The following is a 72089-nucleotide window of genomic DNA, read 5'->3' on the forward strand; positions in this document are numbered from 1 at the left end:
TTTTTTCCAAAGTGACTGGTGAGTTGGAGTGTCTCCATTTATGGCTGCTCAGCTTGAGATGCCTTAAGGAGCCCTGATTTTCAGAGGGACAGTGCTTGATCTAAAAGATACTCCACGCCAAAGGACACTTTGGATGCCCTGGTCTTACATTTAGAGCTACAGGAGTTATGAGGCATCAAGGGCTCGGAGCATCAGCCCTCCTCCTTCTTCCCATCCTATCTCACTTCATCCGATCACCAGTTACGAGACCAGTGAAAGCTGGAATCCCTGCGTGTGCATGTACACACATGCCTAGTAGGCCATTCCAGTGGCACTGGATCAGTGAAGGGGGAGTATTGCATAGGCCTTTTCTACATGTGTGGCCGCGTGTAGTGTACAGGCACTCCGCATATAGCTACGCTCCACAGTGAAAGGCCCTGGCAGTGGGGACGTAACAGGGAAAGGGTCTGGCAAAGGGGAGGCAGGAGGACACTACACTGCTTTTTAGCAGTGTAGGCGCTGGAGGTGTTGCTTGGATGTGCAGAGAGCCTGGGAGGGTATATACTTTAGAGTTCAGGTGTATAGGGCACTGTGCCTACTCTGCTCACCTAAGCTGTGCCTCACTGTCTACATTGCTATTTAACCCCAAGCTAGTGGGGCATGCCGTGTGCACCATCCATGTAGACATACCTGTAGAGAGCACTCCATTCACAAGCAGGGAGCTGCCTTGCGTGGCCCTACTGCTACTAGCTACAGCTCTATGCCAAAAGGAGAGACTTCAGGTGACTCTAAGGCCTGGTCTACACTGTGGAGTTAGGCTGATGCAAGGCAGCTTATGTCGACCTAACTCTGTAAGCGTCTACACTGAAATGTTGCTCCCACCAATGGAACTCACCCACTACACCAACTTAATAACTCCACCTCCTTGAGAGATGGATTGCCTAGGTCGATGCAGTTAGGTTGACATAGTGTCCATGTAGACCAGGGGTCAGTAACCTTTCAGAAGTGGTGTGCCGAGTCTTCATTTATTCTCTCTAATTTAAGGTTTCGCGTGCCAGTCATACATTTTAATGTTTTTAGAAGGTCTCTTTCTATAAGTCTAGAATATATAACAAAACTATTGTTGTATGTAAAATAAATAAGGTTTTTAAAATGTTTAAGAAACTTCATTTAAAATTAAATTAAAATGCAGAGCTTCCCGGACCCGTGGCCAGGACCTGTGCAGTGTGAGTGCCACTGAAAATCAGCTCATGTACCACCTTTGGCATGCATGCCATAGGTTGCCTACCCCGATGTACACACTACTTTGCTTACATCACCCGTTGCTGCCTTTAAGAACATGAGAACGGCCGTACTGGGTCAGACCAAAGGTCCATCTAGCCCAGTATCCCGTCCTCTGACAGCGGCCAAAGCCAGGTGCCCCAGAGAGAATGAACAGAACAGGCAATCACCAAGTGATCCATCCCCTGCCGACCACTCCCAGTCTCTGGTAAACAGAGGCTAGGGACACCATCCAGGCCCATCTTGGCTAATAGTAATTGAATTTATCTAGTTATTTTTTGAACCTTGGCTTTTTCAGAAGCCATCCACATTGACAATTAAATTGGCGTCAGCGCTCCTGGTGAAGACACGCACCGCTGACATGAGGAACATAGTGTGGATGTGCAAAAGCAATTTAATGGCTGCGGTGGCTGTACATCAACGTCACTTAGGTCAACTTAATTTTGTAGTGTAGACTTGCCCTTACCCAGTGGAAGAAAATGAAGTTCTCTGGCTTGGGTTATGCAGGAGGACAGACGAGATGATTATAAAGGTCCCTTCAAATATTAGCAACAGACAACAGTTGGGAGGTTCCAATCACACCTCAAACTTCAGCTGTGTATCTAAACCTTGCCCAACTCTCTGGAATCTTCAAAACGAGGCTGGAAATCTCTCTTGATACGTCACAGCTGGAGCCCAAAAGTACAGGTGGAACCCCGGACAGGAGAGAAAAGCTAACCAAAGCTTTCACAGCTCAAGGCAGATTCAGTTAGAGTTTAGGGAGTGGGCTCTGCTTGGTGCTTTCTATATGGGAATTGGCTTCTCCATTCCCAGCAAAACTCCTGTCAATAAAGAATGAGAGTTACGTACTACAAGAAAGATACAGCGTGGCTCCTAAATAGAAATGGCCCAAAGGCAAGACCTGGATGACCACCTGTGAACTGTGGATCGCTAGTCCCACTCCATGGCTGGACTGTATTTCTATAACAAATCAGTACCAAAGTCGCATCGGAGCACCCACAGGCTTTGGAGAAGTTTGGATTAGGATCCTAATTTGGATGCATGGGCCCATATCTTTTCCATGCCACCAGCCCCCTCCAATATGCTTGGCTTCTCTTCTCAACCCAAATGACCTGTCATAGATTCATAGATTCATTTCTGAGAGCACAGAGAGGAGACAGGCAGCCCAGAAGCCCCCACCATCAGGGCAGGCTTTAGGTGCCTCTGCCGTCAGCCCAGGCAAGCATTGTTCCTGAGCGGCTGCTGCAGATTGTGTTACAGCTCTCACAAGTGGAGTTGGATTTCGCTCTCCGGCCAGACATTCCACTGAATGAAAAAGGAAGACATGTATTTTGGGAGGTGGTGTTACTGTACATGCGTGACAGCATGCAAAAGGATTCCATGTCTGCGTGCCAAGCCCCCTGTGGAAATCCTGTTAGAAACATCCAAGTTCATACCAAAGAAATTGATCACCATCGATATTCTCACTCTAAGAGAGAATCACTATCACAGGAATTAATAATCGCTCCTGCCAGGTGCCTTAGAGGGATTGTGGTCAGCCACTGGGTAGTATAATAATGGGTGGAAGGATGGTCTTGTTGTGGGTTAAGGCATTAGCCTGGGACTTCAGAAAGCTGAGTTTAATACCTAGCTTTGCCACAGAGCTCATATGTGACCATAGGCAAATCACTTGATCTCCCTGTGCCTCAGGTCCACCTGCGAAATAGAGATGAAAATACTCCCTCTGGCTGCCTTGTCTCTCTAGATTGTAAATCAGGGGTCAGCAACCTTTCAGAAGTGGTGTGCTGAGTCTTAATTTATTCACTCTAAATTAAGGTTTCGCATGCCAGTAATGCATGTTAATGTTTTTAGAAGGTCTCTTTCTCTAAGTCTATAATATATAACTAAACTCTTGTTGTACATAAAGTAAATAAGGTTTTTAAAATGTTTAAGAAGCTTCATTTTAAATTAAGGACCCGGGCAGTGTGAGTGCCACTGAAAATCGGCTCAGCACGCGTGCCATAGGTTGCCTACCCCTGTTGTAAATTCTTCAGGGCAGGGAATATCTGTATCTACATGTCTGTCCAGCACCTAACGCAATGGGGCTCCAGTCTCTAGTGGGGCCTGGGGCGGGGCGGCTGTCCTGGGGCTGGAGAGCCTGGGTTACAGAAGGAGACTCACCTGAGAGGAGCCAGGCACTCCAAATATAAAAGGCAGCAGGATTCAGCAGGGAGGAGGGTGGCTTGGAGGAGTTACTGGGACTTTACAAGACAGGAGGCCTGGCAGGGAGTTGGGGAACCCAAGGAGACTGTGTGGAGCTGGAACTGATGAAAGGTATGAGGGGGCTTTTGTGATTTTGAGTTCTGGTTTTAACAAGCACTGTTGGTGAAGGGTGAATTAAAGGATTCTGGGCTGCAAAGGAAACGGGAAACATTGGGTTCTTAAAGGGGCGCTGGGGAAGGGGAAATAGAGGCAAGTGATAGCCAAGGCACAAGGGCCTCAAAGTGCTCCTGTGATACAAATGATCATAGGGCTCCAGTGGCTGTAACCAGGGTTGCTGGGGACACTGTCCCCTTTCTGCACCAGGGCTGGGGTGTAGCAGGGCACTGGTTACATGGAAATCAGAGATAAGCCCTAACGGCATTTGGCCCATATAACTCTAATGAGAGTTGCTAGTGCTCAGCTCCTGTCAGGATCGGGTCAGAGGCAAATGCCACTGAGCACAGCCATTCTATTGCTGACATCCGGTCAGAAACCACCGCCAGCATCCTGAGTCCTAACAGGGCTCTGGCTGTTTCTTGTGAGCTGGGGTGTTCCGCCATCTCGACTCACATCGAAGGGGGATTCGTATCTTGTGTACTAGGCGCATGATCGTCACCACTAGCACAGGATTGTCTCCAACGCACTCTTAACGCCGCCGTGCGTGCTTATGGGAAAGGTTTGCGATGCCCTGGGAATGTCCCCTCCCGGTTCCTGACCAGGACATGGCAACAACCCAAGAAGAGAGCGGATCCCCAGTTTTACGCTCAACCTGGTGCATGTTGGGACAGGACTCTTTTCCATCTCTGGACTGTGATCCTCTGATCCCAGGAGATGTTAGATACCCTCAGCTCCCACTGACTTCAACAGGAGCTGCAAGTGCTCTGAATCCACTCAGTCATCACACTCAGGTCCTCTGATACCCACTTCACTGGACCCAATTCATGGGCAGGCCAGGGTGGTCCTGCACCTCAGCTACTTCCCAGTTGCCTCAAAGCCCTGGCTATTCATAGAATCATAGAAGATTAGGGTTGGAAGAGATCTCAGAAGGTTCTAATCCAACCCCCTGCTCAAAGCAGGACCAACACCATCTAACTCATCCAGCCAGGGCTTTGTCAAGCTGGGCCTTAAAAACTTCTTAGGATGGAGATTCCACCACCTCCTTAGGGAACCCATTCCAGAATTCCTTGGCAGCCTCAGGATCACCCACTCATTCTTCTTCCATTCCTGTGCTGGGCTCTTCAGTGCTGCTGGGATGAGTAATCTCACTCAACGCAAGTCGTCAGTCAGTAATCATCTGTAGTTGATTCTCAGCCATACCAAGGGGCCTCATGGTCTGAGCCATGTTCCACAGCTGCTGGGTCCGTCCCCATCTCATCAGCTTCTCCCAAGCATCCCTAGGAACCATTTCTCTCTTCGTTTCTTATCATTATGTTGCTGCCACCCTATCAGTCAAGGAGCTACAGTAAAACACCTTCCTGCACCAATGCCAGTTTTGTGCTGCTGTAATGGCTGCCAGGTTGGCCAGAACCCTGGGACCTCCAGAGCTAACAGCCCAAGTTGTTACAGCATAAGCTAAGGAGGCTGGGCTTCCTCACTGGGGTTGTAACACACTCCTATGCTCTGAGCATCAGGCCCATCGACAATCCCATAATACACAGCAGCGGGTTATGTTATCCCTACAATTTTACCCTGAGCAGATGCTTGTCAGAACTCAGTTGAACAGGATATTAAACCCACAGTCACACTGTGATGTAATTACAACTCTGCAGCCATAAACACTGGTGGTTAGAACACAATCTCACTGTGTCAGAGCCCTGACATCATAGGTGCTAGAACTAGGGATGCTGGGGGAGGAAGGGGGGAGCTGCCACACCCTTTGGCTTGAAGTGGTCTCCATCATATCCAGGGTTTACAGTTTGGCTAAATGGCTCTCAGCACCCTCACAGTACAAACTGTTCCAGCTCCCCTGCCAGACATGTCCGTGGTGCGGGCAGAGAGAACCGCTGTAAGTGAATGGATCTGTGTCTTTACTCTTACTTGTGAGCTTTTTGCATGTGAATTATTTTTTAAAAGGACTTGGTGGGGAGGTCTGCTCTTTTAGGGCTTGTCTACACTACTGCGTGGAGTCGATCTAAGATACGCAACTTCAGCTACGTGAATAGCGTAGCTGAAGTTGACGTACTTAGATCTACTTACCGTGGTGTCTTCGCTGCGGTGAGTTGACAGCTGACGCTCGCCCATCGACTCTGCTTGCGCTTCTCGTTCTGGCGGAGTACCGGAGTTGATGGGAGGGCGCTCAGCAGCTGATTTATCGTGTCTATACTAGACGTGATAAATCGACCCCCGCTGGATGGATCGCTGCCCGCCGATCTGGCGGGTAGTGTAGCCAAGCCCATAGTTTGGATCCAAGCTCATTTTTCATGTTCACCTGCAGGCTTTTCACACTTCCCTTGGAGCAGGGGTGATGAACAGCAGGACCTGTGGCCAGTTCCTTCAGTGCTGAAAACAGGAATCGCTACCGCCTGAGCTAAATAAATAAGCTCAACACGTAGAAGCAGCAGCCAAGTCATAAACCTGAGCCATTGAAGGGAGACCCGGAGCACACTCTGAACAGTGTGGATCTCACAAGGGCACATTATTTGCCATCTCAGGTTGTCTACACTACTAGGAGAAATAGCCATTGCTGATAACTGGAATGAGTTACCTAGGGAGGTGGTGGAATCTCCATCCTTAGAGGTTTTTAAGGCCTGGCTTGACAAAGCCCTGGCTGGGATGATTTAGTTAGGGTTGGTCCTGCTTTGACCAGGGGGTTGGACTAGATGACCTCCTGAGGTCTCTTCCAACCCTAATCTTCTATGATAAGGGGTGCAGAGTGATGTTCTGGCAGAGGATGTGCTGCATTCCCCTCTCACGGCGGATACACTGCAGGATCACAGCGTACATCCAGCTAAAGAAGTTAGCTGAAGGGGTGGAGGCCTGTGCTTAACATGCCATGTTAAAATTCTCCTTCTGATTCCTACAGGGAAGAGCAGGATTTAATTGCCGACTGAGCGCTGCATCAGAAAACCCTGACAAGGTTTTAACATGTATTTTCCTGGTCCAACCTTTCAGTCAAACCACATGCAGCGCTGGTTCCATTGTGAACACACAGTGAGTCATATTCCTAGCCTTGTCTAGGCCTATGTCAACTCCTACATGCGTTACAGGCTGCCAGAAGCAAGCAGCTGTTACTGTATGGCCCCAGGATTGATTTCCAGTTGACCCGGCTGGAAACAACAGAGCCAGAGAAAAGAAAAGAAATCCACCTTCTCCCTGCCCTGCAGCTGTCTCCGCATTGCTCAGCTCTTTTAATTTACAGCAGCCGCATTGCGGTACATGTGGGGACAGGCGAAGGCTGTAAAAAATAGTCTCAGTGTCATATGAACCTAGATCTAGCTTGTCACCAAAGCGGGAGAGAGAGGGAGAGGAAAAGAAGAGGGGAGGGGAAGACTGGGAAAGAGTCTGAAAGTCGGCCCAGGTCCACTGTAGCCTGTTGGGTGAAGCTAATTTTGTCATCAAAGTTGAACATTTTGAGGAAACATTTCAACAGCCTTTTCAAGTTGGAAAACTGTTGACCGACTCTATTAATAATGTCTTCCTACAGCAGCATTTTAGAAGGTGTCACGTGGATACAGACATATAGAAACTAACGTCTATGTTCTGGTATAGTCATCAACGACACACACCAGTTCAGGGCAGCTGATAGTAGCCCAGAGGTCTAGCACAGAATGGTTGTGCTGCTCCATCATGCTGTCAGTAATAAAGTAATTAAAAATCTCCTTGTTCTACTAGCCTTATTCTCATCTATATGGGGTCAGTTCTTAGACTGGAATGGCTAAGAAGGCCTCTATCTTGAAGCAGGTTTCAGAGTAGTAGCCATGCTAGTCAGTATCCACAAAAAGAACAGGAGTACTTGTGGCACCTTAGAGACTAACAAATTTATTTGAGCATAAGCTTTCGTGGGCTACAGCCCACTTCATTAGATGCATAGAATGGAACCTATAGTAAGAAGATATATATACATACACAAATTGAATCTATTTCCCCATGTTAAGTATCCTCACTCCTTCTTGTCAACTGTCTAAAATGGGCCATCTTAATTCTCACTACAAAAGGTTTTTTTTTCCTCCTGCTGATAATAGCTCATCTTAATTAATTGCCTCTTAGAGTTGGTATGGCAACTTCCACCTTTTCATGTTTTCTGTATGTATATATATCTTCTTACTATATGTTCCATTCTATGCATCCGATGAAGTGGGCTGTAGCCCACGAAAGCTCATGCTTAAATAAATTTGTTAGTCTCTAAGGTGCCACAAGTACTCCTGGTCTTTTTATCTTGAAGCAGTTCCTGGGAAACTCTTCAGCTAATCAATTTCTTTTGTATGACATTCATCTATCCAGCCGTTCTCTTACCCTCCACTTCTAAGATTAACATAAAGTAACTACAAATTGAAAACGTATATATATTAATTGCCATACATTAAAGCAGATTTTTCAACACAACTAACTGAATAGAGCTGGAGGGAGGGGAGAGAAAGGGGGAAAATGCTATTCAATTTTTCCCCATTTTTTCCAAAAATTGAAATTTTGCAAACTGAAAAATTTCAATTTTTGAACTTCAAAATTTCCAGCTATGAAAAGAATTTCAACAGCTTGTTCAAAAATAGGGGGGGAAATGGTGACAATTTAATATAATTTTTTCCAGTGTTTTGTTTTAATTGTCAAAATTTGAAATGTTATTGAAAATTTGAAATATTTGGCCATTTCAGTGTGTAGATCTCGACTTGCCATCTGAGCAGATAAGGTTTGGTGCTTTTCCTCTCCATTCAGTGACTGACCTGGCATCTGTCGGGGTGAGAATTGAAAAAACATGAACATGCACCAGCTTCTGCAGGCACGTCAGCAAAAACCTCTCTGCTATTCTTCTCCAGGAAACAGGGCCGGCACTTCCACTAGGCAACCCTAGGCGGTCACCTAGGGTGGCAGGATTTGGGGGGGGGGCCTTTTGCCATCTTCAGTGAAATTCGGTGGCAGGGGTCCTCGCACTCCGGGTCTTCGGCAGAAATTTGGTGGCGGATCCTTCATTCGCTCCGGGACCCCCCGCCAAAGTTCCCTGAAGACGTGGAGTGGAAGGACCCCCCGCCGCCGAATACTCAGAGGAGGAGCGCTGCCGCCTAGGATGGCAAAAACCCTGGTGCCACTCCTGCCAGGAAAGATGCTGAAAGTGATCACTGTCTTAGGGGTTTCCTGTCTGGGGAATGCCACACAACAGCCTCCTGTGATGTGCCCCTGGGATCTCTTTTAAGTCTCGTAAAAATGTTTCCATCAAACCTAGTTTTAGATGGAAAACTGAGATTTTGACTAAATGAAATTTTCACAAGAAGTATCTGCTTTCCATGGAAAATGTCATTTTTTTGTTAAAAGAAAAGCACCTGAAAACTGAAAAATTTTGGCTGAAAATCAAAATATTTAAATTCAAATATCCTGCTGTGGTGCTTCCTGGGCGTTGTAGGTCAGTTTCCTCATGCCATCATTTTGTTACCTGGGCAGGCCCCCATCTCCCATTTTCACCACACCCAGGAATTCCCATGATGCACTCTCGACACCTTACTGTGAGGAGCACAGGAGATGTAGTCTGAGTAGGGAGCTGGACTGCTGGAGGAGAATGGGAGCATGAGACTCCTGAACTACAACTCCCATGAGGCACCACGGCAGCATTTCTCAATTGAAATATTCTGGTTTGGGCCTGAAATATTTTGGCTTTTGATGGTTTTTTTTTTGGTATAAAGGGTGAAATTATCTGTGAAAAATGCCCATTTTCCAATAAGCTCTACTGTCTTTGGTAATTATCCCAACCCTGCTCCGAGCTGGAACTTCTCAAAATGTAACAAAGAAGGTTATTTCAATAACTCCACAACAAGCCTATGTCACAAGCTGGGAATAGGCAACATGGGCTTGATCACTTGATAATTCCCTGTTCTGTTCATTCCCTCTGGGGCACCTGGCATTGGCCACTGTCGGAAGACAGGATACTGGGCTAGATGAGCACTGGTGTGACTCAGTATGGCCATTCTTATGTTCTTATATTGTATAAGATGCTCAGGTGACTCCAGAACAGCTTTCTGGCACAGAAAGCTGCCACCAACATCTCTTGTGTGAGCATGACTGAAAACAGAAAAACATGTTTCTCTGCACCTGAAAGACTATTAATAGGAAGCAAAATTGTTGCTAATGCCTACTGCATCTGTTGCTGCTCCCGGGATACCAACAGAATAGCTATGGCATGGCAGCTAGGGATTAGAGAGTGATTCTCAACCTGCGATCCGTGGACCCCTGGGGGTCCGCAGACCATGTGTAAGACATCCGCGAACGGGTGCCATTAACATAGAACTGTGGTTTTCAACCTGTGGTCCACAGACCCCTGGGGTTCCAAAGATTATCTCTAAGACTTCCAAAGGGGTCTGGCACCTCCATTCAAAATGTTTAGGGGTCCACAAATGAAAAAAAGGTTGCAAACCGTTGGATTAGAGCATTGAATGAGGAAATCAGGACTCCTGGTTTCTATGTCCAGCTCTGTAATTGATGTCAAGCAACTTACTGAACTTCTTTGTGGCTTGCTTTTCCAGCTTGTCAAATGGGAATAATAATGCATAGTCACTCCAGAGGGATGTTATCAGGTTTACATCGTTTGCACTTGGAGGTCAGGTGGAGGTGCTGGATACGTGAAACACTGTTGTCCCTACATTGTGCACCGCTCTCTTCCTGACTGAAGCAGCCTTTCTTTATCAGGGGGGTCCCATCTGGTGTCTGAGAACTGCCCATTTTCCTCTTAATTCACAAGGTCCACCCTCAAAACACCAAAGAGTTGGCTAGTTGGAGCTCTGACGAGACCCCATCCCAGAGTCGTGCCTGGCTGAGAAAGCTGTTTAATTGATGACAAATTGCTTTGTGTCTTTGGTGGCCCAGGGCAAAAAGCATCTCTCCAAGAAAAGCCTGAGTCAAAGCCATTTCAAATGAATGGAAAGACTCCCATTGACTTTCGAATTCAGCATTTCCAGAGCTCTTTGTTCCTGCTGGCGCAGGTTCCATTGCCAGCGCTTGGGCAAACAAGCAGACTGTGATGGGCTTTCAAGCCTATACAGGTTGACCTGACAAGGTCTTCCACCTGCACTATCAGGCCTCCACTGTCTTTTTATGAATAGGGCTGAGAAATTAGTTGCAATCTGTGAACTCCTGGATGGCGAAAACGCCTAGTTGTTATGATTCCCTTGTAACTTCCGAGGGACGAGATGCTGAGCTGCTGCTAAGCTGTCTCTGGCATGCCTGTTATTTCCCTCTCCTCATGGCCATGTCCAATTCGGTCGAAAAGGGAACCTGGCAGTGTCCAGTCAGCACTGCTGACAGGACACTAATAGTCTGGTTACCTGCAGTTACTGACCTCTACCACCGTGGAGCGGGAAGAGCAGTAGCTGCGGCATCTCACGTTGCTCATGGACAGAAGTGGCCGGCTGGATTCTGAGTGGCTCCAGCCTCTCCAGCAGAGAAGTAGGTATGGGGAGGGGATCCTGTCTGCTCCGTCTGCCCTGCTGTTCCTCAATTGCCCCCCACTCCCTCGCTCCATGCACTGACCCCCCTCCCTCTGCCCTGCCATGTCCTGATTGAGTAGGCAGGCAAGCTCCGCATCAGCTCCTTCCAGCCTATCTCTGCGGGTGTCAGGTGAGTCCTGGGACTGGTGGGAGCAAGAGATGACAGGGGAGGGAGTGACAATGCAGGAAGGGGGGAGAGGAGTGAGCAGGGGGCAGAGCCTGGAGGAAGACGCGGGGCTGGGACTGGGGCCTTGGAGGGAAAGGGGCGGGGCAGGGTATCCACAGTTTTCAGCAGCTAGAAAGTTGGCAACCCCTAGTCCTGCCCCTGCGAGAAGGTGTCAGGCTCTAGGGCCATCAAGCCAGCAATGCAACGTCCTTTTAGCGCGAGCAGACAAAGCGCCGCCCTTGCTGATTGCTCTCATCTCTCACACTCCAGGTGACATGGCTTTGGCATAGCATCTGCCCTGTTAACTGGAGACGCAAAGAAACGTGGGAAGCTTTGAGTCAACGTTCTCCTTTTAGATGCCGGGAGGCTTGTCCGACCTTTGCCCCAGCAAGGTAGCTGCTGTGCTCGTCCCATCGCGGGGAAGGGGGGGGCTCTTGAGTGTGTCATTTCAGCTGGACCCTCAGCGCTTCTCGCACTTCGTGTTTCACCTGGCTCGTGCCTGAGCAGAGACAACTGCAGACGGGAGCCCTGGCAGGACCAAATAGAGCAGAAAGAAATGTGAGATGCCCGCCGGGCGTGCAGCTCTTGTTGGCATTGAGTCTAAGATTGCTGAAGAACAGACGACCTTCTGTTTGGCAGGGGCTGTTGGTACGTATCATTTCAGTGTGCTCACCAGCCGGTAGATTCTGAGGCCTATGGATTGGCCTCCTCCAAAATGCCAAATAGGAGCTTTAATCCTTTCTGTCTTCCTTACAAGTAGGAGAGGGATAGCTGAGTGGTTTGAGCTTTGACTTGCTAAACCCAGGATTGTGAGTTCAATCCTTAAGGGAGCAATCTAGGGGCAAAAATCTGACAGGGATGGTACCTTGGCCTGCTCATGAAAGCAGGGGACTGGACTTGATGACCTTCTAAAGTCCATTTCAGCTCTCTGAGCTAGGTATACCTCCATATACTTAGGGTGAGGTAATGTCCTGCGTAAGAGCCACCATAGTAACTTAAAGCTACTTCTCAAAAAAATGATCTTCATCTCTAATAATCCTCACTAGTGGTCTCTGGAAATCAGTGACTAGCCAGCAGAACACAGAATGAAACTGAACATCAGGCTAGAAAAGCAAACCAGGTGTCTGGATTATTTTCACAGCCATCTTGGTTTACAGGAGGGAAATTCTGGCTGGACAACACATAATGGACAATCATGGTGTTTCAAGACACACAAATAAACATAGTATTATTGTTTATCATTTGTACTACCAGGGCACCTACAAGCTCTAGTCATGGACCAGGTCTCCTTTGTCCTAGGCACTGTCCAAACACAGGACAAAAAGACGGTCTGTGGCCCAAAGAGCTTAAAATCTAAGTACAAGCAAGACAACAGGTGGAGACAGACAGATGGACAGAGCCCGTAAGCTACCAAAGACGTCAAACATAAATCAATATAGGTCCCACAGGGGCTTGCCTGATGGGACCCCTTAATGTTGCATTAACCCAGAAAGAATGACAGAGCGGGAGAGAATATTGCTGGAACTGCTATTCCTCTGAAATACTGGGACATTCCCAGTGCATTGTAGATTTTGAACTTGGGAAATTGCATCATTTCTAGGGATGCTTGAAAAATGGTGATATTTTGAAAAAAGTCAGGCTGCCCTAGTCCCTACGTTGATGGTGGTGAGGTTTTTTTAATCAGAACAAAAGCTGACATTATCAAAGCTTCCCTGGGAAACTGGGCACACAGGTCCTATTGATTTTAATGGGAACTCATCGGTCGAGTCCCTAAGGCAGTTTCAGAAATCGCAGCCACTGTGGTCAAACCTTTCTTTCTATAGAGACTTTTAGTATCGCACTAGAGTGTGAATGCTTGTGCACATGCACATAGCTGTGTTCTGCTGTATAAAGGATGCCGGCTACATATCCGGCCACCTTGGTTCCTTTAATCTCCCTTGGGAGAGGCCTGTGTGTATGGTGCCAGGGGTTCTAGGGTCTGTCCACACTGCAGTTAGACACCTGCAGCTGGCCTGTGCCGTCTGACTCAGGCTCAGGCCATGGGACTGTTTAACTGCTATGTAGACGTTCGGGCTTGGGCTGGAGTCCTGCCTCTAGGACCCTGCAGGGTGGGAGAGTCCCAGAGTTCAGGCTGCAGCCCAAGCCCAAGGTCTGTACTGCTGTTAAGCAGCCCAAGCCTGAGTCAGCTGGCCCACGGGTGTCTAACTGCAGTGTGGCAGACCCATTTTGCCTTATCCTCTCTTAGGAATCAGAGAGCTGACGTCTAAAATTGAGATTGTTCTTGTCTCAGATGGGAACTAAGACTGACAGTCAGCTAAGTACGGTACAGCAAAGGCACAGAACTCCCTCATGGCTGGAAGAGCTGGTCACTCAGCAGTAGGTGAGCTTTAAAGGTACCTGGCACAGTCCAGTGGACATGGAACAAAGAGATTGGAACCTGCAGTGCAATCCGCTCCCCCCTCCCCTACACACACCCCTTCCCCAGAAAAATTTGACCAAGCTCCAACCTCATGCCTAAAATCCCTAAACTCTCTTTCCATTTAAGTGCTAATTCATAACAATGCCATAACCGACCACTCTAAAATAGCAGGGTAACTGTCTTGTCCTTTTATAGCAGTGCCCCTATTGTGGGCCCTGGCATGTGATGGGCTGGGTGAATGACTCAATGTGTGACATTAAGGGACCGGCAGGGATAAAGACCTCTGCTGGAGGAGTGACTTGTGCTCTGCTTTATCCTTGAGCAGCCACCTCTACTCTGTCTCTCTCGCTCCCTCTCCGTCTCTTTTTCCCCCTCTTTTAAAACAAGCGAAAAAGCAACATGCCCCCCAAGAAGCCTGAACCAAAGAAGCCTGAACCAAAGAAAGAGGAACCGAAGGCAGCACCTAAGCCAGCGCCACCACCAGAGCCGGAGCCGCCCAAGGAAGTCCCGTTTGACCCAGCTAACATCAAAGTAGGTATCTTTTCGGCCGAGCACAGGAGGAGCGATCAGAGCTATTTGGAGCAGGGTTGTTGCCTTCTGAGCATTATGAGGTTAGGGCCGAGCCTCTCTGGAGTTACCCTTTGTCACTTGGCTGGGTCCCAGTGCGGGAGGTGGCAGCAAAGGGGCTGTGCCCTTGGGCCAGCTCTTGGAGTCAAATCTGCAGGTGAGCAACGAAATCAAACTCCCCGGGCTTCTCTTTTCCCATGAGAAAAGCTGAGGGCAGAACTCCACTTGACAAGGGTTCCGTTTGATCCTCTTCCCCCAGCAGGCATGGTTAGAGGCAAATCCATCCCCTTCCGCCTTTCCACATGGGGATGGGAAATCTAACGCAGCGGGCTTTGCAGTGCCAATAAAAAAATACTTGTTTGCCTGAAAGCAAGTGAGTAAAGCCACCCACAGGTTCTAAGAGCAGCATAACACAGTGGCATATGAAACCTCAGTGTGCATGTATGCCAGGTATGCAGAGAGAAACCTGGGCGAAAGTCCATGCATACTGAGCATCCTGCTGCCTTAAGGTATTGCCCCGAAGGATAACCAAGTGCAATGAGCCTAATTCCATTCTACCTTTCTCAGATCATGTCTGTTACACAGCTGATACTCTTGATCCCTTGAGTATTTGGTTAAGTCGTGGTCATATGCCTGTGTTGGTGTGTATTTCCTTTCTTATATAGCACAGAGAGGGCCAGATGTTCAGCTGGTGTAAATCAGCATCGCTGCATTGACTTTAGCTGTGGCTGTTTACATCAGCTGAGGATCTGGCCCAGACTGAGAAAGAGAGCAAGAATGCATCCAAATGTCAGTGTCAGAGCTGAATTACCAGAGGGTTTGCCCCATCGATTCATACAAAATTAATGAAAGAAATATTTGAAGGCGGGGCAGCTATATTTACACTTCGCTTTTTCTGGGCTGGATTGAAATCCAGACACCCCCTGGATGTCTTTAGGAATTACTTTCTCATACCCTTTGCCCGTTAAAGGCTACGCAACGGATGGAGGTCATCAGGAAGTGGCAGGTCTGTCTGCCTTTCGCAAAGGGTTTGCTTTTGAGCTAGGAAATGAAGATCCCCACCATGGCCGTCCATACAGCGAACTCTGTTGGGAACATGAGCCCGATCCTCAGGTGGTGTAAATCAGAATATTTCCACGGACTGATTTAAAATGATGCCAAGGTGCAACTGCTGAGGATCTGGCCCATTGCTTTCATAATGATCCAACTTGTTGCTCGGGAAGTGTCCCAAGGACTGTCTGCATTTAGGACAAGCGGAAGATTTTAAGGCAACAGTGATAAAATGGGTAAGTCCGGGGAGAGAGGGGGCAAAGAAACCTGCAGCAGAGCAGCCTCTCAGCTGGTGTAAACTGGTGTCACTCCATTGAATGTAGTCAGATCCTCAGCTGGGGTACAGAGTTCATGGGGCCAGACCCTCAGCTGTTGCACATTGGCATAGTTTGACTGAGGTCAATGGAGCCATGCTGATTTACACCACCTGAGGATCCAGCCCAGCTTCTCTAAAGAGACATTGTGTGATGGGGGGATGGTAATACCCCCAGCAGCCTTTCCTGCTAGTTAAAAAGTCAAGGCAAATAAAAGAACCAGGGAACGCCAAAGGACATGAATGGGTCACTCTGCTGCCTACGTGGGGTGCTCGTTCAGCTCAGAGCAACTTGGCCCTCAGGCAGAGTAGCAGAACATGGCGGGAGCTTTGCCCTCCAGAGAGATTGTCACCCCCACATTCCAGCTGAGGGTTTCCGAGAAAGGAAGAGCTGGGCTGGGACCTCCTCTGGTTTCTTTCACATAGCAAGGGCCCCAGACATAACACTCTGCAAATGGCGGACAAGGAAGAGGAGATCTATAGCCTCCTAGTAAGAGAGAGGACAAACAGGCATAAAAGGACTCTAATGATGGTGTTTATGGGTCTAGCCTAGGACTTGGGAGGGGTAGGTTCCAGTCCATGCTCTGCCACAGATTTCCTCTGGGACCTTGGACAAGTCACTTGGCCTCTCTGTACCTCAGTTCCCCATCTCTACAATGGAGATAACCGCACCGGCCTACCTCATGGTGCGTTCTGATCCTCAATACATTAAAGGTTGCAAGGCGCTCAGATTCTACAGTAATGAGAGCCATATTAGTAGGCTAGAAAGATGGGCATCACTACATTCAAAAATATATATATTTTTAAAATTTACCAACTTCTCATAACATCTGAACACAGTTTCATGCTACTAGTTTTCCAAAGGGGCAGATTTTTCATTTTAAAACAAATACGCTGCACCTTTTCTCCATTGGAATGATCTTTCATCCTCCCAGACCAGAATTTTCAAATGTAACATTTTTTTATAAAATGGAAAAAGGCCATTTTTTTTGTGGGGAAATGTAAAAACTTTGCAGTGGTGAGATTATCGGTCTGTGGGATGGGCTTCACGGGAACCAATTGAAAACCATTACTTGGCACATTTAGAACTAGACTGACTAAACATTAGTAAATGCACAGCAGTAGTGTAGCTGCTCTGATTCTCAGAGCCTGAGATAAATGAACTTTTCTACCTCTAGATTCTATCTTAATAAATAATGGACTAAAAGCCTGATCTTGCACTCCAGAAATGAATGGCACTTTTGCAGTTGACTTCAATGAGTTCAGGATCAGGCCCTATATTCTTGTCTCTGTTACATTAGTGTAAATCTGGAGTAATTCCATTTAAGTCAATGGAGTGATTCAGGAGCTGTAGTGGTGGATGGGAGCGCAGGATTTGGTCTGACACTTTGGTACTGTAAAGGACATTAGCGAGATCAAAAGCACATTGAAGTCAGTGGAAAGGTTTCTGTCTACTTCGGTGGGCATTGGACTGGACCCATGAAGAACATAAGCCCTTCCCTGGATTTTGTCTCATTGTGACCAATACCGTGAACTTTCTGCACAGTCTCTTGGCATTGAAAAATCTGCACCTGAGCCTCCCGCCCCTGAGGGATGAATTGTCCTTCAGACGTCCTGGAGCCAGAACATTGGGTTCTTTATACGCATGGCGCAAACTGCCTTCATTCCCAGTAGCATGCTCCTAATGTAGCAAGGGGGAGCAAATTTTGTCCTGCATTCTGCTCCCATGGATTGCACAAGGCATAAATTGAGGCAGGATTTGGCCCCAGAGTGGTGCCTGTGAAGAGTCCAGGGGGTTTGGAGTCCAAAGACCAAGTGCAGTAGGTCACAGAAGATTAGAGTTGGAAGAGACCTCAGGAGGTAATCTAGCCCAATTCCCTGCTCAAAGCAGGACCAACACCAACTAGGTCTATGCAGGGAGCTAGAAGGGCTGAGCTAAGAGTCACCATTCCAGAAGCTTGGTCAGATGTCTCCATTCCATACACCCATCGTAACAATATTCATGAACGTATGTGTCTTGGAGACGGGATGGGCATGGTTTATTTTCATTGGGCACATACCGTCCTAGAACCTTGAAAGCCCACCTCTCCTGCAGGGATCTCTTGCCTTGCAGTTTGAACACCTTGGTATAACCTTGAGTTTCTGGTTAAAAAGCTCCCCTCCTCTTTGGCAGGAAAGGAAGGATTTTAAGGCTCTAGGACTACTGCAGCCACAAGGGAGTGAAGCAGATATTGCAGCAGGTGACAGGGAAGATGAGTTCCCTACCAATTCTCAAAGGCATGGGTTCAGGTCACAGGCATAGAGAGCATTCGGAGAGCCCGTGCTGTGCCCTGGCAGGGTAGCAGAGGAGAGGCAGACCGTGTTCTATCAGGATCCAGCAGCCACCCTTGGCATACACTACAGCTGAGGCCTGCCTTCCCTCTGCTCGTCTTCTATAAATGGAAGGGTCTTTCTCCCCCCCCGCCACGCTGTGTCCCCTTTCTGTAACAGGAGGCAGGAAAGTGTGATGTTGCACACAGCGTACACACCCAGGGAGGGGGCATCTCAGCAAGAGGAATCCAGATCTGGCCTGTCAACACAATCTCTGTTTCCTCTCACAAGCCTCCTCTGCAGCGAAGGGCTGTTGACTTCACTTACCTCTGGCCGGTTCTCCCTCAGCATTCAGGAGCCTGCAGCCAAGAATGGGTCTGTTTTATGTATGCAATACAGCCCATGCCATGCTTTGAATACCCTATTAGTAATTTACTCTGGCGCTTACAGATGGATCCCAGCAGCAAAGATAACAGAAACACCAGACAGTCATAGGACAGTTCTAAAGGCAGCTTTGCTCTTTTGTTCATACCTTTATTTATCGCAGCGCCTGTAACGTCAGAGGTACAGACTGTCCTCCATCAGGCTGGGCACTGATGGACTTTTAATCTTCAGAGAAAGCACCTTTTTCCCCCTCTCTCCCTTCTGAGCAGCTGGCTTGGGTTGACTTGAATCTGGCAACTAACTGCAAGAGTTGGTCACTATCTGAGGTGGTGGGTGGTATTTGGACTCTAGGAAACAAGTGTATGCAGTAGCATTGGCCTGGACCTGACAGTCCCTTGGAGGTTACTCGAGTATGAAAGGGGGGAAGATCGAGCACTTTCCTTGTAAGTAGAGATGGGGCTTGAGTCACCAGAACTTGCTCCAGCTCTCGGAGCACAAACAGGTCCAATGTTTAGGGGTATTCCCAGAAGGAACTGGTTTTGAAATCTAGTGATGGGGAAATAGGGACAGGAGAGCTGCCAGGTTAGATACAGAAGGGCAGATCAAAGGATCAGAAAGTCAAGAGGAAGAAAGGGTTTGTGGTTAAGGAACTATTTTGGGACCCAGGAGATTAGAGCCACTCTGGGACCCGTCCAAGTGTCACATGTTTTTCACCGTTTACCCTAATTCAGTCCAGGTTATGGAACCGCAGGAAACTCAGGCCTGAGCACATTCAAAACTCAAGCTGGGGGCTCTTTGAAAGCAGATCCTGGGTTGCTTAAAACTGGACTTGGCACTGTGCAACTCCTGGCCCAAACTACCACAAAACCAGCCAAACACATCTACGTATCTAATCCCCATACACCCCCTGATCTGTCCCCATGCACCATATCTATCTATCTATCTATCTATCTATCTATCTATCCCTAAGCATACCTGTCCATCCATCTATCCCCATACATACATGTCCATCTATACACCTAATTATCTATCATTTCCATAGGTATCCATTTCTCTCTCTCTCATGATTCTCATCATCATAGTTTCTAGCTTGAATGTTAGCTGTGTAATGAAACTCAGAGGTGGGTGAGTATAACCTGATTTCAGAGTCTCACCTGGCATCTCAGTTTGGCACAAAAGTTTTGCACAGCTCTAAGTATTAGCATTATAGATGCCCCCTGTTTGTAAATCTTTTTGGGGGGGGGTTGCTTGAAAGTTGTTGTCTGAGCTCAGTCAGGATGTGCTGAGATTGCTCCCACTGCATTGTGAAGGTGGCATCAACCAGGTGAGGCCTGTGGCTTTTAAGGTTCTAGTCATAACAGGAACATTCAGTAAAGCAGGAACGCAGAGATAGAGCTGTGTCCAGATCAGGACACTGGTGTCATTAATCTAACAACAACCCATGTCTAATAATGCTCAGAATCTGCTCCTGCAAAGGACCTGGTGTGCATCCATGGCCCCATCCAGCTCTTATTGAAGTCAATGGTTAGCTTCAGAGAAGCTATACTATCTGAAAATCCAGCTTCCTGATTTCAGTGGTGCTACATTGGTTCACACTAGCTGAGGATATGGCCTTTATTTTCAGTGGAGCTACCCTGATTTACACTAGCTAAGAATGCAGCTTGTTAGCTCCAGTCATCAATGTACTTGGGGGATAGAGTAGAATGCCTTCCTGACCCTCGCAGGCTAGTTGATGGTGCTTTGAAGGATGAGGGTTATTTAGTATTATCTTTGCTACTGTAGTCTGCAGAGGTACAAACATTATTGATACCAGTCAGAAGATTGGGGAGTAGCACTGTGCTGCAGCTAGTACACCTTGAGATTGGAGCCACCCGGATTCACACCAACAAAGCATCTTATTTGCTCTCTAGTTGCATGTTTAGCTAACCTCATCACTGTAGTATCTGAGCACCTCATGGTCATTATAAGTGTGGGGAAGTTTTACTCCCTGTTTGCAGATAAGGAATGGAGGAACAGAGGAGCTTAAGCATCTTACCTCAGGTCATGTGGGCAATTTTTACCTGACTTGTGAATTTTACCAAGGTCTCCTGATTCCCAGTCTGGTGCCCTATCCACTAGCCCTCCTGGACCTTGGCCCTCCCCTGTCGATTCTTTTAAAAACCCAACCACGGTGTGTCTTGATGAGTGGAGAGTTATTAAAAGCACACTCTGGAGACCGAGAAACTCTGTAATAAGATCTGCACTTCTCACATAGCTGCTAAACCTCAATAAATGTGGTTGTAATCACTATTTGTTTAATGTGCAATAACTGTTCTATTAAATTTAAGTTAAACGCACAACTAAGTGCATGCAGGAGGCTGGAGCCAAAGTGCTAAACTTTCCCCAAGTGACTCAAAAGCCATCCTGTAGGCATGGAGTATTTATTTCACCCATAAACCAGTAAAACCTAGAGGGACTGAAATGTGACTCAGAGTACCATATACCAATCCCTTTCTTGGCATAGCTTATTGACCCCGCATTAGGGGGTCAGAGTCTAGGGTCCATCCACTCCCTGCCTACCATTGGCCATTATCTCCCTCCAAGCTGTGGCAATGCAGGTAGATATACATGGGCTTTAAGGGGCTCCTTTCTTATGCCCTTTGATTTCTCGGTGGGTCCCATGTAAGGTGACCAGATGTCCCGATTTTATAGGGACAGTCCCGATTTTGGGGTCTTTTTCTTATATAGGGTCCTATTACCCCCCCACAACCTGTCCCAATTTTTCACATTTGATGTCTGGTCACCCTAGTCCCATGTGAGGAGAGATTGAAGAGCCTGGGACTTTTCGGCTTGGAAAAAAGGAGACTAAGGGGGAATGTGATAGAGGTCTATAAAATCATGAGTGATGTGGAGAAAGTGAATAATGAAAAATTGTTTACTTGTTCTCATAATATAAGAAATAGGGGCCTAATGAAATTAATAGGCAGCAGGTTTAAAACAAATAAAAGGAATTTCTTCTTCACACAGCGCACAGTCAACCTGTGGAACCCCTTGCCTGAGGAGGTTGTGGAGGCCAGGACTGTAACAGTGTTTAAAAGAGAACTAGATAAATTCATGGAGGTTAAGTTCATTAATGGCTATTAGCCAGGATGGGTAGGGAATAGTGTCCCTAGCCTCTGTTTGTCAGAGGGTGGTGATGGATGGCAGGAGAGAGATCACTTGGATTCACAACTGAGCCCTCAGTAAGAGACAACCCCAGAGCCCAAGAATTTACAATCTAAGTAGACCAGCCAGACAAGGAGGTATTTGTATGTGGAAAAAGGCTGGCCTGTCGGTTGGAACTAGTAGAGCAAGATGTGAGTTCAAGTCCTGACTCTGTCACAGAGTTTCTGAATGACCTCGGATGAGTCACTTAGCCTCTCTCTGCTTCAGTTCCTTGTGTGTAAAATGGGGATAATATCAACGCTGACTTTTCATCTGTAGATCTCAAAGCTCCCAGTAGCATTACCCTGTTTTATGGATGGGGAAACTGAGTCACAGGGGGACAGGACAGGACTTGCCTAAAATCATCCAGCAGCAGAACCCAGATCTCTGGTATCCCAGGTCAGTGGTGTAGTCACAGAGCCACACTGCCTCCTCCTATGGTTAGCACTATGTCATAGTCATCGAGTTCAAGTCCAGACGGGCCCACCAGACCATCTAGTCTGACGCCCACCACCTGGCTCCTCTACACAAAACCCAGCAATGGAAATGAGACCCACAGAAGACTAGATTATTATGTGCCACAGGCAGAGAACAGGAGGACTGAGCTGCATCAGTGCATGGGACCCTTGCAATGACAGGAAATGAACACTCGAAGGAGTGCTAGAGAGGTATTAATCCTATCTGACAAGCAGGGACTGGAGGCTCAGAAAAATCAAGAGACATGCCCAAGGTCATGCTACAAATCTGGGCTAGAGCCAGGAAGCACACTCAGCAATCCTTTCTCTTTTTTTTATGCTGGCAAGTTTAGAGGCTTGGAAAGAAACCTGGAAAAGGAAAGCGAAGTGATATGGCCAGAGGGACAATGCAACCACGAGCCCGCGATAGAATTGTTCCTGAGCAAAATCCCTTCCCGAGTGTAATTTCATCTCACGCTGGAGGCAGACATCTTATAAGGCATTGTTCCCTGCTCTCTCTGTCCGGCCTGTACTCTGAATCACAAGGAGCGGGCGTCAGAGGAACTAAATTTAAACTGAAAGTGTTAAGTTATGCCAAGGGTATGCGGTCATCCAGGAGCCAAGATCTCCTGGATGACATGGCTGCTTCCTAGAATCATATACCAAATGGTCACGTACAGGGAGCCGGGTGTTATCATTGCTAATAATAGTGCCCGAGGAAGATTCAGATGCATTCACTTATGGCGTCTCTCTGCACTCAGGACCAGATCCTCGGCTGGTGAAAATCGGCACAGAGTTCTTGAATTCACAAAATCTGTCCATATCCAGGAACTACTGACTTCAAGGGAGCTACACCCGCTTTCACCATCTGCAGATTTGGCCCATTAGCTTTAGTGGAGCTGTGCTGATTTGCACCAGCTGAGAACCTAGCCTATTGAGTCTAATGAAGCTACACTGATTTACAGCAGTGGAGGATACAGTCCATTGATCTCAATGCAGATGTGCTGATTTACACCAGCTGAGGCTCTGGCCCATTGATTTCAATGGTGCTGTACTGATTTACATCCATGGAGGATATGGCCCATGATGTCAATGGAGCTGCGCTGATTTTTACACCAGCTGAGGATATGGCCCTTTATGGTTGCAGTTTGGGCGGGGTGTTAATGGCACATAAATAGAGCTGGCGGAGGGGAGGTGATGGCATGATAGCCTTGGAGAGAGAAGGCCTCTCTCCAGCCCTAAAATAGGGGCAAGCTTCCCCGCACCTCACCCCGCTCATGTGCAGGGAGGGATCGCGCTGAGCCGTGATGATGGCATTCAGTCCTTGATCTCTCCCCTGAGACAGCCAGCCGGGTCTGCAAGCACTGATGGGCGTGAGCATGTCTGGATAGTCCTATAATAATGCCACCATCAATCAGACTGCAAGGGTGCGGGACTCACCCCTGCAGCACCTCCTGCTGATGTCTTGGGAATTAGCTCATCCAGCCTCCGGAGATCCTACTGCAGGCGGGTGTCCCACTGCCACTAGCCCCCGCGTCCCTTCCTGGACTCTAGTGCCTTGTTATCTGGGGTGCTGCCCCCTGGCAGTAACCTCTCACTCTCAGGGTCTCCCCTCCCCAGGGAACACTCCCTCCTATCCCCACCTCACCTCAGTGTCAGGCTACTGCCAGTCAGCAACTAGCCCCTGCGGGCAGACTGCCGTGTCAGCCACTCATCACAGGCAAGGTTGGGTTTGGACCTGCTGCCTCTGCCTAGCCTTGGGCTGTCCTCGGCAACCCCACTACCTGTTTGGTCTTCTACTAGGCCACAGCCTGGCGGATTTCCAGGCCAGAGCTCCCCAGCTCCCTTAGTCTTCCCCCAGCCCTGCTCCACTCCAGGTACCTTCTCTAGCTCCTTGCAGCCAGGCCTGTCTCCCTCTACAGCTAGGAGAGACTGTGTGTCTGCCCCTGGCTTCCCTGGCTTTTATAGGGCCAGCTGAGTCTGTCTGGGGCGTGGCCACAGCTGAGGCTGCCTCCCAGCCCAGCCCAGCCAGCACTCTCCAAGGGTTGGCTTTTAGCCCCTTCCAGGCCAGGAGCTGGTGACCACCCCGCTACAAAGACACTCACAGACAACGCTATCATAACAAAGCCATGCCTACGACCAGCCCTGGGACACCAAAACAGTGCTTATTACTGACCCTTTGGGAATAAAACAGTGCCTGTGTGCAACCCTACCATCACAAAACAATGTCTAGAAAGAACCCTCCTTCTTAGCCTCTGCGCAACGTGCCTCAGGTGGCACGTGACCAGGATTCATCACCAAATTTGGTCGTCTGGTTGGATCATTAGCTTCCCCAGGCCGGGAACTGATGGGGAGTGCAACGTGAACGCTGATCCATGGCCTCCCTACAGGGACACAACTGTGCTTAGACGCAACCTTACAGTAGCAAACTAGTGGGTGTACAATGGACGTGGGGACAAAACATTGGTAAAGAGACATACTTGAGTTGCAAACCCCCTCAGGATTTATGACTAGGGTTGAAATTCTCAGGTTTCCCGTCAGCACATATTTTGGGGCTTGGATCTGTCTGGATTTGGACACTTCCTCATCCTGAATTTCATTTTGAATGACAGGTTTGAGTCCAAACTGAAAGAAAAATACAGGCAAAAATTGCAGAATATTCACTTGGTTTAGGGTTGAAACCTGGCAAGGGAGTGGATTTCCCAAGATTTTGACCCACAATCCATTCATCTGAATGATTTGCATCCTTTGAGGTAGAAAAGGGACAGACCCAGCTGTATGAATGCAATGGGCATTCTTTATGAGACTGCTGGACCCAGACAAACTGTGTAGTTTTCTCTGGCTTCTAACTCCCAGATTCACTAAACAGCCTGGACCAGTGATAGTCCACGCCTCATTAACACTGCTAAAGTTTGAACACACCCATCTGGCTCCAAGCTTCAAGCTTGCATGCTCTAATGGGCTGAACCAAATACTTGGATCCAAGCACCCTTGAGCTGTGGAAAGGTTTGGATCTGAGTTCAGCACTGCAGCTGCGACCCCCGTCTAGTTCAGCAACAAAGCAGCTGGGCCATGGGTCAAGTGTGTGAGAGGAGAATTTCTGATCCTCCCTTCTTTTGATAATTTGAAATTTTGTTGAAAAAAAATGCATCGAAATTTTGACATTTCCAACAACGCTAAGCAGAAAAATTCATCTGAGCTTCCCATTTCTTTTAGCAAACGCTTCGATCCAGGCCAAGTGTCTGGAACAGTTGGGATTGCAAGGAAAGCTCAGAACACAATGTTTGTCAGCTTGCAATGAAGAGTGTCCGCTGTAGGACAATAATAAATTACAGTAATGGGTCCAATTGTGCCCCGGGGGCAGATCCATCGATGTGATGATTTGCTCAGGGGATCAATTTGGCCTCTTAAGACCATGGCTGAATTCCAGGGTAATTATTTCGGGAGAGGCATGTAGGTTGACTGCCAGCTCTGAAACAAAACCAGAGCTCTCTCTAGTGCTAATTCTTTATTGCAGCGATTCTTTGGAAGAGCCAGAGTAACCCTAATTATTCATGGACCCTGCTACAGAGCACAGCAGGCAGTGTGACATTTCTAGCTGGCTAGATATGGTTTACATGGCTGGAATTCTAATACCGTCAGGTACAAAGGCATGGATTCAACCTACAAGGAGCCTGGATCCTCAGGGGCATGTTGCACCATTCCAGTGTAGGTTGCACTGTTGGGACATTTGTGTCACAGTATCAGGAGGCCTTCACTGCCGCATCAGGAAGTCAGACTGATGGGGCCATGATGGCAGTGGGGAGGCATCTATGTATGCTAGGCAAGCACTATATGTCCTGCATGGCCGACTGGATGGCTGTTGTCCAACTGGTGGCCTGCCGACCAGATCTATCCCACGGCACAAATCCGTTTGGCCTCCATGGAGGATACCATTTTGTAGAACAAACCTCGGCACAGCATGACCTCACACATGATAAGCGCATGGTCAGGCGGCTAGGTTGGCCACTCACACATTCCTGGAATACCAGACATTCTGGTACTTTCAGGAATGGTATGAACCTGCCCCGGCTAGTGTGACCTCGCCTTCCTCAGCATGGCCTCATACACATGGTGCATGTGAGGTCATGCCTCTTGGGGGATGTCACTTTGAAGGGCCCACTGCGCCGCCCCCACCGGCATGACCTCGCATGTACGGTGTGCCTGAGATCACGCAGGCAGGGGCAGAGTGGCTCACTCTCCATTATGGCGTCCCCTGTCCCATACTGGACAAACCCACATCTGGTTTTGTCTTAATACCAGACAGGGGACAAAACACCCCCAAAGAGGTGTCTAGTTTATAACCGGACGAATGATCTCTGTCCATGCCACATGGAAAACTCCATTTTGGACCACCTATGGCGTACGAGTGAGTCGTTACATGCCTTACTAAAACTGTTACGGCCTGCTGGTTATAATCATAATGACAGCACTGTGGGATTTTCACCACAGTGTCACGGGGTCATGAGTAGGTTAGACAAATGTCTGTCAGGGACGGTCTAGATAATATTTAGTCCTGCCCTGAGTGCAAGGGACTGGACTAGATAACTTCTCAAGATCCCTTCCAGTTCTTCGATTCTATGATTGTGACATATATTGCAAGCACTGTCAGTATCTTTGGGGACCATGTTGTATTTGAAAGCATGAAAATCTCAAGAAGCCATTATATTGAGATGGACCAGGCAGCATAAGTCTTTGACTATTAGCAGTAAATATGCCCAATGACCTGTGATGGGATGTTAGATATGGTGGAATCTGAGTTACTACAGAGAATTCTTTCCTGGGTGCTGGCTGGTGAGTCTCGTCCACATGCTCAGGGTTTAGCTAATCACCATATTTGGGTCAGGAAGGAATTTTCCTCCAGGGCAAATTGGCAAAGGCCCTGGGGGGTTTTCACCTTCCTCTGCAGTGTGGGGCACGGGTCACTTGCTGGAGAATTCTCTGCACCTTGAAGTCTTTAAACCACGATTTGAGGACTTGCAATAACTTAGACATAGGTTAGGGGTTTTTATACAGGAGTGGATGGGTGAGATTCTGTGGCCTGCATTGTGCAGGAGGTCAGGCTAGATGATCATAATGGTCCCTTCTGACCTTAAAGTCTGTGATTCTGTGATGAGTTGTATAACAGTCATGGACTTTTTGTATCAATACAGGTGATGTGTATTTGTGGGTTCCTGGAATCACTAGGGGGCGATTAATTGCAAAATCCCATGCCTATCTATACAGCTTGACTCTCAGGGCAGGGCAAGGGACTGGTTTAATCTCTTTTCCAGAGACCAGGAGACAAAGAGAGCGCTTTGGGTATAAAAGGTTGAGTTTAAACAGACCCAGGAGCTTCATTTTGATTCAGAGAAGGGCCAGGCCCTTCTGTCCAAGGGGAAGCCCTGACTCTTGTGGAAGAGTTGGAAGGGACATTGGCCTACTGCAAAAGATGAGCAATTTTCCTGGTACATTTAGTGAGCATTTAAACCTTTTTATTGTTTTATATTGGGACTGGAGCTGTGGAAAAACAACATGGCTGTGTCTGAGAGGACTGTCTTTAGGGGTGAGAAGATATTTTGGACTCTATAGCCCAGTCAGTCCTGGACCTCTGCTATGTGACTGTATGGAAATTCTGAGTCAGCCAGAATTCACTCTTGGGGTATGTCTACACAGCAAAGGAAAAACTCTGGCTGACCTGCACCAGATGACTCTATCTTGGGCTATTTCATTGCTGTGTAGACATCTGGGCTCTGGGACCCACCCATTTGGTAGAGTCCTAGAGTGGGATCTTCAGCCCCAAGCTCACACATCTACACAGCGATGAAACAGGCCCTCGATCCTGAGTTGGCCAGCACAGGACAGCCACGGGTGTCTGGTTGTTGTGCAGACATACCCTTGGAGCCCCAGCTACAGGGTAATCCCTGCAACACACCAACTATCCAGCCCAGCCCTCTATGGTCTTCTCCTTTAAGCAACCAGTGCACACAACATTTGACTTCTCCTGCCATTTATCCAAGGGTGTTTTTAATTTTTCATATTACTTTGCTGGTTAAGAACATCTGAACAAACATCTGCTGCAAGGCTTGTGGTGTGAGGGGTGGTGGGGAAAGGAGGTGAGCCAGCCTTCAATAAGTGGTCAGAGAATCCAAGCTCATGTTGCTGAAGGGGAAGAATCAGGCTAAAATGTTTTACATTTCTGGTGCCGAACGTTGCCAGAAACTGTCTCAGTTTCTCCAAAGCGGCTCTAATTCTCCTGCTGATGACTCAGAATTCCCCATGCTATGGAAAAGTAACATGTTCTCAATCAAAGAAAGAGGCTATCACTTTACAGACTGAAGCCTCCCTGCCAACTTGGCTTAGTGTTTAAAAGAACAAAGAGTGACCCCAGGCCCTCGAAAACTCTCTTCTGAAAACGTACGCTTGCAAGAAGGAGGCTGGGGATGGCCATCCCCTGTCAAGGCGGGTTGCTGTTTGTCAGTCATCCAAAGACCTCTGGATGGATTGGCCGCAGGCTGGGACCAAAGCACCAATAGTAAAGGAGAGACTAAAGTGTGAACATGTGGTCCATGTTCCTCTTTGGTTGGAGGCACTGGAGAAGTGGTGATTGAGCGCTGGAGACTCATGTTCCCCATGAGCTGCTAGGTTTAGCCCTTAACACCCTGAAGGTGTGTGGATTTCTCTTCTAGTGGCTGCAAGCTAGAGATTAGAGCTGGTTGGAAATTTTTCACAGAAACGCTTATTCCATTGGAGAGTGTCAATTTGTCAAAACCGCTACTTTTTGCAAAAATGTATCAGTGTTAACAGAAATGTCAGGAAGGCTCCTCAGGTCCAGGGTAGAATCTCTGGCCTGCCCCATTATAGCCAATAGCCCAGAGCCCCGGTTCCCGCAGCTCAGCTGAAGACCCTAACCTAACCCATGTTCAAGAGCTTGCTCTGAATCAGGGAGAGTGTGCTCCCCGCTGGGCTAGTGGCTCTCACAAGGTGGGGCTCTCATTGTGGTTTCATGAACATTTTTGCTAGGGCTAGGCTCGTTCCGATGTGGAAACAAAAACAAATGTGACCATGTTGACATTTTTCAGAAGACGGAATTCTTGTTTCCCCTACAAGAAATGGGCCCGCAACGAAACCCTGCCCCTGAGCAGACCTGTAGCTACGTCTTGTAGCTTGGGCCCTTCTCTAAGCAAGACCAGTCAACCAGTCAGACCCTAGTCCCAGCAGCAGCACTGTTCTCTTCCGTCTCCCTAGCCTTCACCACAACCTCCGGCAGCTTCTCACACAGGAATTAGACAGCCTTATGCTTCCTCTTCACCTGAGAGCACTGGTCTCTGCATGGAGCAACGATAAGACCCCTGCCAGAACTTCAGTGAGCCACTGCTCCCCATGCAGACAGCCTCTCTCATCTTGCTTCTCAACAGGCTGAGGGAGGAGAAGGTTCTGAGAGTGCAGCTTGGAAGGGAGAGGTTCCTGGCGTGGCAGATCCTGTCCGGATCTTTGCAGGCTAAAGCCATGACCTGGCCCTACCTCCCTTCTTCCCAGCACAGTGCCCCAATGGTTGCCCCAAACACAGGAAGTTTGCTGAGATCCTCAAAGGTATTTAGGCTCCTAACTGCCAAAGGCTTTTGCAGATCTGGGCCTTAATCTGTACCAGGACCATGAGTATAAGTGGTGGAATAACAAGCCAGACAACGGTGATACATCATCTACCATGTAATGTGGACAGACAGACTCAGGAAACCCAGTTAACGAGGACAGATCTCAGGTGACCAGCTGACGCTTGAGGAGAGGAAGAATAGGCTAAGATTACAGTGCAGGACTAGGAGACCAGGGTTTTGTTCCTAGCTCTGTCAGGGCCTGAGGCAAGTCACTCCACATGGGCTGCTGTGAGTCATAGAAGCTGCGTGGGGATCCCTGTGGAGTTTCTCTGCTCCACAATGACTACAGAAGATGTGAGTAGCGATAGTCAGGAATGGCACTTAATCCAAACAATATGCCATTCCTGGGCCACCTCAGTCAAGCAACTCCCATGATATCTTGCTGCAGCCAAGTCCTATTCTTTTAGCAAGCCCAGGAACTCCTGGGACCCAGAGCGGGTTCCCATTTGCCTTCCAGGGGAAGAGGGCATCAGAAGGATTCAATGACTAGGAAAGAGGGAGGAGGGTGTGGGGACTTGGAGGAGAAAGGGTTAGTGGGGGGGTTGACCAGAAAGGGGGGAATTCAGAGCAGAACATTTATGAGAGGGTTTGGAGTAGGTTCAGCAGGTGGAAAGGAGCATTGAGGCAGATGGGGGTTGGTAAGAAGGTTAAAGAGGTCAAAGCACAGACAATAATACTCATCTTTAGTATTAAGAGCAGCCTGAGTATCTATCTAATTTATCTATCCATCCATCCATCCCCATACACACCTCTATCTCTACCCCATACACACACCTTATCTATCTATCTCGCTCCCCTGCCTACACACATTTCTCTCTCTATATCCTCTTTTGTATGGATTATGTGATGGAGAACCTCAGGTATTCACAGGTCAGAAAGAATTTCAAGAAGCAGATGGAACCCGAGCTCATGAACCAGGGAGCATGACCCAACACTAATAAAGGCATGGTCCTGGGCACTGCAGGCTTTAGCATGCAACGGACTAGCTCTGTGCACAAACCGATGGGTTTGTGGGTTTTGCTGCCCAGCACAATCTGTGTTAATAGCTTTAAATAGTGGAAAAAATCTTGCAGGGCACAAATGCCACCTCATCACCATGATACAGACCTTGATGGGTTTCCGGGCTTCTTCCCATCCTCGGCATTTCTAATCCCTAAACTGGGCTCCTGTGGAAAAGTATCTTCCTCTTTCCAACCCAGCCCCTGCACTGGTTAGTTAATAACCTCGTTATTAACATTAGAATTCCTTAGCCTGCCATAGAAGAGAAATGCATTGGTTCCATTTTGGGGATTCCTTGTTTGCACTGTTTAAATGCTTTCCCTGTGATACCCGAATAAATGCCAGTTTAGCACTGGCACGGTTTATTAATAGGACTTATTTCCTAGTAATCTTCTGCTTGATTGAGATAGAGGTGTAAAAACACCCAGCTATTTTAGGCTGTGGAATAATCTCTCCTGGGGAGTGCTGGACCCCCATCACTTGGGATATTGGAACAAAAAATTGGACAATATCTCACATACAAGGCAGGGCACTAATCATCGTGTTTAACACAAGGACCAGATCCCCACCTGGTGTAACCCAGAGACGTTCCACTGACGTCAATAGAGCGGTGATGGTTTAAGGATCCAGTGCACCACCTTCCAATCATTGTGGAAATAAACGAATGAAGATTCACAACAACACTGCAAAAAAAGTCCCCATAGAATCATAGAATAGAATCATAGACCTGGAAGGGATCTCGAGAGGTCATCCAGCACCATCAGAGACCTGCAGTGGGACTGGGATCCCCCGGGTTCTGCAGGACTCGCTGCCATAATAGCGGGAGCGGCTAAAATGTAAAATGTTCTTTGCTGTGGGTGGGACTGGGTGGGCATAAAAAACAAGACTGTGATAAGTTGCAGGAAAACGCTATATCAATAAATGGTTTAAACAAGATTTGGTTAATTCTTTGAGTGGTAAAAGTTGTGTCTGAATTCCGTTTATATATGTACTGTTTTTTGTTTGATTGGTTTTTTGAAGTAGCATAGCAGATCTGTCTCTCGTGTAGGCGTTGCAGGATCTAAGGTTTTTGTATGTGGGACTGGATAGGAATGCAAGAAACAATGCCGCAGAGTGGGTATTGCGGAGCGGGACAGGAATGGGATTTAAAAAATAGTCCCGCTAGTGCTCTAGTCATCATCCCTGTTTTACAGCGGGCGGGAGGACGAGGCAACAAGAAGTGTGAAAGATTTGCAGAAGTCCATGCAATGAATCAGCAGCCAAGCTGGGATGAGAGCCCAGAACTCCCTACACACACATACACACACACACACACACGCACATACACTCACAAAGGCTACAACCACATGGAGGTAATTGTGTTAGGTGCTGTACAAACATATAATCAGTAACTGTCCTTGCCCCAAATGGCTAAAAAACACAATGATTGGCAGATAAAACACCAGTGAAAGCTGAACTCTTTCCAAATAACAGCGTAATGCTAAAACAATCACCGTGGTTCACTCACAAGTAATAGTGGGTGAAAAATATTGTCCTTGGGAAAGAAAAGTTACCTTGAGAATAATCCCTGGATCTTTCTAGTGCTTTTCATCTGCAGATCTCAGAGTACTTTACAAAAGAGGTCAGTGTCATTATCCGCATTTTACAGATGGGGAAACTGAGGCAAAGAGCAGTGACTAGTGAAATCATTTAGTCAGTGTCTAGCTTTGGGCATTATGGGCCATTTTTTCAGCGCTAATTGAGTCACCCAAATAAGTGGCCAGATTTTCAAATTTTGATTTCTATCCATCCGGGTGAAAATGGGACTTATTTTCAATTTTTTAAAAAAGCAATCCTTGATCAGAAACAGAGCAGAGAAAGGTGCTGGGTCGATAGTGGTGGGGCCCTATTTCCCTCATCCTATTTCACATTGACCCTCTCTACATAGAGGGTTTCCATAGGCCCATTGGAAATGCCAGACTGGATCAGACTAGGGGGTCAACCTAGCCAAGTAGCCTTTCTCCAGCAGTGGCCAGCACCATACGTCTGAGATCACAACCCCTGAGGTACATCAGCACAGGAGCTAATCTGTGGCTTTTTTGTTGCTCTCTTTCAGCTTGAATTCACACACGATCAGATTGAAGGTGAGGAGGATTTGCATCTCTTTCCTGGCGGTGGGCGGAATGAACACAGCTTCTGGAGCTCATAATTCACTTGACAAAGAGGATACTTAATTAATGGCTTTGCTATTTGTGGTATGGTAGCATCTGGTGGCCTCAGCTGTGCTAGGTCCTGTACAAACACATAGAAAGTGACAATCCCTGCCCCTCACTGGATAAATAGACAAGACAGACAACAGGGGTGGGAGGGAGGGAACAGACAGAGTGAGGAATAGAACCTCGCTATCTCCAGTTCCCAGCCAGTGCCTTAGTCACTGAACAAACTGTCATATCACCCCAGCTTTCTAACATGCTTTCTACCCTATAATGCCTGCAGTCCAGCTGGGCGAATTCCGTGACAACAGATAAATGCTCTGGTCATGGCAAGTTCTCTCTAAAAACCAGGGTACAGAACCTAATAGTGGGTGCTTACTCCAATGGAGTAAAAGACACATCATAACTGTGGTTTTCTCTGTGCTTAAGCAAAATAGAGTTGTCCCTAATTTCACTTCTTGGTCCAGATCCTCGGCTGGTATAAACTGAGGTAGTTTCACTGATTTCAGCTACAGTAAGTGATGTCAGCGGTCATGTTTCTTAGGGCTTGTCTACACTATGGAGCCTTTGCCGGTATAGCTATGCCTGCAGAGGCCCCTAGTGGAGATGGAGTGTAAGCCAACAGACATGCTGGCATGGCTACACCACCTCCCCATACAACTTTAGCACTTTCTCGCCATAGATTCATAGATTCCAAGGACATAGGAGAGCATTGTGATCATCTTAGTCTGGTCTCCTGTGCAACACAGGCCATAGAATTTCCCTAAAATAATTCTTAGAGTAGCTCTTTTAGAAAAACATCCAATCTTGATTTAAAAATAGTCAGTGATGGAGAATCCACCATAGAATCATAGGACTGGAAGAGATCTTGAGAGGTCATCTAGTCAAGTCCCCTGCATCCATGCAAGAACCCTTGACTCTTGGTAAATTGCTCCAATGGTTAATTACTCTCACTAATAAAAATGTATGCCTTACTTCCAGTTTGAATTTGTCTAGCTTCCACTTCCTGTCATTGGATTGTGTTAGGCTTTTCTCTGCTAAACTGAATATTTGTTCCCCATCTAGGCATTTATAGACAGTAATCAAGTCACCCTTTATCCTTCTGTTTGGTAAGGTAAATTGAGTTCCTTGAGTCTATCACTATAAGGAATGTGTTTCATCCTTTAATCATTCTTGTGGCTCCTCTCTGAATTCTCTCCAATTTCTCAACATCCTTCTTGAATTGTGGGCACCCAGAACTGGACACACCGCTCCAGCAGTCGTTGCACCAGGACCAAATACAGAGGTAAAATCACCTCTCCACTCCTACTGGAGATTCTTCTGCTTATGCATCTCAGAATTGAATTAGCTCTTTTGGTCTGAGTGGGTATGTCTCCGCTGCAATTAAAAACCCATGGTTGGCCCGTACCACTGCAGTTAAAGAGCCCCTTAGCTGAGCCCCTTAGACCAAATCAGCTGGCACAGGCCAGCGGCGGGTGTCTAAAAGCAACATAGACACACCCTCAGTCACACTTAACGCTCATGTTCAGCTGATTATCCATCATGTCCTCCAAACCTTTGTTAGAGTCACTGCTTCCCAGGACAGAGCCCCCCTCCCCCCGCCATCCTGTAGGTATGGCCTAGTTGAGTCGACATGGATTTTTTTGCCAGCATAGCTATATCAGCTGGGCTGTGTGTGATTTTTTTCACACTCCTTGCTGACATAGCTGTGCTGGCATAACTTTGGAGTGTAGACTAGGCCTGTGTAGCAAACAATTGTTGAAATGTCCCTCTCTCCTTTTTCTCTTCCTCACTTTGATGGCTAATTTTGTTTGGGTCCAGATCCTTCCACAGCAGTCCCCTGGCTGTGTGTATGTACAGTGTCTAGCACATTGGTGCCTTGCTACGTGGTGGGGAGAGTAGTGGTCTATGTCAGAAGGAATTTACAACATCCCTCCACCCCAGGCTATCTCAGCAGCTATCACCTGTGAAGAGGAGAGACAGAACGAAGGCTCTAACAGTGCCCCCCACCCCCTTGTTCTGGGCAGGGAGTGAGCAGGTGCGTAGCACCTTCTGGCTCCTGTGCTGCTGGACTCAAGAGCTGGGCAGACCCTGCAGGGCTGCAAGAGAGACTGACTTCCTTGGACAAGTCACCATCTAGCATGTAAAGCAGGGGTGAGGCGAGCCCCCTGGTGGAATCTGGAGAAGTGATCATTGATGGTACGTGGCCACATGGTTGGCCTGGTGACGCTTGGTTGCACGGAGATGCTGCAGAGGGGAACAAAGGCTTTCCACATGGCTGTTCCTTCAGAAGAGTAAGTGGGTTTTTTAGTGCCATTGCTTGTCCCTTTGGATGAGGTCAGCTTGTTTATCCCACAAAGACCAACTCTTTCTTTCTCATAAGCTAGGCACATCTCCTCCTCGGTCTCACAGCACTTGATCCCTGAGCCATGTCCACCATGTTCTTACCATGCCTGCCATAGAGACATGCTGCACAATCCACTGAGGGGAACGGCCCTTTAATGTCCTCCTTGATGAAATTAAGACACATTCCCAAATGGCTCTGCGGTGCTCGGCAGAGGGTTGAAAATCACACATCATTTGGATTACAGACATGCAAAGCAGATTTATTACATTAAGAACACAAGCGCCCCAATGAGAAAGAATAAAAATCACCTGATCTAGCCATATGTCCTTTCTTAAAAAACAAAACAAACAACCAGCCCTTCTTTGCCTTTGAAAACTTTTCCCTGAGTTCAATTTGGATTTAATCTGTTGCAGCTACATAATGGAACTCAGGGCATTTATTTTATTTTAATTTATTTCATTCGAAGGAAAATGTCAAGTTCAATTTCCTAGCTGGCCACCCCGATCCCAGAAACCGACACGGAAGCTGATCTCATGCAGTGCTGCAAATACCACATACTGTAGTTGGCTGCCAGTAGCTCCGCACCCGACGTGTCGTTTGTATAGACATAATTGATGTTTTGTGGTTGAACATCTGATGGGGTTTTTAACAGGTTCTCAAATGCTTGAAAGGTAGAGCTGACAAACTGCTTCTCGGCACAGGGAAACCTCCCCTGTGGCTAGGGGATCACAGGCTGGTTGAAGGGAAGGAGGATAGGTTTCTTTGGAGGGTTTTTCTGATCCAGGATGTACTGGATTCATGCCTTTTGTCTTGAGCCAGAGGTTCTGCCACTGATGTACTGCACGGCCTTGGGAAAGTAATTTAACCACTCTGTGCCTCAGTTTCCCTTCTGACGATAATAGATAATTTTAAAAAAATGAGTAGAGATTCCAGGTGCATCTATTTCTGGGGTTCAGACTGTGTGGCTTAACACACAGAGCCACTCTGCTCCCAATGAGATGTTGCACCAAAGCCCGTCCCAGAGAGCTTTCCACAAAGATAAGAGAAATGCCCCAGGTCTTGGGCAATAGTTCCCGTCTCACTGAACACAGCTGCTGACATCCAGGGTTGTGTGTGAGCAAATGCTGAGTTCACAGGGCCACATTCTGAGCTGCAAGCTGGCCCCCTTGCACCATTTCAGTGGCACAAAGGGATTGGAAAACAGCTGAATCACCCCTAAAAGGAGATTCTCCTAAGATGGGAGAGTCCCTTGTTGACTCCTATGTTCTGTCCCCTTCCACTGCCCCAATGGCCCTTGGTATAGGGGATATGTAGGGGAGGGTAGAGAAGAGGGCATGGCTGGAGCACGGCTGTACTCTGCTGACGTTCAGCCAGGAGAGAACGTCTGGAGACCAGAGATAGATGGCGTATTTTGGAGTAGCCCTGAGACTGCTGTAAAGTGCAGCAGGTCCAGGGCTGTTATAGACCATCCCTGGAATCAGGGAACCATTCCCATCTCCTTCGCAGCCACTCCTCCCCCAGCAGTTGCACCCACAGGCTACCAGGCAGAGCTGAGCATCCATGTTTGCCATATTATCTAGAGCAGTGGTCCCCAACCTTTTTGTGGCCAGTAGCACATCCATGTTTTCAGAAGAGTGTGGCGGGCGCCAACAATTTTTCAAGGCTTATTTTGTATTTGTACGTTAAATAATACCAAAATCATCATATTTAATATTATATAATATATGAATCCAGAGAGAAGAGAGAAGCCGCGAGGACAGAGAACACCGGCGCCTGCAGACTGCAGCCCCAGAGTTGTCTGTCTCTGGCGGATGCAGGGTCGCAGCTTGTCTCCCCTGCTGGGCACTAGGTGGGTCCCGCACCTTCCAGGAACAGAGAACACCTCGCCCACAGCCTGAGTTCTCTGTCCCCGTCAGGTGTGGGGCCACGGCTTCTCTCCCCTGCTGGGCACTAGGTGGGCGCACATAAAAGCCCCAGCGGGTGCCAATGCACCACGTTGGGGACCACTGATCTAGAGACAGTTTCAAAGTGTGACCCACAGGCAGAGAAAGTGTCAGCTCATGTGGCCATGAAGTGCCACACACCCCTCCGGCACTGCATCAGTGTGCGTTACCGAGGGGAGAAAGAACACCACAGGACAGCAAATCTCAGCCCACACCAACTCCACTCGTGATGCTTCTGCATAACACGGTGTGGGTGCTGCGAGGGTACTGTCAGCAAAAGCAGCGGACAGCAAAGACATCACATACTGAATGAGCTGAAAATACTGCCCGTCTGTCCGGTCCTTGGTGCAATTCCTTCCTGACCCTCACTGTGGAGTAGAGCCCTGAAGTTATTGGCAGTAGGTGTCTTTCCATTGATTTCAATGAGTTTTAGATCAAGACCTGATCTTTCCCTGCTCCATTCTGGGCTCAGCCTACGAGCTTCATCAAAGGCGGTGCCTGTTCCCTTTTCCCTTGCGTAAGGAGTCATCTGCAGCAAGAAACTGATGGGAGCAACCTAGTCGGTTTGATTTTGCAGGAGGCAGAGGGAGAGCAAGTGGAGGCGTTCTGGTGAGTTTCCCCCCTGTGGAGTGGAGTGCGGTTACTGCCGCTCATCCTGCTACTGCAGGGAGAGGAGAGACCAGAGGGATGAGGTGGGGAAGAACCCCGAAATGAAGAAAGCCCAGGACGGAGGAGAAATATGGAGATGGGGAAACGGAGAGAGGCCTGTCCCATTGCTGTTTGGTCCAGTCAGTCTAAGATCATAGGAACCTCAGCAATGTCTTCTAGGGGGTGTTTTTGTGGAAGTTTCCAAATCATAGCAATGCCGAGGGGACTGATGGAATCAGAGCAGAGCTGCTTTCCCACAATGCAACAGCCCTTCCCTCCCGCCTGCCCCCCGAGCAATGCACGGCAGCATCGGCCCAAGGTCTGCGGTGGAACGCAAAGCCACAGGTTTGTGAGTGCTCCTGAATGAGCCAGACGGAGGTCAGAGCTCCTGTGAAAAGGACTTTTGAATAGTTAAGGACAGGCCAAAGCAAACGAGAGAGAAACGCTACGAGCAAAACCCCGCGTGTTTGTTCAGCTGCAGCCGGGCAAGGGCTGCCACAGCGGCAGGCCAGAGCAGCCGCTTTCACCTTCAGCTCATGGTGACGTAAAGGCCCTGATCCTCGAACAGGTTTGCAGCAAATGAAGTGGTGATAACCAGCCAGGCCGGGGAGAACCTCATTCTTGGCAGCAAAGGGTGAAGGAAACAGACAGATTGTGCCGTGTCTGGTGTGGAATCTGAACAGGTGTCTATTCCCAAGTTTTTCTCTTTCCACATCTGCTTTCCAGAGGCATTAATTTGTTTCACTCCAGGCAGGATGATAAAAGGGCATTTTGCTTTCCATCTCAAAGGCCGTGCATTGTTAAGAGGCTGAGATGTCTGATTGGTCAGAGCACAGAAGGAGCCTCTTTCTGTCCCTGGCAAACCATCCAAGCGCAGGAGCTTAGCCAAGACCAATCTATGGTTCTTGTTTCTAGACAGCCAGCCTTCAGCGCCCTGAGCAGTCCCTGATCTGGTTCTGTGATTCTCAGACTGCGGTCTGGGTGTGTCACTGCAGATGAAGAGATGAGATTGTAACCTCCAGCAGTCAGCAGGGTTTGAATCTAGCGCCTTTAGCACGGACCCTCACCCCGGGAACTGAAGGAGTAACTCTTTTAGCTGGCAGCAGTAGCAGGCTGTTATCCTCAGCATGGTGCAGCCACTGGAGGGAGACAGAACCCACACTTTATAAGCATATCCCAGGATCATAACGCCCTCTAGTGTGTGGCCTGCTTCCTTCACCTAAGGGAGTTTATCGTTAGCCTGTGAGATGGGCTCTGAAAATGCCAGGTTCAGTCTGCCCTGACAGCATATTGTGCCTGTACATTGTCACCCTAGGTTGCTACAGAAGAGCCGCTGGAGAGTCACAAACTAAACGGTTTTGAAAGCCAAGCACACACAGGTTGGGATGGTAAAGGAGAGGCGAGGCCAAGAAAGGACGGTTCTCTGGTGAAAGGGCTGCTTCTTGGGAAACTGATTTAGTGCCAAGTTAATGGGCCAGATTCTCATTGACTCGAAGGCTCCTGTGGAAAGGGTCATTTAGATTCACATCAAGGTCCCTTTACCCTGCCAAAGAATGTAAAGGGGCCTTTGGGTGAATCAGGCCCAATAAGCTAGCAGTCAGTTAATAACAAGGACAGGCAAATCTAGAAAATCCCCAACGGCTGGAGATGGGACACTAGAGAGGGAGGGCTCTGAGTAACTCCAGAGAATTCTTTCCCAAGTGTCTGGCTGGCTGGTCTTGCCCACATGCTCAGGGTCTAACTGCTCCCCATATTTGGGTCAGGAAGGAATTTCCCACCATGTTAAATTTGCTGAGACCCTGGCAGGGAGCAGGGGGTTCGTCTTCATCTGCACATGACTCATGAGTGACTTGCAGGTTTAAACTAGTGTAAATGGTGAATTATCTGTAACTGGAGGTCTTTAAACCATGCTTTGAGGACTGCAGTAACTCAACCAGAGGTTAAGGGTCAATTATAGGAGCGGGTGAGTGAGGTTCTGTGGCCTGCAATGTGCAGGAGATCAGACTAGATAATCATGATGGTCCCTTCTACCTGTAAAGTCTATGAGAAAGATCCTCTAACCCTTCAATCCATGCCCCAGACCCTGGTTCCAGCTCTGATTGCTTGTGGAGACTTTTCCACCTTTGTATGCCAACAAAAACAGTCACCAGAAATGTGTCTCATGTCAGGAGAAGTAAATGTTGCCAAAGAATTGGTTTTATACCCATCTTGCACCCATTGTGCTTGGGTGCATGATCAAACAGGTACTTCCCATCACAGCCTGCTCCTAATTCCATCTCTCCTCCACCTCCTAGCGCTTTGTGGGCTACGGGTCAGAGGATGAGCCCCTGATGCTGGTGAGCAGTTATTCACATGGGCGGTTTCATGGCATCCATGCTCACCAACCTTTAGGCTCCAGTTCCATCACCGTTGGTGGGGCTCAGTGCAAGAATGAGGTTCTCTGGCCTGTGTGATGCAGGTCCCCAGGCTGGATGATCACAATTGTTACTCTAGCCTTAACAGCTACACATTTCTGAATCTGGCCCTTAGTAGAGCTGTTATTTCTCTCCTGTCTGCCTTTCTCTCCCCAGTCTGCATCTCCTGGGAGTCTGGCAAGACTAGATTTCCTTAGCCCTCCCTGGATCCTGTTTCATTCCCTTATTCATTAGTTTTGCATTCAGAATTTTGCTCACTTCTCTTCTCTCATTTTTTATCACCTTTCTCCTTTAATTCCATTTTTTCATTCTTTCCACTGGTATCTCCCGGCAGCTTTCTCTTTCTTTTCCTCTCAGTCCCTTCCTCCTCCACTTTCCTTTTTTCTCCTGCATCACTCAGCTTGTTTCTACACCCTACTCTTTCCTTCCATTTCTTCATTCTGCATCCCCTCTCTCCCTTCCTAGATATGCACTGTCTTTCTTTCTCTCGCTGTGTCTCTCTTTGTTTTTCTTCTTCCTCTCTCTCTTTCCCTCTCCTGGGCATTGTCCCCATCGACAGGGCAGACACCAGATCCCCTGGGAATGATTTAATACAGCCTGGGGCCCATCTTATGGTACGCTTGCTGATGGCTGGATAGAGAACGTCATAGTGAGTGGTATTCAAATGAACATAAGGACATAAGAATGGCTGTACTGGGTCAGACCAAAGGTCCATCCAGCCCCGTCTTCTGACAGTGGCCAATGCCGGGTGCCCCAGAGGGAGTGAACCTAGGCAATGATCAAGTGATCTCTCTCCTGCCATCCATCCATCTCCACGCTCTGACAAACAGAGGCTAGAGACACCATTCCTTACCTATCCTGGCTAATAGCCATTAATGGACTTAACCTTCATGAATTTATCCAGTTCTCTTTTAAACCCTGTTATAGTCCTAGCCTTCACAACCTCCTCAGGCAAGGAGTTCCACAGGTTGACTGTTCACTATGTGAAGAAGAAATTCCTTTTATTTGTTTTAAACCTACTGCCCATTAATTTCATTTGGTGGCCCCTAATTCTTGTATTATGGGAATAAGTAAATAACTTTTCCTTATTCACTTTCTCCATATCACTAATGATTTTATATACCTCTATCATATCCCCCCTTAGTCTCCTCTTTTCCAAGCTGAAAAATCCGAGCCTCTTTAAACTCTTTTCATATGGGACCTGTTCCAAACCCCTACTCATTTTAATTGCCCTTCTCTGAACATTTTCTAATGCCAGTCTATCTTTTTTGAGATGAGGAGACCACATCTGTACGCAGTATTCAAGATGTGGGCATACCATGGATTTATATAAGGACAATAAGATATTCTCCATCTTATTCTCTATCCCCTTTTTAATGATTCCTAACATTCTGTTTGCTTTTTTGACTGCTGCTGTGCACTGTGTGGACGGCTTCAGAGAATCATCCACGATGACTCCAAGATCTTTTTCCTGACTCGTTGTAGCTAAATTAGCCCCCCTCATATTGTATGTATAGTTGGGGTTATTTTTTCCAATGTGCGTTACTTTACATTTATCCACATTAAATTTTTTTTGCCATTTTGTTGTCCAATTACTTAGTTTTGTGAGATCTGTTTGAAGTTCTTCACAGTCTGCTTTTGTCTTAACTATCTTGAGCAGTTTAGGATCATCTGCAAACTTTGCCACCTCACTTTTTACCCCTTTCTCCAGATCATTTATGAATAAGTTGAATAGGATTGGTCCATTTCCAGCAGTTCTCTTGGGATTCAGGACCTCTCACAGTGCCGTGGAAGCCCTGAGAAAGCTTAAGGCCAGGCCTGAACTTGATTTGCAACTGGGCCTCTTGCAACATCTTGTAATAGGACATGATACACCAGAGTCACCTGCAGCTCTGGTGGTTTCTTCATCCTAATGAGAATGCACTCTTACCAGAGCACAAGGTCTAGGACTTTGGGGGATCGCTTGTGTCCGTATATGAAAGCATCCCTTTTTCTGAGCTCAATGGCACACCCAGTTGCCCTCAAAGCAGTGAAACCGGGGCTGCTCTTCCCTCCTTTGTGTTTAAGTTAGCAATTAAACCACTGGCAGACTCAGTGGATATATTATTATGACTAAGTGCTACCTACATTCTCAGCATGAATAACCTGCATTCTTCTCCTCCGTCCAACAATTAAGGAAACAGGTCCCAAAGAGGCCAGAAATACACTGTCCAGTACATACCCATTGCCAATGCCATTTCAATCCATTCCCAGTCCAACCAGGAGAACTTGTGACAATGGGTGTATTACACATCACTGACTGCCTGGGCTTTTCTTTCCAATTTGAAATAACAGATCTGGATAGTAACATGGCACTGACCGCAAGGTTATGTATTTATCGCTGCACTACAAGGTCTTCACATTAACAGCGAAGCAAGGTTCACGCAGAACAGCGAAACAGGAAGTTTGACAGTTCTAGTGTTGCAAAGTCGTTTCCCCATCATAGAGCAGAACATTTCAAATCCACCAGCCAGTAACAGCTATCACTCTTGAAAATGTTTTGTGGAGGTTAATTGAACAGATATTTTCACCCATGAAGTTATTCGCTGATTTTCAAGCTGTCCCAACAGCAGCTAGAGTAACCTATGGGCTCCTTTTGATTATAACAACGGCTTATGGTCCCTAAGAGACCATATGCCAACTTGCATTGAAGTAGCAGAGAGGGGATCTCTGTCCTGCTATGCCCTGCATGCCCACTGCCTGCCTCTGCCTGTCCCCGACACACACTCTATGCTGTAAAGGTGACCTGATGGTAGAGGAACCGATTCCTACCAGCTTTGCGCTAGATGAGAATTCCCTTCCAACTACAGCCAAACTTTGGCTCCATTGTGCTGCTCAGAATCTAGTCCTTAACTTTTAAGACCTACGCTACTTTCTGATTCCCAGAGCTTTCAAATAGCAACACCGATGCTCCCCGTTGTACTGTTGCTTCATCAGATTGCAAAGAGGGAAGCTTCCTAGTTGGTTGCTAACTACTATTACATTGGTCATCTTTAGCAGTCAATTCTCACTATGTAGTTCCCTTAGGTTGAATTCTTTCAATCATCGTTCAGTCATTATGGTCAATGGGCTTTTATCTGAGCAGGGACTGTAAGTGAGGCCATTACATTAGCCTGTCTTTACTGACAATACTTCTTGAAGGGGCTGTATTATCATTAGTCTCCTCAAATGTCAGAGGTAGGGTTCGCCCTGGATAAGCACTACAAAGGTTTGGGGGTTGATCCCCACACTGGCAGTATGTGTTAAGTGAGCATCCACTACAAGATAACAGCCTATAAATGCTACCAGCTAGTAGAGATGCTCCTTTAACTCAGATGGAATAGAAAGCTCCTGTATTGTAAAACCCGACTGATGACTCACGTAAAGGATTGTTATCCAAGCAACTAACATGTACAGCTGCTATTGAAGTCAATGAGAGGTCTGGGCCATAAAGAGCATTCTCATTGGTCTGCATAGCTCTCAAGGTCTGGCTTTCCCGTGAGCTTTCCTGTATTTCCCCTGAGTTGGAAATACCACAAGAAGAACTGTTTGACCTGTTTAATTCCATCTCCTTTTGGAAGAAGGAAGTGTGGTGAAGGAGGAATGCAAACATATTAGACAACAACAATGCTAATCAACTCTTCCAAATTGCAAAACTAAAGGTTCAGGGTCAGGTTGAGTGAGAGTTTGGTGGGAAGGCTTGGGTTGGCTATTACTTTATCTCTCTCTCTCTCTGTGTTTTTCTCTTTGTGTCTCCCAGAATTTAAGGAAGCCTTCTCGCTCTTCGACAGAACTCCTAAATCTGAGATGAAGATCACATATGCACAGTGCGGAGATGTTCTGAGGGCTTTGGGGCAGAATCCAACCCAAGCTGAGGTCCTCAAAGTCCTTGGCAGACCCAAACCAGAAGGTCAGTGACCCTCTTTCTGTTTGTTTTCAGTGAGAGATCTCCAGGAATAAATTGTCAGGCCAATTGGATCGTGTCTTTCTCCTTTGGTGGAAAGATTGATTTAAATTAACCTAACAACCTGGAACAGCCTCCTCCATGGCTCCAAGTCAATCGGGGGCAATGAGAAGCGATGGTCATGTGGTCAAGGCACTTGAGCAGAATCTGGGGTCTCTGAGCTCAATTCCTACCTCAACCATGCACTTCCTGGGCAAGTCACTTAGGGCTGAATGCTCAAAAGGAATTAGGTGTGATGCTGAGCGTCACAGCAACTAACTTCTAGGTACCTGGAAAAATCATGGCGATTCTCAAAGCACGAGTTAGGCATCTAAGCTCCTACACAATGAATGGGAAGACATAGGCACCTTGCACTGTCATTCACCAAAGCCACCACACTAGGCGGACAGCTGCCTAAGCTAGCCATTGGGAGATGCTGGCCAGAGGGGTGTGTCCCCTCTCACAGAGATAGGCACTTAAGTTCCAGCTGCAGGGAGGCACCTAACTCTGCTTGTGATTCTGAAGCTGAGAACCCTCCTTGGAATTAGGCGCCTCATGCCATTTGAGCAAGAAGCCAGGGGAAGAAAAGGCCTTTCCTCATAATTTTTCCCCCGGTGGTGAGGGTGCTCACCTGGGATGTAGGAGATCCCGGGTTCATGTCGCCTTCTGCCTGAAGTGGAGAAGCTGTTGCACTGCAGATATATAATTAAGGACCCATTGGAGCAGGAAATCTGGATCCTGGGTCTCCCCCATCCTGAGTGTGCTCTAACCAGCAGGTTATGGGGTCATACTCATATGGATGTGCTCTCCCTCTCTCCGTGTGTCTTAAAGAGTCTGCAGCAGGAGAGACTGAGGGAGCCCCACATGAGAAAAGCCCATTGCCCAAAGGTTAGAGCACTCACCTGAGAGGTGGAAGATCCCTGTTCAGATCCCTTCTCCCAGATGCGTACCCTAACCATTGGGCTGTAAGTTATGAGGGAAAGCCTAGTCCACATCTTCTCCTCTTCCTCGCCCCCATCTGTTTTGAGTAAGCTCCCCTCTGAGGACTCACAGGCAGCCTCTGGTCACTCCTGCTGGATCAGGCAGCTCTGGTGAGCAAGGCATCAGCGTGCCCAATTTCCACCAGTTTGTGGATGGCTCCGGGGCTCAGGCCCGTGGGCACCCACAAGGAGGCAGCCGTGTGCATGTCCAAAGGCAGAAACATAGGTGACAAGGGAACTCACACTGCAGAAACATAGGCGCCAAGCGTGTTTAGGTGCCTACAGGGTTCAGCATCGAGTGGTCCCAAAACGGGTACTGAGGTACCTAAAACAGGGACATGGGCACCTATCTTCTTTTGTGCATTCAGCCCTCAACGCTTAATCTCTCTGTGCCTTGATTCCCCATCTCTGTAATGGGGATAATGATACTTTCCTGCCTCACAGGATTGCCTTGAGGATAACATTCATTTATGTTTAGCAGGCGCTCAGATATTCTGAGGGTCAAATGAGCAGATAGGTAGACTGGATTGTAGGGCATTCCCTGCTCTTTAAAAAAAAGTGTCACGTGAACTTTAGTGTTGGGTTTTCAGGCCTCCTCTGAAAGCTCCCCACACACAATATATCTGCCCATAGGAATGCAGGGCTGTGACTCCCAGACCCATAACTATGATCTAGCCCTGCAGACCTGCCCACACTGTCTTCCACTTCCATTTAAGCTAATTGGAATGGAGGCCTCTCAGCACCTTGGAGAATCAGGTTTTTGTTGAATAATTATGATAAATCAAGATACAGCAAGTTTGGCTGATGACACAAGAGTGGACTTCAGGGCTATCCAAGAAAGAACTGTACCTTATGAGGACCTTGTTCCTTAGCTCAGTGGAGGGGGGCACAGGATCATAGAAAATAGAGATGGAAAAGGCCCATTTGATAACCAGCCTCTCTCCTGCCTGCTCCGCAGTTTTAAACATGCCTAAGCTACAGGGCTGCCACCACTACCCTGATGCCCTTGGGAGACAACCGCACAGCAAAACTGATTCCATTGCCAGGGCTGTTTTCCAAATATTCATTTTCATTTGCTCAATTTCATCTACTTAGTCTTAATTAATTATCATTGATTAACCCTAAACAATTGTTTCCCACTCCTTGACATTTACATATTTCAAATACTTGCAGATGCTGTCTGTCCATCCCCATACATGCCCATGTATCCATCCCCAACCACGCTCATGTATCCATCCATCCCCATACATATTCATCTATGCACCCATCCATCTACCATCCATCCATCTCCATACATACCCATGTATTCATCCCCAACCATGTTCACGTATCCATCCATCCCCATACATATTCATCTATGCACCTATCTATCTACCATCCATCCATCCCCATACATACTCATCCATCCATCCTGATTCTTCTCCACCTATCTATTCATCCCATCTATCCATCCAATCATCCCCATCCATCTCCCCATCCATATCCATCCATCTGTCTATCCTTATACATACACATCTATCCATCCATCCCCATTCATACCTATCTATCTATCTAGTCTAATTCATACCTTTCCATCCATCTATCCCCATTCATACTCATCTGTCCATCTATACTCATTAATACCCTTCTATCCATCCATCCATCCTCATTCATGCCCATCTGACCATCTATACTCATTCATACCCTTTCATCCATCCAGCCACACTCACACATCAATCTATCTATCTATCTATCTGACAGACAAGCTGGGTGAGCTAATATCTTTTATTGGACCAACTTCTGTTGAGGTAAAAAGACATTACCTCACCCATCTTGTCTCTCTAATATCACGGGACCAATACGGCTACAACATCATTGCAAATATCCATCTACCTAGCATTCTCCATACATCTCTCTCTCTCTTTCTCTCTCTCTCTCTCTCTCTCTGTTATTATCGTGGTCCCATGTTCCTGCCCTTCCATTTAGCTGACAGTTTGCCAAGCTTCCTGGCACACACATCCTGCTAGGTGTTGTTCACCTTCTCAATGTCCCTGAGCCCCACTGTCTCCCCAGAATCCCTTGCATCTTTCTTTTGAACTTGTGCTCTTACAGAAATGAACAGCAAAATGATTGACTTCGAGACCTTCCTGCCCATGCTTCAGCACATCTCCAAGACCAAAGACACTGGCACCTATGAGGACTTTGTGGAAGGCCTGCGGGTGTTCGACAAGGAGGGGAACGGAACAGTCATGGGTGCTGAGCTCCGCCATGTTTTGGCCACTCTGGGTAAGAAGAAACTTTCTTCATATAATTTCAACTTTGAGGTCTTTTCAACCCAGCTGATAACATACAGACTGGTGTGAATGTGCATCATTGCTCTCTGCTGGACAGAAAGGAAGGTGCACTTAAGCATCTGGGAAGATTATGTCATGGTCTAGTGTCAGGGGTTATAAGAAGTCCTAAAATGATTCCAGCTCAGGATCATTGTCTTTCAGCTCAAATGTTCACAGGTTTTCTCTCTCTCTGAGTTATCTCTTTCTAGTTCTATCATTGTGTTCCCCCTGATAATTGTTAATTTATATGGCCAAAGAATTGCCCAGCTCTGGCAGACACTTACTTTGTAAACTGTGAAAAATTCATCTGTGTCTTTGCTGTTTTTCTTTAGTTGCATAGACTTATGATGAAGGCATTCCATTTAGGTCTATCTCTGCTAATGATACTTGACAAGGTTTCTAACCATTAGAGGAGTGAAGTTCTGGAACAGCCTTCCAAGGGGAGTAGTGGGGGCAAAAGACACATCTGGCTTTAAGACTAAGCTTGATAAGTTTATGGAAGGGATGATATGATGGGATAGCTTAATTTTGGCAACTGATCTTTCACTATCAGCAGATAAGTATGCTCAGTGATCTGTGATGGGATGTTGGATGGGATGGGATCTGAGTTACTGCAGAGAATTCTTTCCTGAGTGCTGGCTGGTGAGTCTTGCCCACATGCTCAGGGTTTAGCTGATCGCCATATTTGGGGTCGGGAAGGAATTTTCCTCTGGGGCAGATTGGCAGAGGCCCTGGAGGTTTTTCGCCTTCCTCTGCAGCGTGGGGCATGGGTCACTTGCTGGTGGATTATCTGCAGCTTGAGGTCTTCAAACCACAATTTGAAGACTTCAATAACTCGGACATAGGTTAGGGGTTTGTTATAGAAGTGGATGGATAAGGTTCTGTGGCCCGCTTGGTGCAGGAGGTCAGACTAGATGATCATATTGGTCCCTTCTGACTCTAAAGTCTATGAGTCTATGAGTCTATGAGACAAGATTAAAACAGAATTTTAAATGTCAAGATCCCTTTTCACCATTTATGCTGTTTGTTTACTTTGGGGTCCAAATTAGGGTGACCAGAATCCCGATTTTATAGGGACATTCCCAATATTCAGGGCTTTGTCTTATATAGGCACCTATTACCACCACCAGCACCCCCCCCACACACACACACACATCGTCCTGATTTATCACACTTGATATCTGGTCACCCTAGACCAAATTCAGTGCCAAGGCAAGTGGTTCCAATGCCAGTGAGGTCAGGGGAGCTGCGTCCATTCAAAGCATCTTGGACAAAGAAACTAGTTTGCTCAGTTTTGTCAATTTAGCTAGACATTTCCCCTTTCTGGTTCTCCTGCCCCAGCACAACACTGTCTTGCCTGGCTTTCAAGCCCCAGTGGGGAATATTTCAATCCAAAGGAAAATCATTGAGTTAGCAAAAAAGTCAGTAAATTTTAACTTAGATTAGGACTTCTAAGAGCCCCAACTGGTGTAAATCTGGGTTCAGTGGAATGACATAGATTTCTACCAGCTGGCCCAATGCACTCAAAATCAATGGTGTAAAATTGGATTAACACAGCAGTGAAGCCAGCCCAGTACATTTTATTTTAAATGCCATCTATATTTTTGGCTAAAGCTACCTGACAATTTCACTTTCCAGCTGAAAAATAGGTTGACACCAACATTTTAAAATCTGCACACGTATCTTGTTACTGATTAGCAGATCTGAAGTGGCTTTTTGCATGTATTTGGCTCTATATGTGGGGGGGAAAGCTTTTTAATTCGCCATTAAGCAGTTAATAGGACACTTTAATTGCAACATACTTTCCTGGCAGTCACATACGGTGCTGAATAAGACCCTTAAGCAAACCCCACGAAAATCACTGGAAAGATTTGCATTGACTTCAAAGGACTTTTGAGCAGGGTCAAATCTTCAGCCGGTGAAAACTGGTGTCACTTCCTTGGCTTCGATGGAGCTCCAGCAGTTTATACCAGCTGAAAACTTGGCCTGTTATGCACACCAATAGGAGACATGTAGCCGCTCTGTCAGCGTCCGACTTTGAAGTTTCATTGCAACAGGTATGCGAAGCAGGGTAAAATTGGTAGCTCATTGTGGGCCTGTGGTTATTATATACTGCTACTATGGGGTTGCTTTAAAGGTCCCAATAAAGACCGAGGCCCCATTCATATAAAAAGAGACAATCCTTGCCCCCAAAGAGCTTACACTCTAAAGAGACTAGACAGACACATGCTGGGAGAAAAAACAGGGGCCCAGAGAGAGGAAGAAACTCCCTTCCTCATGTAACTAGTCCTTGGGCCTGACTCTGCTCTCATTTACACCAGCGTTGAAATCCAGATTGGTCCAGTGCAGTTGTGATGGGGCCGTCATGAAGAATTGAGATTTTAAAGCATACACTGCACCAGTCTTCGATTTCAAATGGGATGTGCTAAGGTGCAGGGAAGCCGAGGGGGAGACAAGCAGACAAGCCAGGAATGGGCTCAGGGGCAGAGACCATGGCAGGCCGGGGGCAGGGAGGTGGGGAACGGGCTAAATGCTCAGTTCATGTTGTGGTCACTTGGGCAGGAAAGTTCAATCCAAACCAAGGTGCAGGAGAGATTGTGCAGGCTCTGCAGCACTGGGGGGAGGTCAGGGGAGATGGGGCCCAGCGGGGACCACCCACAGAACCAGCACAGTGCAGGGGAGAACTCCCAGCCACTGATGGAGGCAATAGGACCCATGCTCTGGCCTCCTGGTCTGTGGACAGGGCCAGGCAGAGTTGCAGCCCCTGCAGAAACTGTAGCAGGGATTGGCCAGGCACTGATGATGTCATCTGGATGCTTCCTACAGGTTGGACTCTGGACAGATTCTGTCCTGTGCTGACTGACTGTTCTCCCCAACCCTTCTCCCACAATATCTTCACTTCAGCCTCACTCCAACTGCCCTCCGTTCTCCCCTCCTCTCTCTCTTCTCCCTCTTCTGCCCTGCCCGGCCCTCCTTCTTTAAGTCTTCTCCCTCCCCTTGCCTTTCCATTCTCTGATCCCCTCCTAACAGAGCAGAACTCAAAAGAAAACCTGTGGCACTAACATGACATTTGCCAAATATCACAAATGATCACCCCTCCTTGTGTGTTATGCTCCTTGTCCCCTATCCTGAATCTGTCTTGCCTATTTAGACTATTGGGGCCAGGACTCTCTCTCACTCTTTATACAACATCTCGCACAATGTGGCTACATCCTTAAGCAATCCCTAGGCACGACCATAAAAATATTAATCACAGTGTTACTAGCCTGAAGTATTCAAAAATCATGAGATCAGTTTAAAAATGCGAGATTTTTTTAAAAATAAACTAGGTTCTTTTTATTTGTTTTCTGGTCTCAGAACAATTGAGTTAACCTGGATCATGTTCTTAGGGTTTTCTCTACAACTAGAAACTCACTTTTTTAGAAAAAAATGAGAGCTGAGATTCTCACTTAATCACAGAACTCCTGGAGTTGGAGCTTTAAGAAAATTATACTCTCAATTAAATTGCCAGAGGTGGCAACATTGTAAATCATAATCATATTTAGTACTATCTAAAATACATTATTTCTGTAAATTAGTCTCTGTTAACACTCCAGATGGCTCCATCCTTTGCTCCCAAGAGCACCATTTCAATCAATATGTGTCGTGCCACTGATTTGTGTGGGAGTGGGAGCAGACCCTGAAAGACCAGAGGTCCTGGGTTACATCTTGGATCCCTTCTGGATCTAAAACTCAAAGCTAAACTGAAGTGACGTTACTATGAGTTTTCCTTGAGTGATAACTGAGTGAAAAGGTCCCATTGATGCCAAAATTCCATTGATTTTAATGGATTTCATTAATTTTAGTGGAAGTGAGGTGCCTAAACACATCTAAAAATCTGAACCTCAAGACTTTAAGATTTTACCCCTAAAGTATATTTATACTTAGAAAAGTGATAATGTGAAAATGATATGGTGAGGATTTCCACATTTGTTCAGAGTCACTGGCTTTTAGATCAAATTTCCTCCATCTACAAGCCCTAAAGTGGATTTTTAACATTCAACATTGGGATCTCTCTCTCTCTCTCTCTTTTTTCTTATGTGACATCTATCACCATAGCACCTGAGCACGTCTCAAGTATTAAAAACGCACGTTAACAACACTTTATTTCATCTGGGTTCTTTTTGCTCCTTCGATCTTCAGTGTGAAGTGAAGAAGGTATGCGAGGTAGCACAGAATCTGATTCTTTCCCACAAATAAATTTGTTAGTCTCTAAGGTGCCACAAGTACTCCTGTTCTTTCTCCCACACCCGTATGGGAGAATTGAAAAGTTTGATTTCTCCACACCAAGACAGCAGCTATGACTTGAAGACAGACAAACAGACAGATAGCTGCTAAGATGAGTAAGAAGGTGCTGTTAGTGTGTAGGCAGTTTTTGGATGGTGACCACTACCCAACCCAAGCGATGGTTCGGACACATAAAACCATAGAATCATAGAATATCAGGGTTGGGAGGGATCTCAGGAGGTCATCTAGTCCAACCCCCTGCTCAAAGCAGGGCCAACACTCCTAAACGCTGAGCAGGAATTTGTTTTTTTCTATCCAGGTGAGAGGTTGAGTGAAGAGGAGGTCGATAAGCTAATGGCTGGCCAGGAAGATGCCAATGGTTGTATCAACTATGAAGGTATGAAGTGGTTAGGGTTGGATTCATCTCACAAGGCTTGGTGTCAATAAGCCTGTGAAAGTTTGGCTCAACGATGGGCCTCAACCGCAAAGCTATGATTTCGATCTGACCTTCCTCAAAGTTTGGGTGCCATGATCCAGTTCAAGTCCATCGTTCACAATGAGATTCCTTGTCCCTTCCACAGAAGCAGCTGGGGCTGGCCACTCAGATATGGGCTAGAGAGACCAGTAGAACATACTGTAGATATTATCTTAAGGATCTGTCACCATGGCACCTGGGGGCTTATTTACAAAGCTACGTTGCATTCATTATGCAAAATGATGAGAGGGGAATGGAATTAAATAACAACAGTGCTGAACAGATGCAGAATGCTCCTGAAGTGAAGGAAATAGATGCTAAATTATCTCTTTCTATTCATTCCAGCTTTTGTGAAGCACATCATGACCAACTGAATACTCGGTGAGCCTCTTCCTTCTCCATCCCTCAATCCCATCCTTTGTTCAGTTTTCCCTGTTGACTTTTCAGCCTCCTCCTCATCTAGGGGGTGTGGGGTCACACGTAGCTGGAACTCAGCCTTTTTCTCCAAAGACCTTGTTTCCAAAGCCACAGTCTAAGATGCCCTGGATGCTGAGGAGAATTGCCTGACCAGCTAGCCCTCCACTGTGAGTTGATATCTACCGTTCAGTTTATATATAGGGGATATTTATCCCCTTCAGATCATTTTCAGGAGACCACAAGGCAAATACTCTTGTGAATGGTCATTATGAAATCTGAAGCTATGTTTTCATTTCAGTTTTGTTCAGGGTTGTATTTCCAATTTGCTCTTCCATCTCTGTTCTGGAAAACAGCACTTTTGGATGTGAGGGCATTTCAGAGACAAAATCTTTCAGGGCTAGATTTTCAACTCTTAAATCGATAGTTTATTGCACAAGAGGCTGGAAATAATATATCCCCAGTACCCTTATAACAAGAGGCCCAATTCAGAACCTATTGTCTGATCACCCACCCCACCAATTTTAGAGAGAGTAAAATGAAACTCACCCTTACTTTTGGCTTATCTCTTGCTAGCTGCCATAATATAGGCCTTTGAGAAGAGAGTGAAGGGTGGATGCGGGAACCATGGAATCAGTCTATGTCTCTGAGCTGGGCTTGGAAAACCCATCATTGTGTGATATGCAAATGATCAGTCACTGGGGATGAACATTTTCAGTGGGCTGTAGGAGGAACTCAGACAAGAACTGCCATTCAAGGGAGTTACGCATAATTTTCCACACTGCACTGGATCTAAAGTACAATGAACCTGTGACCTACCTTCTGAAAACTCTAGTGATTTAGGGTGCTTACATTTTTGGTAGTCCAATGTAAGATACCCTAAAAGGGCCTCACTTTCAGAAGATAGGCGCTCAGCACTTTCTGAAAATCAGGCCCCTTAGAGGTGTCCCAAGCTGGATGCCTGAAAACTGAAGACCCTAAAAATCACTGATCACTTTTGAAAATATAGCTGTGTAATTTAAAGGCTTTGCTGCAGGGGTGAAAGTAAGCTGGTACGGGCTGATACGGCGTGCCGGGAAAAAGTAGCCACCAGTACTGGCCCGTACCGCTGACTTTAAAGCACTGCTATGACAGCACTTTAACATCAGTGCCTCTTTGGCGTCCCCCATGGGTGGCCCTGCTGGGTCCCTACCAGCAGGGTAGTCAATGGGGGGGCACAAAAGAGGCAGCGATGAGGGGCATAAAAGGGGCAGTGATGTTAAAGCTCTGCTCTGGCAAAGGACCCTGCAGTAGCAGCAGCGGCGGCTGGAGCCCTGGGCCCTTTAAATCGCTGCTGAAGTCCCGGTCAGCATGGACCAGGCAGCACAGATGGGATGCTGACCCCAGCTCCAGCCCTTCTGCCCAAGGCCTTGCCCCTTTTCCAGAGTGGGGGGTCAGAGCTGGCCCCATACTAGTGAAAGCTCAATTTTACTTTCACCCCTGCTTTGCTGTCATAGTCTTTCCCTGTAGGGAAGATGAGAAGAAACTGATTTGGGAGGAAGTCACGGGTAAACAAAAATGGTTGTCTAAATAGAAAGAAGTAACTCAAGCTTATGGTTCTAAACCCAGATTCTCTATTAATGGCCACTCACAACACTGATTCTCCACCTTTATGGGCAGCTCTCCCAGTTTTCCAGATGAAGCCCTGGATTGTTCCAGGCAGAACCTTTGGCCTCCCATTCAGTAATGCGTTCTCCAAACCACAATACAGCTTAAGTATCTCAAACCCAAGTCTCGCCGTTTCAAACTGGCTGAACTTCATTTCCAGTATTTACTACCCATGGTTTTCTTATCCCTTCCTGGAAAACATTTCTGCGTGTCTTATCCCCGTATTTATATCTTGATAGCCCATGGGAAAAGTTTGACCTAAGAACCAACCACCCCATTTATTTTGCAAAGGATCTAATAGGCCAGGAAAGAGATTGGCTTCATTTGGACCAGTTCCTTTCTCTTCAGCTTTGGTTTATTTTTCTACCCATGCACTGACTAGGCCCAGCTTTGCTTAGCTTGTGAGATCTGACACTGTCACAGCCCACGGTGATAGGACAGCAAAATGTAGCTTTTTGGTTTTGTGTTTCTCTGAGGCCCAAAGGAGTGAGTTCATTTGAGTCAGAGTCAAGTTCAGGTCTCCAGTACTTTGGTTCCAAAATATAATTTGCCACCAAAATGTGAATTGGCTTTAAACAGCTGCAGTTTTCTTGTCACGGTCCAGTTCTCTTTCTTTCTGGCCTTTCTCTCTCATCCCTATGTACACACTGTTTTATCTAATGCATAGCAAGTTTAAATCCCCTCCAGCCCACATCCAGAATGGACCGTGTCCACAGCTAACATAATTCATGATTATTATTTAGAGATAGTCCCAAATCAAACGTGTGCCCCCCCATCGCAGCTTTGGGAAAATTCGGATCTGGAGCTCAAACTGATAACAGACCTCTAACCGTATAACAAGCCAACTCCAACCCCTGGATATGAATCCATCTGAATTTTGTGGCTATTTAGATCTGAATCTGAATTAGGAGCGTGGCTCTGATTTATGGGTCAAACCAAAGCATCAGGCCTGAACATCCCAAACCCCGAGGGAAGCATGGATCTGAAGCCAAATGTAGCAGCTTAAGTGATTTGTGTTCTTCTTGTTTATGGTCATTGGTTATCACAACTAGTTTGCCTGTTGGCATCTTTATTCTCAACCACAGACTGGTCCCTCCACTTACTCTCCAACCAGCTGCTGCAAACTCTTGATAATACAGTATAATTTGTTACATCCTCTGCTAGCGAATCCTCGGTTTATTTTGTTAGATCTCTGAGCCAAGTGCTTTTCTGGCTTTCAGCCAGCTCTTGTTGCTTCACATTCAGCCTGGCCGTAGGGAAGCATTCTCAGATTTGCTGAGCTTTTCACTTCTTACGCTAATAACTCAGAAAAGGTACAAGGCAAAGGTGATGCTGTTTCCTCTCTGTGGGATGGAAACTATGGTCAGATAAGAGTAATGAGTGCAATACATGAAACAACATAGGGAGGTAGTATGGTATAGAGGATAGGACACTGGGCTATAACTCACTGTTCCTGGCTCTGCCACTGGATTGCCATATGTCCTTGGGAAAGTCACTTTGCCTCTTTGTTCTTCTATTCCCTTTTCTGTGTTTTTATTTAAGACCCTAAGCTCTTCAGGGCAGGGATTGTCTTTCACTTTGTACAGCACCTACAACAGTGGGACCCAGTCTCTGGCCCTTACTGCAATTTAAATAATAACACTAGAGTGAGAATCACTTTGATGTTTCATTATTGAGAATCCGAGTGCAGAGCCAAGAGAATATAGAGCTGGTTGGGGCTTTGCCTTTTGCTGAGTTTTTTTTTCCCTTCGTGCTTAAAAATAACTTTGTTTTTAGGACAAGACAGATTCCGACAAACCCCTGATGCTGATTGGATTTCGACGTAACAGGAATGTCTCTTCATTTTCCAGCCCAGATGCCTGTTACAAAGCAACAAAATGTCCCAGCCCTGAGGTTATTTGGATAATTTTTTTTTTCCCATGGGAGGATGGGTGGCCTTTACAGAAATGTGGTGATCAGAAGAAACTGGGGTCTGAATTATGAGTACCTTGGCAGTCTCATTGCTCTCTGATACAAGAGAGAAAACAGTGGCTTGATACATATAGGCTTGGGGAAAGGATATTTCACTTATTTCATACCAAAAAGAACTGGAAGATCTGAAATTTAGCAGAGTTTTTTTTCCCCTCTAACACAACTGGATCCATCTCTTTGCATTTGTTGCATCCAGAGGAATTTGAGGCTTCAAAGTTAGCTCACAAGTGGGGTGGAATAGGTGGAATTAACACTGATTAGTGTAAAGATCTCTCTGGTGTGCAGGAAATATTCTTGGGGGGTATATTGGTCCTTAGGAAATGTGGGGGAGGGATGCATAATACCCACCAATGCACCATCAAATGCAACCTAATGCATCACCTTCTGGGATGTAGAAGGCACAAGTTTATTTTCAATGTGAATAAAGCACCTTTTTTGGCATGAAGTGTGGGCATTTTAACTTGATTTTGTGTCAGTTAAAAGGTGTCACAAAATCCACCTTGTCCATAAAGGGCTCTTCCAGTTCAACCGCCTGAATGATGGAGTAAGTGAAACATCTAACCCAGTTCAGATTGGAGAATGTTCTGATACAGGTGCCTCTTGTTACTGTAGCTTTTCTCATTAAAGCATCTTTTCTCATGTGTGGGGGTCTTTGTTCCTTGTTTGCTGCATTGTGTGCATGTGTATTAGAGAGGGGCCATAGCTAAAGCCACAAGTCTGAACTGCAGATTGGGGTCTGAATTTCTCATTTCTGTGAGGGGCACAACAAAATCATGGTTCCAACCCTTCTGTACTGTGGTGGTTTGAGGTGCATTCCAAATCTGATGGCAGGACGTTTGGATTCTGTGTTCGTACCTTTTAGAGCTTACTTCTCTCTGCTGCAGAAATCCCTGGGTGAATTTCTGTGGCCGGTGTTATGCAGGAATGCAGAGTCCATGATCACAAGTGCTTCCTTCTGGTCTTAAAACCTATGGATCCATTGAGACAGTCTGTACAGTTTCAAGCTGCAAACTTGGATCTGAATCTGGAGCTGAGATTCTGGTTAGGTCCAACTGAATAGATAAAACTCAGCCATTTTCTCCAAGGTGAGACAAAACGTCACTTCGATGCCTTCTAGACAAGCCCCCAAAATGATTTAGGTCACAATGAAATTTGCTATGCACTGTTCTATATAAAACATTTTGCAAATACTTGCTACCCATGCAAGCAATAGAACCTTGGCGGCACTGACGAAGCTGCGTATGTAGTACCCCCTATCCACCCAGTTACCTTCTTAAATGCCAATCTGCTTACAGGTTGTGATGGCCAGGCCTGGGTTCTTCTGGATCCTGCCACCCACTCCTCAGTGTGTAACTTCTTTATTCTCTTTCCACAGGAATTTATTTGGCAGTGCTTCCCTCCTCTCCTTGCTCCTTCCTCGCAGGGTCAGCAGGGCAGCTTGGGAGGAAAATTCTCACCACAGGGTGACCCCGACTTACTCTCCAGAGAGTTGGAGACTTCCAAGAATTAATGCAAATACAGACAAAGTCATTGTATTAAACAGGAGAGAAATATAACCTAACAGGGTAGAACTTTATTCTCAGGGTCACTGATGCCCACGTTGATAATACCCGTGACGTTTCCCAGTCATGTGACCTGATATAACCTGATAATGTGACCTGATAATGTCATGTGATCTGACAAAGTCATGTGACCTGTTAATGAAAATTAGTATCCCATTGGTATACACATTTTGTAGGGGTCCTCAATGACTTGTGACCACGATATCTTCTATGCAGCAGTTAGCGATGTGGCTGACTGGGCTCAGTACAACCCCAAAGACTCACAAGTGGGATACGGTGGTGAGACCCTCTGCAGGTTTAATGGGCAACAGGTAATAAAATTCCCAAGCCCTGACCCCCTGGCTTGAGGACGCAGTTCTCAGTTCACTAGCTAACTAAAAGATGGTGACTCATAATTCTGTGAATGAGCCTCAGGTTCAGAGAGGACTCTGGACTTCTCAGTTATTGCAGAGGGGCTAATGATCGCTGCTGACAGGCATCCTTTTCATGCAGGAGTCAGGCTGCCTCTGGCCCCAGGATTTCCCCTCACCACAGGGTGCTGAGTTCAAGGTGCAGATTACAAAACTATACTGAATTCCAACCTTTGCTCTCCTACTCTAGTGCCCAGACACACTCATCTGACTCCAGGAGTTGGGAATTTCAGAAAACTGCAAACATCAGGAGTCTCTCAATAAAACCATGAGGATGGGTAACACTGCAGGAAAGGACCGAGGGTCATTGGCAGAACTGGGTGAGAGCCCAGGACTGGACAACCATGAAGCATCGCTTGTTAGGAGCCGTGTGCACTTGCAGAGAAGGCTTGGGGGAGTCCTCTGGCCCCAGCCCTGGGGCAGCCTGCCTGCACCCCAAACTCCTCATCCCTGGTTCCATCCCAGAGCCCACACCCCCAGCCAGATCCCTCCTCCCCACCCACGTCCCAACCCTCTGCCACAGCCCTGAGCCCTTTCCTGCATCCTGAACCCCTCATCCCTGGCCCCACCCTAGAGCCCTCAGCCCCAGACAGAGCCCTCCCCCCCGCACCCTACCCTCTGCCCTACCCTGGACCACCTCCCACACTCCTTACCATTGGCTTACTAGGGCTAGTGTCTAGTGTTAGTTATGTTAGTTATGTAAAGCAGGGTAAGCTGGAATGTTTTGCAATATTATGATTTTATGAAAACTCTAGTCAAAAGATATAATTATGTTGGGTCACGGGCACCAACAATTTTCTTCAGCTGGGTCATGAGGAAAAAGGTTGAAAAGCGCTGTGCTAGGGAACAGGTGGTATCTCTTCAGAGCCAGAAGGGGCCAGAAAACAGAGAGAGAAAAGAAGCTGTGGCCACAGTTGCTCTGCTCAGGAGGCCTCTTCAGGAGACCCTTGGCTGGCAGAAGGGTTTGGGAGGGTCCCTTGGCTGCTGTAAGCCTGTGGCAGACTCCAGGTGGAAAAGTCTGGGAGTCTTGCAGCTATAAAGTGCAGGGTCAGACTCTGGGGAGACAAGCCTGGGAGCGGCTGCTCAGGAGAGGGCCTTCTGTGTCTATTTTGAATTTTGGGTGACTAAACCAGACCCCAAGATGGGTTGTTGGTATTGGGCACCTAGGGTGGGACCCACAAAGGTACATAGGCTACTACACCCTAGACTTAGGCACTTAAATCTCAGGTTTACATGCCCGAGGCCCAGTTTTAGGTGCCACAAAACTCCTGCCGAATGCTGTAGGCATCTCACCTCACTTGGCACCTAAGTGTTTGCAGCGAATGTTGCCTAGGAGCAGATGTGTCTGCCTCTGGTCTTGTGCACTGCTGCCTCTCTTGAGGCGCCCTGCTCCCACCTGGGCCCTAAAGAGATTCACAACCCCGGGAAGACGGGTGCTTGGCAGTCTACGCTGCATGCGGGGCCCCACCCAGTAGGTGTTCTCAGAGGCCACCTACTGGATCGGGCCCCTCAGGCAGGTTCAACAAAAAACAGCTGGACAGGGCGAAGGGGAAGAGGTCCCTTATAACCGTTAGCCCAGTGTTTGGTACTCACCTGGGGGTGGGAGACCCTCCCCCATTCAAGTCCTCTCTCCACCTCGGGGGGATTTGAACTGGGAGCTACCACCTCAGCGGTAAGTGCTCTAAACCCTGTGATATTCTCCCATGGAGGCTCCCCCAGTCTCTCCTACTGAAGCTGGTCCATTTTAATTAAGTAACTGAATAATTAAATATTAATTGGGCCCAAGAAGGAGTCAGAATGGTTCTAGAGCCTGGCAGTTAGGGACTCACTCGAGAAATAACACAGCCCTGTTCAAATCCCAGTTCCCCATCAGGTAGCAGCAGGACTTGACCTGGGGGACGTGGCAAATGCCCTACTCAAGTACCCTAACCATTGGGCTACAGGTTATAAGGGAAATGGTCCTCCAACCCTGGCTGCTTTGTGTGAAGTCTCCTGAAGGACCTGGCAGGGTGAGCGCCCTCTGGGCACACCGACTGGCTCAGCCCCCGCATGTCCATCTTCCCCATGGTTTGTGGATCACAAGCAGACTTAGGCACCTCCCGGCGGTCCAGACTTAGGTGTCGAACTTCGAGAGCGGGATGGGGCTTGGCCCTCCCCCGCTGGTGGGCTTTTCCCCTTGACTAGCTTAGGCACCACCCCACTTCACGTCCCTGTAATTTTCTAGGCGCCAAAAAGTCCCACCCATAAGCCTTTGTGGTGCTACGGAGGGAACTGAGGCAGGATGCTGCAGGGTCGCCCTGGGCCATGAGAGGGGTTTCAGGAGGGGGGCAGTCACAGGGCCCTTGGGCGGGACTGACGGAGGGCGTAAGGTGGGGAAGGAAGGAGGTGAATTGGCAGAACAGGGTGAGGGGGCGAGACCGAAACAGCAGGCGCTGTTCCAGGTGATGTGCATCAGCAGAGCTATTTGCGGGAACGGAACTGGAATAGCAGGAGGTGCTGTGCTGAGGCGACTTGGCCGAGCTGTGTGTGGGAGAGGGCTGGAAGTTTGCCTACTGTTCAGTCCGTGCTCGGCTTGTCTCAGGACGTGCTGTTACAGCGTTTGGCTTTTATGAGCACAAGATTCACTCAATAGTTGACAAGAGTAAACAAACAATATCCTCCCCCCCCCTTAAGAAAACAACATCCTATCTGGAGAATGTTGCTTTTTTTTCTAAAATGGGGCCAGGAGACTTGCCAAGTTTCTCGCAGATCTTTTTATAGCAGGAGCATCTGGCTTGCTGGGAGATTTGGGAGTAGAGTTGGTGGCTTTACATCTGCTGTGGTTAAGCTACTAATGGACTGACTGTCTGGGCCGCCGCCTTCGCTGCTGATTTTTCTAGCACCAGACATGAGGTGTTTGGGCAGTTTGAGCCCATTGAGCACCAATACGTTTGCTGGAATTACACTGTCCGGTCGGCAGCAGTTTTCAGTATGACAGCTCTTTCTGCAGATGCTGCTTCAAGATGTAACCAACCTGCTGGGATACACTCTGTGCGTCTTGCCTGATAACTCGCCTTGCCGTGCTGCCTATGAAACACTTGCTGATGGGTAGGCGGCTGGTTTTCAGGGCTCACTCGGCTTGCCTTGCTCCGAACTATGGGCCTGAGAAAATGCGATTTCATGGACCAGGTGGAAATCGTGAAATTAGCCTGCTATTGTGATTCTGGCGCTGCTCGTGAGGGGTTAGCAAGCTGATTCCTTCCTGGAGAAGGGTGGGGAGGCGGGTGCTATCCCACCTCTGCTTGTCCTATCCTTAGGGGCAGGAAGTGGGTCTCACTGATGGCTAAAATGACAATCGCCCTCTGCATAGGCAGCATAAGTCAGTTCATTGCATAGATGAGCCATGTGGCACCAGCCAGGCCAGGGTAGGGATCGGGGCCCAACTTTCTCCATGCTCAGCTGTGGCCTGGACTGCTGCTTCCAGGCTGGCTGACACAGAAAAGAGATGGGAGCTGCTGATACCACCAGACAGGAAATGTGAAAAATTGGGACAGGAGGTGGGGGGTAACAGGAGCCTATATAAGAGAAAGGTCCAAAAATCGGGACTGTCCCTATAAAATTGGGACACCTGGTCGCCCTAGATACCACAGAACCAGCTGGCAAGAAGCTAAGAGACCAGGATCCATCCCACCGCTGCAGCCAGCAGTACCCAGCACTGCTGCAGCTTGGAACACAAGCAGCTGTGTGGGGGGATGAGGGGAGCCTGCCCCAGCACAGGGATTGGGGTAGCCAGATGGGTCCCCGTCTCAGCTCCTCACCAGCCAGCCCTGGGGTGTCTCCCCCGAGCTGGGCCGGTCCTCCTGCTCGCCACATTGTCAGCACCATCCCCTGCTGGCCGGACAGGAAGCAGCAGAGGCAGCCTGGCCTGGAACTGAGTGTGGAGCGGCCTAGATCCCCTACCTGGGCTGGGATGGGGTAGTTGGCACCATGTGACACATCTACACACTCAGCTGGTTCTTGCTGGTGGTGTTCATCACCCTGGCCATCGATGAGACCTGCCCTCTGCCCCCTGAGATAGAATCAGCACTCCACACTCCCGCGCCACTCCTGCTTGGGACCACTAACCCTCCAGGAGCAGCTGCAGCCTCAGCAGAAGTTGGGATGCCCGCTTCCACCTCCCTGCTGTTGCAAAAAAATCACAGTGGTTCAGGGAACAGGGAGGACTCAAGGCCCGTGCCTAGCCCGTGACATTCAAACTGTTAGCTAGGACACTGCTGTGCATTTGGGGGAAAAAAATCCATGATTTTCTCAGAGTCTCGTTCATAACTGTTTCCCTTGTGCATCCTCATCAGTTTGACTCATAGACTCATAGACTCTAGGACTGGAAGGGACCTCGAGAGGTCATCGAGTCCAGTCCCCTGCCATCATGGCAGGACCAAATACTGTCTAGACCATTAGGTTTGGTGCATCTACTTCTTGTCTCTCATCTTATGCTGAGATGATAAGGCCAGATCCTCAAAGGTACTTAGACACCTAACTCCCACTGAAATAAAAAGGAGTTAGGGGCCAAAATACCTTTCAGGGTCTGTTCCTGAATCCTCTGCTGCCAGAACTGACTTCTTTGCTCTGTGTTTTACAGCACTTCATACAATGGAGCCCCAATTGCCATAATAGGAATGATAAGAACCACGCGGGAAGGGCAGGCTTCTGGGATGTAACTTCAGTACTGCTTTAATAAAGAATCATTATAACTCACATTTATCTACTACTGTATTATGATGAGTGGAATTGGAGAAAGAGGGTCAGGTTTCAGGATGGACCTAGTTTGGTGTGACACTGAGTGTATGTCAACATTGCAATGTAATCTCTGGTTTCGAACTCAGGCTCAAGACTAAGCCTAACCCCCTCTTTTGTCTACGCACAAATCGTACTAACCCAGGGCTTCAACCCAGGACCCTACAAGGGTGGAGGGTCCAAGCCTGAGTCAAAGCAGGACCCAGAGTTCAAGCCCTATTGCTTTGCAGTGTAGACACAGCCCTACTGGATTCGTGCTCTGGGCATCTGCCAGAACTATCCCACAATCCCCTGGGCTGACTTTCTTTGTGCTCTGCACAGTCAAGTGTGATGGACAGTCAAGTTTTCCTATGTTGCATCACGAACAAAGGGCTGGTGGCCACATTTTGGGAGGGTGTTAGGAAGTCTGGGATATGAGAGTTGGACTCAGACTGGCATAATGCAGTGTAGACACTAGAGACCCAGGTTGGGGCCCAGGGGTCAACAATTCCTAACCTGGGGTTACAAATGAGTGTAGACGCTCAAGCCCTAGATTAACAAACCCGGGGTCTGCTAACTCAAGTTCTGCTAACCCTGGGCTAACACTGCAATGTAGACAGACCTTCTGGCCTCAAGATCGCAAGCAGAAGCCTCGCTGTTAACCCACTTTAGAGCCTCAGTGCGCAACAATGGCTTCTCACCATGCTTAATAAAGATCTCTTTCCTGCAACTCCTGTGTCAAGTATTGCTCATGAAACATGACCCTTGTAGTGTATAGCCATAGAGTAGTATCCCTTTAAATAGATTGTGGGCTCTTGAGTGGCGCTTTGTTCTATGTTTAGAAAGACGCCAGAGCAGCAGTGTAAATACGGCGCTAGGCCTGGCATGTTGTCCATAGTTATCTGGATCCCGCTGTGCCTAGTGCGGCTCCTTTATATTAAGTGTGTCGGGTAAAGAGCAAAAGACACAACACACATTATTATTTATCTGCCTAGTAGTAGTGGCTAGAGGCCCCAATCAGGGATCGGGGCAGAATTGTGCTAGGTGCTGTACACACCTAATAAAAAAGACAGTTCCCGCTCCCAGAAGCTTACAATCTAAGCACATGATGAGAAACAGCAGGTGAACCCAATAAACAAATGAGAGATACAATGGGAAGAACAAAGCAACAGTGACACAATTGTGTTTCGTGTAATAACGGTAGTCATGGCATACAAAAACTTTTGGTAATGATTTGGAGCGTGGCCTAGTGGATAGAGCAGTGGGATTGGAACTCAGGAGACCTGGATTCTATTCCCAGATCTCCCCCTGGACTGCCAGGTGACCTTGCGCAAGTCACTTCCCTGCTCTGTGCCTCAGTTTCCCCAGTTGTAAAATGGAGCTAATGATACTGACTTCCTTTGTAAAGTGCTTTCAGCTCTACTGATGAAAAGTGCTAGATAAGAGCTGGGTGTTATTATTATCCAAATTCAGTTACAATGTATATAAAGAGATCTACAAAATGCAAGGAAAAAAGATGGAAATGGGCCCATATTGAACTTTGCAAATGGAAACAACTGCGAAATTCTGAAGTTTTTCACAGAATAGCTTTCCTGGTTTTCGAACAGCTCCTTTGTGTGTGCTTACGCCTCCTGGTGAGGAGAAAAGAAAGTTCAGTTCCAAACTAAATGCTCTTCTGACTGGATCCCAGTTCCTTTAGCCCCGTTCAGCAGCAGTTGCACAAATATGCAATCTGTGTCTTTACTTCTCCTGTCTGTTACGTGTTAAATGAGTCATAACTCTCTAGGGGTAGTGTTTACTGTGGTGAAGAGAGCGAGAATCCAGGAACAGCTAGTTCATAAGCACAAATCTTTTTGGTTTTGTAACAGAAAGCATTCATTCTAGTTTTTCTGTGACACTTTCAATACGCTGCAGCATCCTGCTTGTCCAGCTAGCACTCGGGGCCCTGGCTATGCCTGGAGAGTGGAGGCTTCTGGTTATCCAGGGACATTTCTGTATTAATAGCAATTGTGAGAAGACGTGACCCTATGGTGGATAACAGGACATGTGTGGGGGATTCAAGATTCAAATAACCAAGGTTGTACTGTGTTGTCTTTTTTGCCAAGCTCAAAATATACAGCTACGCATAAGGTCAGTCCCAGCAGGTGTAAATCACCATAGCTCCGTGAGGTTATGCTATTTTACACCACATAAGGATCAGATCTGGAGTGTATATACACATCCATAGTTAGGGCCTTCCCAAATTTACAGTCCATTTTCGTCAATGTCATGGTCATAGAATTCAACTATTTAAATCTGAAATTTCATGGTGTTGTAATTGCAGGGGTCCTGACCCATAATGGAGTTGTGGGGTAGGGTGGGGGGTCGCAAGGTTATTGTAGGGGGGATTGCAGTACTGCTATCCTTACTTCTGATCCGCTGCTGCTGACGGCGACGCTGCCTTCAGAGCTGAGCAGCAGGAGAGCGGCTGCTGCTGGCTGGGAGCCCAGCTCTGAAGGCAGATCGGCCGCCAGCAGCAGCGCAGAAGTAAGGGTGGCAATACTGCCACCCCCTTAAAATAGCCTTGTGCCCCCCCAGCAACTCCCTTTTGGGTCAGGACCCCCAATTTGAGAAGCGTGATCTCCCTGTGAAATCTGTATAGTACAGGGTAAAAGCACACAAAAGACCAGATTTCATCGGGGCGACCAAATTTCACTGTCATGAATTAGATAGGGCCCTACTCATAGTGGACTCTATATGCTTCCATTGGAGCTCTATGCCCACAGCATCTGGCAGTTTCCTTTTGTTCAGGTGACAGGGGCCTGTCATTTAGAACAGTGCTTCTCAAAGCCGGTCCGCCGCTTGTTCAGGGAAAGCCCCTGGCGGACTGGTTTGTTTACCTGCCGCATCCGCAGGTTCAGCCGATCACGGCTCCCACTGGCTGCAGTTCTCCACTCCAGGTCAATAGGGGCTGCGGGAAGGGCGGCCAGCGCATCCCTTGTCCCGCGTCACTTCCTGCAGCCCCCATTGGCCTGGAGTAGCAAACTGCAGCCAGTGGGAGCCGCGATCTGCAGGTTCTGCAGGTAAACAAACCAGCCTGGCCCGCCAGGGGCTTTCCTTACACAAGTAGCAGACGGCCTTTGAGAACCACTGAGTTAGAAGCTGAAAGCGCTGCATCCTCTCCCAGCTTCCCTAAAGTTCTGAGAGACTGCAGCATGTCACATACCGACAACTGCCACAGCTTTGGTGACCAGGGGTTTGTTTGACAGTCATAAAGGTACAATATTATTATGGCAAGCATCCTAGATGACTTTAGTAAGATTAGGGGTCCCTTGTGCCGGGCACTGTACACACTCCCAGGGTACATCCACACCTGGAGCTGTGAGTCCCAGCTTTAGAAGAGATACCGGTGATACCACGGATTGAGCTAGCGTGCTAAACACAAAGCGTAGCCACGGCGCAAGCAGCTAACTGTCTCTCCCACCATCTGAGCTATGCCCTTGCTGAATCAGAGCTAGCTCAGGCATATCTTCTCGAGCTGGGAATTACACCCCGAGCTGGAAGCAGAGACGTATCCCCAGCAAGAGAGAGTTGCAGCCCCAAAGAGCTGCCACTTTAACTAGACAAAGGGTGGGATGAGGATGCTCAAGGGACTTGCTCAAGGCTTTGCAGCAGGTCACTGGCAGACCAAGGAACAGAGTCCAGGTATCCTGGCTCCTTCCCCAGTGCACTAGCTACTGGTCCATGCCAAGAAATTAACCTCCAACACAAAACAGAACCCACCCTGTTTATAGCCAAAAGACACAAACCGTTTGCTTTTGCTTATGGCAAGGCAAAGCAACCGCATCTAGGTTCAGAAAAGGGCAACAAAAATGTTGAGGGGTATGGAACGGCTTCGGTATGAGGAGAGATTAATAAGACTGGGACTTTTCAGGTTGGAAAAGAGACGACTAAGGAAGGATATGACAGAGGTCTATAAAATCATGACTGGTGTGGAGAAAGTAAATCAGGAAGTGTTATTTACTCCTTCTCATAACAGAAGAACTAGGGGTCACCAAATGAAACTAATAGGCAGCAGATTTAAAACAAACAAAAAAAAGGAAGTATTTTTTCACACAACGCACAGTCAGTTTGTGGAACTCTTTGCCAGAGGATGTTGTGAAGGCCAAGATATAACAGAGTTCAAAAAGAACTAGGTAAGTTCCTGGAGGACTAGTCCCTATTTATTAGAAGCTGGGAATGGGCAACAGCTAGAGGCCAATGGGCCTCTAGCTATTATCTTTGGGAAATCATGGGAGACGGGGGAGATTCCAGAAGACTGGAAGGGGGCAAATATAGTGCCCATCTATAAAAAGGGAAATAAAAACAACCCAGGAAACTACAGACCAGTTAGTTTAACTTCTGTGCCAGGGAAGATAATGGAGCAGGTAATCAAAGAAATCATCTGCAAACACTTGGAAGGTGATAAGGTGATAGGGAATAGCCAGCATGGATTTGTAAAGAACAAATCGTGTCAAACTAATCTGATAGCGTTCTTTGATAGGATAACGAGCCTTGTGGATAAGGGAGAAGCGGTGGATGTGATATACCTAGACTTTAGTAAGGCATTTGATACAATCTCGCATGATATTCTTATAGATAAACTAGGAAAGTACAATTTAGATGGGGCTACTATAAGGTGGGTGCATAACTGGCTGGATAACCATACTCAGAGAGTAGTTGTTAATGGCTCCCCATCCTGCTGGAAAGGTATAACAAGTGGGGTTCCGCAGGGGTCTGTTTTGGGACCGGCTCTGTTCAATATCTTCATCAACGATTTAGATGTTGGCATAGAAAGTACGCTAATTAAGTTTGCGGACGATACCAAACTGGGAGGAATTGCAACTGCTTTGGAGGACAGGGTCAAAATTCAAAATGATCTGGACAAATTGGAGAAATGGTCTGAGGTAAACCAGCTGAAGTTCAATAAAGATAAATGCAAAGTGCTCCACCTAGGAAGGAACAATCAGTTTCACACATACAGAATGGGAAGAGACTGTCTAGGAAGGAGTATGGCAGAAAGAGATCTAGGGGTCATAGTAGACCACAAGCTTAATATGAGTCAACAGTGTGATACTGTTGCAAAAAAAGCAAACGTGATTCTGGGATGCATTAACAGGTGTGTTGTAAACAAGACACGAGAAGTCATTCTTCTGCTTTACTCTGCGCTGGTTAGGCCTCAACTGGAGTATTGTGTCCAGTTCTGGGCACCGCATTTCAAGAAAGATGTGGAGAAATTGGAGAGGGTCCAGAGAAGAGCAACAAGAATGATTAAAGGTCTTGAGAACATGACCTATGAAGGAAGGCTGAAGGAATTGGGTTTGTTTAGTTTGGAAAAGAGAAGACTGAGAGGGGACATGATAGCAGTTTTCAGGTATCTAAAAGGGTGTCATCAGGAGGAGGGAGAAAACTTGTTCACCTTAGCCTCCAATGATAGAACAAGAAGCAATGGGCTTAAACTGCAGCAAGGGAGATTTAGGTTGGACATTAGGAAAAAGTTCCTAACTGTCAGGGTAGTTAAACACTGGAATAAATTGCCTAGGGAAGTTGTGGAATCTCCATCTCTGGAGATATTTAAGAGTAGGTTAGATAAATGTCTATTAGGGATGGTCTAGACAGTATTTGGTCCTGCCATGAGGGCAGGGGACTGGACTCGATGACCTCTCGAGGTCCCTTCCAGTCCTAGAGTCTATGAGTCTATGAGTCTATGAACAGGGGGATGGTCACTTGATGATTCCCTGTTCTGGTCACTCCCTCTGGGGTACCTGGCATTGGCCCAGTAGGGCCATTCTTATGGTTCAAACCTTTTTCTTTCTGAACCCCGCCCCACACCCTCCACCCAACATGCTATAACAACTCCATGGAACACCTGTGCCACAACCGTTTTTCTACATAGAAAAGGGCCGGCGTTAGGGGGTAGCAAGCAGGGCAATTCCCCAGGGCCCCATGCCACCCCACAAAGCTAAGTTGCTCAGGTCTTTGGCCTCAGCCCTGGGTGACGGGACTTGGGGCCCTGGGCTTCAGCCCCATGCAGTGGGGCTTTGGCTTTCTGCCCTGGGCCCCAGTGAGTCTAATGCCAGCCCTGCTTGATGGGCCCCATGAAACCTGCTTATGCCCCCCCCCACCCCTGCCCAGGACCCCTGGTTGAGAACTGCTGCTCTAGATGATTTCACTGGGGATTTTAGCAATTTCTTGTTGAAGGACAAATAGGGAGTTTGCAATTTGGACTCTGGCTTCCCTCCTCCTCCTCCTAACTAGCTAATTATCCCCTCTTACCAGTTTTCAGCTTTGGTGGCTTTCCACCAACCTCTTCAGCTCTTACGGCTGTTGAGTAAATGGGGACTGGCTCTGTGCCCCCCTCCCCCAAACCTAGAAAACCTGCCTCACTCCGTTCAGCTGCCTTAGAAGCCATGAATGTATGCTGAGCCCAGCTTCCCTGCCCCTCCATCACAGCCTTGCTGTCTGTCTCTCTGCGCGGCGGTGGGGGCGGCGTCATCAGTTGTTCCCGTTGATAATTTTAGCTTTTTGGAGCACATTGTTCACGGCTCAGGCATGTGACACTTTGTCCTGCCTTTCTCCTGCCAATCTTCATGTGTTTTATGACAAGAACACCTGCCCACCCAGCAAAAAAAAAAATACAAAAACCAAAAAAAAAAACCCTATGCACAATCCCTGCCAGCAGGAACAAAACCTAGAGCTTAATCTACCCAGCTGTCTGATGCAGGTGGGTAGAGCTGATAATGACTGAAATACGGGCATTTGGCTGCTGCCTCAATTATCCACAGCAATAAATTCACCCCCCAAGACCTTCCCTTCCCCCCCAAGTATTCTTCTGAGGGGTCTCGTACTTTCGCCCAGGTCTCAATGTGCAGTTGTTATCAAGAGCTAAATATAGTTATATTGACTTCTGACACAGAATAGGCTCTGTCTCCTAACAGCTCATTTCACCATCTGCTGGTGGTTAGCACAGCTCTATTTATTGCCATAAAGGACCCAATCTTGCCCCTGTTGAGGTCATTGACAATACTCGTTGACTTGAATGGTAGTTTTGGAAATTTTACCTTCATCATTTAGGAATACCCTTCCGCCAGCCTCCTGGAGCGGTTTGAAGACAACTTTGAACTCAGCTAAATCAGAGCAGGGACAGCAAAAGGCATCTTTCTGGTCTCAGGGCTAACCCCTGCAAACCATCATGAAACAAATAGTATGTGATCATGTCTAATACTGTATCATAAAGTAGATCCACAAGGGGAAGAAAGTTAAGGTTATCCAGGCAACCTTTATTTGAGCATTTCCTAAATTGTGAGAGCTTGACTTTGCAGAAGCCAGGATACAGGGCTAGATGCACCTTTGGTCTGACCCAGTATTGCCATTCTTATGTTCATACTAAATAATATTATTTTCACCTACTTTTTTCCTTATGTAATTATTTATAGGTCTTGTCTACACAGAGAAGTTAAACTGGTTTAAAACAGATTTCATTAAACTAGTGTGGATGCCCTGATTTTGGTTGATGAGTGGCTTATTTGGGTTTAGCTTAAAGCTGTTTCTGATGGATTTAAGCTAAATAGAAATAATTCTGGTTTAAACCAAAATATGAGGTTCACACAGCTTTTTCCACTGCTATAACTAAATCAGTTTACAATCACACCTTAAGTTTAACTGCAGTAACCGTCTCGTATAGACACGTCCAGAACATGTTACAGCTCATAAGTCAAGCATGACAGACATTCCTACACAACTGGCCTTGCAAGACTTTGAAAAGACCTGGGTGTGATGATGGGATTCTGAAGAGTGGAATGTCATTTTATTTGGCCCAAGGAAATGAAGAGGTCGTTGGTGGAATAAGAGATGGGATGAAAGAAGATACCAACCTGAGAGTAGGTCCACCCACCCCTCTGCCTCCTATCTCCTGCCATTTCCACCCTTCCCTGAACATTTCACCTGACAAGATCAGGCCAATCAACTGCTTTCAAAACAGTGGCCTATTGGGGAAAGTCTAACTGGATTTCCACCATACACTGCTACTGTCTAATACACGACCTACTGGGTAAGTAACAGGGACATCTTGCCAGATCATGTGGCTGGAGATATAATAATAACCTACAATTACTCTTACGTAGTGCTTTCCATCAATAGATCTCAAAGCTCTTTACTAAGCTGATCAAAATCATTTTACAGCTGGGGAAACTGATGCACAGGGAGACAAGTGCCCAAGGTCACTCAGTAGCAGAGCTGGAAATTGAACCAGGGTCTCCTGAGGCCCAGTGTCTATCTACTCGGCCATGCCATTTGTTTCAGTTGTGCTGCTGCTCTCCGCACCAATCCCCTGCAAGCTTCCAATGGAATCTCACAATGATGCCAAGTGGGGCAGGTACACAGTACTCTCTGGGCTGCCTAGGCCTGTATAAACCATGAGAAGTGCAAAAATGATGGTGGTTAAAATGGCTTGGACTTGCCTTATGGAGCAGGTGTCCTGGCCTAGGAGGATGCATGGCTGGCCTTCTACGGTATGTCTACACTACACACTAAGCCCAGGCTCTGACTCAGGTTTGAGCCTAAGCCTCACTTATGTCCACACACAAATTAGTGTGACAAGGCACAGCAAACACTCATGACCCAGGTCCTGGGGCCTTGCTGGGGAAGGGAAGGGGGAAGGTCAGAGCCCAAGTCCCCCTGTGACTTGGGTCCAAGCTCTGTCATTTTGCCATGTAAATTCAGCTTAAGCCACAGACCCAAGCCAGAAGTTCTGTGCAGTGCAGTATGGATATGTTAGCACAGCTGTGGGACCTGGGTCAAGTAATTGTAAACCCAGGTTTACAATACAATGAGGATGCTCAGTCACAGGCTTGGAAACACTGAATCCACAAGCCGGCATCCCACAAACCTGGGTTTACAACATAGGCACCAACTCTGCAGATGCTCCTGGGCTGAAGCACCCACAGGGAAAAAATGGTGGGTTCTGAGCAGCCCCGCAGCAGCTCCTCTCCCTCCCCCCAGCGCCTCCTGCCTGCTGCAGATCAGCTGTTTCATGGTATCAGGAGGCGCTGTGAGGGAGGGGGCAGGAACGAGGACGCAGTGCACTTGGGGGAGGGGGTGGAACTGGGCAGGGAAGGGGTGGGGTGGGGGTGG

The 72089-nt window shown here is 47.4% G+C and overlaps 1 protein-coding gene across 1 annotated transcript; it reads left to right on the plus strand.

The window, feature by feature from the left end:
• The first annotated feature begins 13964 nt into the window (after window positions 1–13964).
• Window positions 13965–56856, plus strand: MYL3 (myosin light chain 3). The gene is made up of 7 exons (XM_050942821.1): window positions 13965–14242; window positions 32741–32768; window positions 43968–44117; window positions 47222–47395; window positions 52028–52105; window positions 52529–52564; window positions 56021–56856. Exons 1-6 carry the CDS (start codon window positions 14111–14113, stop codon window positions 52555–52557), a joined length of 591 nt encoding a protein of 196 aa, XP_050798778.1. The 5' UTR covers window positions 13965–14110; the 3' UTR covers window positions 52558–52564; window positions 56021–56856.
• Window positions 56857–72089: the final 15233 nt, after the last annotated feature.

Source organism: Gopherus flavomarginatus, chromosome 2 (genome assembly GCF_025201925.1).
Source record: "Gopherus flavomarginatus isolate rGopFla2 chromosome 2, rGopFla2.mat.asm, whole genome shotgun sequence".
Classification (NCBI taxonomy): domain Eukaryota; kingdom Metazoa; phylum Chordata; order Testudines; family Testudinidae; genus Gopherus; species Gopherus flavomarginatus.

Excerpts from the sequence above, each read along its gene's own strand:
- MYL3 (XM_050942821.1), top strand. The coding sequence starts at position 14,111 with ATGCCCCCCAAGAAGCCTGAACCAAAGAAGCCTGAACCAAAGAAAGAG. Across the intron at positions 14,243-32,740 it reads TTGACCCAGCTAACATCAAA|CTTGAATTCACACACGATCA; the intron begins GTAGGTATCTTT and ends GCTCTCTTTCAG. Across the intron at positions 32,769-43,967 it reads CACACACGATCAGATTGAAG|AATTTAAGGAAGCCTTCTCG; the intron begins GTGAGGAGGATT and ends TGTGTCTCCCAG.